General features: G+C 32.2%; 2 protein-coding genes and 1 long non-coding RNA gene across 6 annotated transcripts; all 3 read right to left on the bottom strand.

The window, feature by feature from the left end:
• Positions 1-4655: 4655 nt before the first annotated feature.
• Positions 4656-7833, bottom strand: LOC139519797 (uncharacterized). The gene is made up of 2 exons (XR_011663686.1): positions 7546-7833; positions 4656-6014 (listed from the first exon to the last, which is right to left on the bottom strand). It is a non-coding gene; the product is annotated as an uncharacterized lncRNA (long non-coding RNA).
• Positions 7834-25780: 17947 nt separating this feature from the next.
• On the bottom strand, positions 25781-29083 carry LOC139519788 (complement C1q tumor necrosis factor-related protein 1-like). Its single transcript, XM_071312055.1, has 2 exons — positions 28883-29083; positions 25781-26807 (listed from the first exon to the last, which is right to left on the bottom strand). The coding sequence occupies exons 1-2, from the start codon at positions 29037-29039 to the stop codon at positions 26386-26388; spliced, it is 579 nt and encodes a 192-aa protein (XP_071168156.1). The 5' UTR covers positions 29040-29083; the 3' UTR covers positions 25781-26385.
• Positions 29084-40182: 11099 nt separating this feature from the next.
• Positions 40183-63976, bottom strand: LOC139486729 (uncharacterized). Of its 4 annotated transcripts, none has more exons than XM_071271685.1 (6): positions 62932-63976; positions 50461-50691; positions 49885-50115; positions 46697-46994; positions 43202-43256; positions 40183-40926 (listed from the first exon to the last, which is right to left on the bottom strand). In XM_071271685.1, the coding sequence occupies exons 1-6, from the start codon at positions 62960-62962 to the stop codon at positions 40240-40242; spliced, it is 1533 nt and encodes a 510-aa protein (XP_071127786.1). In that variant the 5' UTR covers positions 62963-63976; the 3' UTR covers positions 40183-40239. The 4 variants fall into 4 exon arrangements, with proteins under 4 accessions (XP_071127786.1, XP_071127771.1, XP_071127778.1 ...); XM_071271670.1 differs by having other exon boundaries at positions 43169-43256; positions 62932-63802; XM_071271677.1 differs by lacking the exon at positions 62932-63976 and adding an exon at positions 51719-52081.
• Between the last annotated feature and the right edge of the window lie 8113 nt (positions 63977-72089).

Raw genomic sequence — 72089 nt, 5'->3', positions numbered from 1 at the left:
CATATAAACACATCATCAAGTTCTTGTTATTTTTTTCATAGTTTTTGACATAATTATCAATAAACTATTAATATAGCACAGTCTTATTTTAATACATACAGGCGAATATCCTTAATCAACAAGTAATCCAAGAAAAGATGTGCGGGGATGTTGGGCCACACTATAGATATAATTAACAGTGTTATAACCAGTTGTTCTAATCCAGGCATGTTCATCTTTATTCATTCTACAGAAAGCTGTCATTGAAGCAGACGACATCAACTTCTCTCTCCCCTGTAGAACTTATAACTTGTTCTTCAACTACTAACTCGGTTATTATGTAATTGGCATTCACTGTGCAAATCGTCCATGAAAACATATAGATTCCATCCCTCGGAGCTACAAATATTCCATCATTGTTATTGTAATGTCCGCCTTCGTTGATGACGACGGTCTCAAATACAACTGTAGAATGTTTATTCAATACAAAATCGCTCTGTTTTATAATTGCATAAAACAATACTGGTTGTCTTTTTGCTGAAATACAAATGAATTTCAATTACGAAAAAAAAATAAAGATTTCTATTTTAAAGGTGAACTTTCCAGCTAGAAAATAGGTGTGGATAATGATGAGATATTAAATTCTAAAAACTTAAAAAAAACAGCCGAAGGCTGCCAATGAGTCTTCAACTCAGAGCGAACATCTCGCACCTGGTAACGTGCTTCTGCTGGTCCCTAAACAGAAATTGGTACTAGCTCAGAGAAAATGAATGTCATACTTAACTCCAAAACAAACAAATTAACTAAAATTAAAAAGCCTACAAGATTAACAAATGCCAGAGGCCCCCGACTTGGGACAGGCGCAAAAATGCGCCGGGGTTAAACTTGTTTTGTGAAATCTCAACCCTCCTCTATACCTCTAGCCAATGTAGAATATAGAAACACATAACGATATACGCACAATAAAACTCAGTTTAAAAGAAGTCCAAGTCCGATATCAGACTAACAAAGGCCAGAAGTTCAATGGCAAAACAATCACGCATGGTGACGACATACACACATAATCATTAAACACAAGAAGAAGATCTTACTATATACTGGTCGACCGAGATGACGAACGGTAAATTTGAGCCCTCGTTTGACAATTTACGATATTTTGAAACGGACAAAGGTCGCCTTGAAAAATGCCCCCTACAGCAATTTAGAGAGCGTGAAATTCTCTAAACGAGGCATCGAATTAAACGTACTTATTTCGTTAGAACGTGGCAGCATGTGGAACAATCAGAGTGGCTGCATCTTTAACCACCAGACAGATACAACAAACCAAAATTCTCTTTTAACAATCCCAGTTGACGGAATAAGCATAGACATACATAAAGGGTGTTCAAAAGAAGTCTAGCCATGTACCACTTTAGCTATGGGTTCTCTTCCGGAACATGAGACGTCCAGGTAAACATATTTTTTTTACCCTAGTAAGCCTTAAAAGTTAATTGTCAATTGGCCTTCTACAGATAACTTAAGATAATCTTGTAAATATAATGAGTGGTGACCAAATACAGTTTTTCGAAAATTGTCGTTGCAAAAAAGGAAACATCTTTCATTGGTCGTCATTTTAAAAAAAAATATAAAAATTGTCACATTTGGAATCATGTCACATCTTACTCGAATATTTATTTCGTGAATTAAAAATACGTCTTTTCAAAGGGTAACGAGCAATGTACTTACTTGCATTTGTTTCAATCATAGGGTCAAAGTCTAAAATAAGATTGATTGATTGATCGTTGGTTGCCTAACGTTTAGTGGTAAATATTTCATGCATGTTCAGGACGATCTAAATTAAGACAAACCAGAGGAAATTTGAAAAGTACACTGTTTTTTTTACATATCAAATTAGTTTTCAGTAATATACTTGGTTCCTACAATTCAACATGGTTTTAAGGCATGCACATGTTGGTGTTTAAACGTACTTTGATACAAATATTATAAAACATTTTTATCGTTTTCACAAAAATCATATTACTATAATTGATTGAAAGTTATCCCAAAATTTTCGAGACCAAAAAGTTGGGTTTTTTTTTTCAAAATTTTTAAGTGTGAATGAAATCGGTTGCATTTTAAAATATCTCTCTTTTGTCTAAAATACTTACTTTCATTTTCTAACACAGAAATTTTGGCTTCCAATAATTCCAGTCGACTATTCATCGAATCTTCATCTAATGATGTTATATTTTGTATTGACATTGCTAATGTTTGTCCAGTGATATTCAAGACAATAGATAAAAGAATGAAATAATTCATTTTCAGTTTGTTTAAACACAAAACGATAAAGAACAGTTACGAATCACAATAAGAAGACATATTGACCAGCAAGTGAATACGACAAGGATTTAATATCAGAGGATACACTTTATGTTTCATATAAAGTTTGCTTTCCCGCCTTTTAAGGGGTTAGCGAAACATGACTCTAAACAATTTGTATGCGTGCTTGAGACATGAATCTTTTAATAAAGTTGTTTTGAACAAATACCATTAATAAGCTTCAACATATTACAAACAGATGGCGAAACTTAATTACAAAGAATTTGATTATTCAATGGTTTTAATAGATACTTTGAATCAGTGAGAGAAAACTAAAAGCATGTTTCTCAACGCTTACATTTTACTAATTGTATGCAAGTAGAATATGGAATACTAAAGCATTTGCATGAGTATAATGTATACATGATAAGTCGACTGATATAAAAACCTATCGTGAAATTTCTAGGTTAATATAAGCATCCACCTTTTCAAACCACTACTTCAAGAAAGTTACAAAAGGGTCCCTGAAACCATTCTATCCTGCCAGATAAACATATTTGTCCATGCCATTCGCTATGTTCAAAAATCGAATTGATGGGTTCAATAGTTAGTTAATTCGATGAATTGTTTCTATAACCTTTTCAACGAGAAGTAGAAACTTTAGGAAAACTTTAACTATACTCTTATGCTTTAATGCATCAATGGGAATAATTGTAAACTATACTGACTTGTAGATACTAATTGGTCCAGAAATTCAGTTTTTTTAAAAAGGACGAACAAGTTTTTCGAAAATCACCAACACTTCACTGTTTATAAATAACTTCAAGTTGAGTGACCTATGAATTATCTTCGAGCTGACAATTTCATCATGCTATGTTGTTTGGGTTTTGCTCATTATTGAAGGTCGTACGGAGACTAAGTTGCAATTCATATATGTTACTTTGTCTCTGGTGTAGAGATTTTTATTTCGCAATCATACCACATCTCTTTTTTTGTGTGATTTGAGTTATCTCGCTTTAAATATTTCAAATTATGCTTATACAAACTAAATTTATATCAACAATGTCATTAGGGACAATTCGACAGTTTTGGAAAATGATCGAACTGCCACTTTGTTGAAATGCTACAAGATTTTCTTTCTAATTGTTGTATAGAAACGTTGTCATTCCTTGATCTCATTCTAACCAGCAGTAGATGATTAACTGTTCCCAAAGTTGGGCGTATAACCTACTGAACGAGATGAAGACAAAATCGGCCACAGAATACTAGTACAATCATTCCGTAACTTGCATTTCTTTTAGACAATTCAAATTAAAAAGATAGCACCTTCTCTATCTCAAAAACATTTTTACAGTGTAGTGTACTTTTATTGGGACAAATTATATCAACATTATAGAAAATTCTACCAGCTCGAACTCTAAATATAGACAGTTCTATGTTAAGGGGGTCTAAAATTCAATTGACAACTTCAGACATACTAATTTGTGACCTTTTTTAACTGGTCCAAATCATTAATTAACATATATAGATTCAGCACCCATATTTTTAACATGTAGTTTTATACACTTACTTTATATTTCATGCATAAAATATCATGTCATTAAAGGGTATGAAAAAAGTTATACTCTGTTCACACTAGAGACTGTCCTTGGACAACATACATTTGCATTCACGTCAAGTAGGAATGGTGCAGTTTTATTGTACAAGGGCTATATAAAGAACACACTACATTCGTTCACAGGGATATACATTTCAGACTAGAACGGACTAGCAACTTTGAGTTCACTTTTCATATACATGTATCTAGTGCTGCATTTTAATGACATGATATCTTTTATGTTGTGTTGTCTTCAAAGTATAATTTTACTCTGAATTAATTTCAGTACCTAAAATGAACATTGGTAATTTTACTTAAATTGGTTAAAAACCCAGCGCTTTAAAGAAAATGAGTTACAATTAGCACTAAAGCATCCGATTTTTATTCGCTAAAAATGTCCTCTCAGTGCGCTTAAATGATGCTCATTGTTAAAGGCTTTACCGTGATCGATTGCTACTTACTTCTATGTTATTTGGTCAATGGTTGAGAGTTGTCTCATTGGCAGTTATACCAAATCGCATTATTTGTTTATTGATAACCAGGCACACAGTGGGTTTGATTGTGTTTACGTTAGTTTGAATTTCTTTGAATATTCCGGTCGACAAACTTCTTTTAACCATACATGATATCTCCTCACGTATTCATGAAATATTTGCCACTTGACTTGACTATAATCAATCAATCATTCTGTAGTACGGGATCTTTATACAATGACATATCTGATTCATAAACATACGATACAAAATAAAAGTTTAGGAACAAAAGAAATAAAGCAAAGACATCCAATCATGTACCTTTAATTGTATACAAAGTATTATTTATATTAACAAATACACACACTTTGAAATGAAACCTTCAAATATTTGAAAGGAAACATATTTTTGAAGTTGTATGAGAATAATATAAAACAACTCTCTCTCTCTCTCTCTCTCTCTCTGTAAACTATTAAATGTAATGAACATGTTTAAATGGTTTACATCATCTAGCGCTCGAAACAAGTATGAAAAACCTGAATAGGCATAGTTTGAATTATAACAAAATTAAACCAATCATTATTAAAGAAAAATAAAAATTAAAACGCACGGTGTAATGTACACTGATAAAACTTGCGTGAAAAAGCTCAACAATAAAATAAAAACATCACCCATAAGCAGAATATTTAAAATATGACAATCAAAAGGGTAAAGAGCCATGCAAACAGCATATACAACCACATTAAATATTCTGATTTTGACCAAACCGACTAGATAAATGAACTTCAAATAAGAAATAAATCATTGAACATAATTTTCATTGGCAATTTTAAACCTTCTGTGTAACTAGACAAACACCTAGTGATAGCCAAAAAAGGTAAATAAAAAAATGGGTATTCCTATTTATCTTGTATACAGGGCTTTCAAAACATCATCGATCCTAAATATATATCATCATGGTGTTTATTTATATATCATAGGACAAAATTTGCAATTTAAATCAATTCTACATCATACGAAAATGTATGAAACCATAATGCAGTATCTTAGTTTGAATAACATAAATTATCCCCATACTTTGTAACTTGTAAAGCAAATTCATTTGGCAAGACTTCAGCGAATAGCCACTCGCTAGCAGCCACTCCACCACGTGCACTCCGCTATCAGCCAGATTGTGAAAGACTTCTGTCCCGTACATACTCAAGTTTCGAAATCATTCTTTAAAAAAATCTTTCTCTTTTAAAATTATTCTGGATGAACGAGTAATCCCAGAAAAGCAGTGCGGGAATATGGATCTCTACTATAGATATAATTTTCAGTATTCCAACTAGTTGTTCTAATCCAGGCATGTTCGTCTTTATTCATTCTACATAAAGCTGTCATTGACGCAGATGTATAAGATCCAGAATCTACTTCTTTTTCCCCAGTAGAGCTTATAACGTTCTCTTCAACTACTAACTCTGTATATATGTAGGCAGCATTCACTGTAGACACTGTCCATGAAAACATATAAATCCCATCCCTGGGAGCAACAAATATACCATCGTTGTTGTTGTAATGGTCCCCTTCGTTGATAATGACGGTCTCAAATACAACTGTAGAATGTCTGTTCAATTTAAAGTCGCTCTGTTTTATAATTGCATAAAACAATACGGGTTGTTTTTCTCCTGAAATATAATTGAGATTGACTAAAAAAAGGAAATGTTTTGTGAAATACAGTTCTGAGAAACTGACTCTCTTTTCATGGTGAATTTTCCAGTAAATTTTGGCATTGTTTAATTTTCATATGGAAATATATGTGGATATGCTGGGCACATTTTTTATTGATTGTTTATTGTTTATTGTTTGTTGTTTTTTACGTCATGTTTAAGAAGTGAACAAATGAACATTAAATACTAGAGATAGGTTTTGCAAGGTACTTGTTGACCGGCAAGAAGGGCGGAACATTTCGACTGCCTTTGGAAAATTAAGGGTATGTTGGAGATGAACAAATTTCGCCTTGAAACAGGTTGACGAAATAAGCAAAACAATACACGAAGGGGATTCAAACGAAAGTCTTGATAGGCACCACTTTAGCAAGGGGGTTACCGCCTGTTCACGTCCCGGTGACCATATATCTATACCTTATTCATCCCTTGGGGTTGGCACATGGCCGTTATCAGATAAGATAATCTTGTAAATATATATATATATATATAGCGAGTGATATCCTTTGAATACAATATCTTGGTAAATTTTCGTTGTAAATAGTAAAACATCTTACACATACTATGGTCGTGTGCATCAATGAAAAAAAGAAGTACACTTAGTATGTAAAAAATTGTGATAACAAAACTGAGCTATCTACATTAAATTAAGTGTTTTGGTTGTCTATCATATTATTTATTTTTCATTTATTATTTGTTCATACAATAAATGCATTGTTTCACATTTTTTCATTTGTTTTTTTTTATTTTTTAAATATTAAGATGACTTTGCTGTATGGGTTTTGCTTATCAATGGAAGTCGTACGGTTACGGGTGACCTATAGTTGATTACACCCATGTCATTTTGACGTTTTTGGTAGTTAGTTGTTACATTGACAGTTAGAACACATCTCATTATTGGTGTACAATATGCACACAAAATTTAAACATTATAGAAATAAGAAGATGTGGTATCATTGACAATTTAACACTTATTCGCTACCAGAAACGAAATGACGAAGAAGCTAACAACTATAGATCATCGCACGGCCTTCAACAATGAATATAACCCATCCCGTTTTTTTGTGCTTTTTATCGATTTGATGAGTCCTTTTCAACTGATTTATTTAGAGTGTTCTTATGTAGTACTCTTACACCACTATCCATGTACTATGCAAATACTGATTTTCCATTGGACAAGAAAGGTTGAGTATGTTCTAATAATAATAGGGAACCAACAATCACATTTTCTTAGTTGACTTTTGTGTAGAGTTTCCCGGTGTAAAACTAGAATAACTTATTCTTAGAATGATGTATGTAATTTATAGTTTACGTAACATGTTAGTATTGAAGGTACTTTGAAATAATATTGCAAATATTTACATGTTATTATAAAATTTTGGATCGTTTTTATAAAAATCATTCGATCAAAATTGATTGGAATTTATCTAGCAAAGTTTGAGACCAAATAGTTTTGCAAAATTTGTGTTTTCTTAAGTCTAACGGTACTTACTTTCGTTTTCTAACACAGAAATTTTTGCCTCCAATAATTCCAGCCGACTATTCATCGAATCTTCGTCTAATAATGTTATATTTTGTATTGACTTTGAAAAAGTTAATCCAGTAATACTTAAGACAACAAATAAAACAATGAAATAGGTAATTTTCATTTTGCTTCAACATGAAACGATAAAGAATAGTTACGAATGGCAATAAGAAGACAAATGGACCAGCAAGCGAATACAACAAATGTTTAATATCAGAGGATAAACGTTATGTTTTATCTAAGTTAACTTTTGCTGTCCCGCCTTTAAAGGTTTGGTGAAATATGACTCCAAACAATTTGTTTCCATCCTTGAAACATGAATCTTTAAGTTTTTTTTAACAAAAACCATTAAACAGCTACACCATATTACAAACAGATGGCGTAACTTAAATATAAAGAATTTGATTATTCAATCGCTTTAATAAATACTTTTGAATGATTGAAAGAAAACTAATAGCAAGTTTCTCAACACGTACACTTCACTAATATTATACAAGCAGAACATATGGAATACTAAAGCATTTGGGTATATGTATACATGAGAATAAGGCGACTATTAAAAAACCTATCGTGAAATTTCAAGGTTAATATAAGCATCCCCTTTCAAACCACCACTTCAAGAAAGGTACAAAGTGCTCCTTGAATCCATTCTATCCTGATAAACATATTAGTCCATGCCATTCGCTATGCCCAAAAGCCGAAAATATGGGTTCAATAGTTAGTTAATTCGATGAATTCTTTCTATAACATATTGAACGAGATGTAGAAGCTTTAGGAAATCTTTAACGATAATGCTTTACTGCATCAATTGAAATTATTTCAACCTACTGACCTTTAGATATCAATTGGTCCAGAAATTCAGTTTTTTTTACAGAGGACGGACAAGTTTTTCGAAAATCACTGAAACATCACTGTTTAGAAATAACTTCAAGTTTAACGAGACATTTAAAAACCTTGGAATTATCTTCGAGCTGACAGTTATAGATTGCTATGTGTTGTTGGTTTTGTTCATTATTGAAGGTCGTATGGTGACCGATAGTTGCTAACCTTCTACGTAATTTTGTCTCTGGTGTAGCGTTGTCTCATTTCCAATCATATCACCTTTTTTTAGTGTGATATTTTTGAGTTATCTCGCTTTCAATATCCCAAATGATACTTATACAAACTAAATTTCTACAAACAATGTTATGACATTAGGGACAATTTGACAGTTTTGACAAATGAACGAACTGCCACTTTGCCGAAATGCCATAAGTGTTTCTTATTGATTGTTGTATAGAAATATGGTCATCCCTCGATCTCCTTCAAACCGGCAAAGTTGGGCGTATTACCTACTGAACGATATTTAGAAAAATTATGAAACACTTCAACTATACTCCAACTGGTCTAGAAATTATATTGTTTTACATACGACGGACAACTTCTTTGAAAATCACCAAAACTTCACTGTTAAAGTCATATGAAACGAGAGACCGGTGAAAAATAATGTTAATCCAATTCTTGAACCAATGCATACATATATCATAAATTAGTCTTCTGTGCACGATTTTATCATTTTTTATCGCATACATTTCGCATAATCGTCAAAAAATATTTCAATCGGTCAGTTTTGTTGTGAAAATATGGCAGCTAATTAATGGTCGTGTTTTGAAGCCGAAGTTTAACGATTGTCACCCATTTGTAAACAATCAACAAAGAAGCATGGATATTCATGTAAGCACGTGTATAACAGGTACAATAAGGTACATATTATATTGATGACGGAGCAATGTTTACGTTTGGTTTTCCATTCGCACTTGCGTATTGCAATCACCGTTTTTTACAAGAAAGGTCACGCTGAGGCAACTGCATACGTAAAACATGTCGGTGAAATGTTTGCTGGAAGCAAGTAATTCAAAAAAGTAAACTTCTTTTAAATTAAGACAAATTATAGAATTTTTTTGAGAAAAAAGTATATATGCACATAAGTGTGATAATAAAAAATAGCCATTTAGTTATATAAAACATATGCATAATTTTTTTTAATTTGAAGTTTCATACCGGTATGACTTTAATAAATAACTTCAAGTAAACATGGCAAAGCGTGAAATTCAAAAACCTTAGAAATATCGTCGAGCTGTCATTTGTAGCTAGCTTTGAGGTATTGGTTTTGCTCATTATTGAATGCAATACGGTGACTTTTTGTTGCAAACCTTCTACGCCATTTGGTCTCTAATTGAGAGTTGTCTCATTGACAATCATGAGGGTCTTGATGGGGGGTTCTTCATGTCTATATTCTTTTATTGTTACGGTAATTTCTCTCTATTCTTTATATTATTTGCTCATTATTCTCTATCCTTTATATTGTAGCACCCTATTATTCTCTATCCTTTATATTGTAGCACACTATTATTCTCTATCCTTTATATTGTAGCACCCTATTATACTCTATCCTTTATATTGTAGCACCCTATTATTCTCTATCCTTTATATTGTAGCACCCTATTATTCTCTATCCTTTATATTGTAGCACCCTATTATTCTATATTCTTTATATTGTAGCACCCTATTATTCTCTATCCTTTATATTGTAGCACCCTATTATTCTCTATCCTTTATATTGTAGCACCCTATTATTCTCTATCCTTTATATTGTAGCACCCTATTATTCTCTATCCTTTATATTGTAGTACCCTATTATTCTCTATCCTTTATATTGTAGCACCCTATTATTCTCTATCCTTTATATTGTAGCACCCTATTATTCTCTCTCCTTTATATTGTAGCACCCTAATATTCTCTATCCTTTATATTGTAGCACCCTATTATTCTATATTCTTTATATTTTAGCACCCTATTATTCTCTATCCTTTATTAGTTTGTCCTATGTTTTGTCTATTCTATATATGTTTTATATGTCATTCTGCACTTTTTGCCAATTATTCTCTGTTTTGTAAACCCCATCCAGACCCTCAATCATACAACATCGTCATATTTCTTAGTGTTACCTGAGTTATCTCTCTTTTACTGTTTCAAACTATACAAACTAATGTGCAAACAATGTCATAACATTTATACGGACAATTTGACAGTATTTGAAAAATAAAAAAACTGCCATTTTAGTCGAAATGCTGCGAGTTATTTTTTTTTATTAATTTTTGTATAAAAACATCATCTATCTCCTTCTAACCGGTGTTATATAGTCATTCTTCCCCCATGCCAGTTTTTCCCCCGGGGAAAATTTGGATCACTGCCATTCTTCCCCCGCGTAAATTTGGCAATACGTATACATATAGCCACTTTCCCCCATGCCAGTCCCCCCCCCCCCCACAGTATACATTTCACTATATATATAAGTCTGAAAATTAAACCCTACAGTGTTAGAATTAGATTTTTATGCTGACAAATTTTTATCCCTTAACGGGATTTGAACTGTCGAGCGCTCTAGACCACTTGACTACATCCGCTATATAAAATATAAACACGATTGTATAACATCATCTTCGTATATTACCATCTTATATTAATACCGTTGTACAAATTTTAAGACTGATATATATATTCGCTTCCGCAAATTTGCAGAGTTAAGATGGGTGTGCTGATATTAAGAGTATTTTTTTTTAATATAATATGTGTTTCAGCCGTTTATCATCTTCACTGGTGATCCAATGGATAGATCTTATCAAAAATTATTTCTGTGACTGCTTCTTACGATCCTTTACGAATGATACTTTTAATTAGCTTATCCGCAATCAATTCAGGTTAGCAGGGGCAATACTCTAGCTGTTTTTAATTTTGTCATTTTTGCGCATGGGATCGGAAAAGACCCTGTTAGTGGTTCAAAGTATTGCTTGTCAAAGACATATCTACTAAGTTAACGAATGCTGCATTCAAATAGGGACTGCTCTATTCATTCTCAAAAATTTTGCAATCTTTTGACATAGAAAACACCTTTTTCTATTTCAAATAGATATTCTACATTATAAGGTGTCGACTTTAAGTGAGTAATGGAACTTAAATAACTTTGAAAAGTTTAATTTGTTATAAAACTTAAACAAAAGGTTGCCACATATGTAATATGATGGACACACCAACCTTTAAAGATAGGCCCCTTCTATGCTGCCTTATCCTTGGAAATCTTTAATTTATTCTCATAATTAATGCTTTCCCCTAAAATATCTGCCTAAAATTTTAAAAAGTTCTGCTTCAAAATTCATCTATTCTTCTAATTATTCAAAATTATTTAAGGTTAAGCTTTTTCATATTCAGCGGCACGTATTGCAGTGTTATCCGGATTCATCGTTATACGATGCGGGAAAAATTGCTATTGTCAAATTCAATTTCAAATAAATAGATTTGTGTTTAACAAAACTATGATCTAATGTACAATGCTTGATGTATTCATTGTTGGTCTTTAATGCCACTTTTATCATTATTTGCTTTTTCGTTGCGCCCAGCTTTTTTTTAGTGTAGAAAGCTGAGACGCCCGGAGAGAACCACTGACCTTCGGCAAGGAAACTGTCAATCCTAGTCAATTAAGATTGGAGTCAAACCAAGCTACCACGTGTAGGGTTCGAACTCTGAAATAAGCAGTGAAGCAGTAATTTTTACTAATGAAAGAAACTTGTTTCTCACTTTATCCAGTTTTCGTTTGATATATAGTTTTGTTTTCTATTATTCAAATTGAAGAAACCAAGACGTTTTAAAAACGAATTGAAGAAAACAAGGTAGCCGATTGCATAGTTCTTTCAAACATATTCTTTTATCGCTGGGATGCTGTCTTGTCACTAACAGATAGAAAACTCAGGGTAAGAATGTATAGAACAGACAAGGGACAGTGGCAAATATTTCATGTATATTATGAACACAGAGAAGATTACCCCGGCACCCTTTGCCAAAAAAATCTTACTTTTTCTTCGATGTGCCTTCTGACTTTATGTTTTGAATTGTAGATACACTTTCCATATTCGGTATTCATTCTGATGTAAGCTCTACGTGACGAAAATCACGTGATGGTGGTATATTGTATCTTGGAGTTAGGCTATTTCTTTCTTTTCGGGCGGGGACTCCAAGCAGACAACATGCATGTTTTATAACGCAACAGTATATTTTCTTAATATAAAATGAAGATAGTTGCCGGTCCGGTACATCATGTACATGGATGGATCGGTTAGAAAGCAAGGTTTTAATTTGAATTAGATTGGAAAGCTTAATTTGGGGGTTGAAATCGGAGAACACGTAAAAAAAGGGGGGCGGGTTCTTCCACAGGGAATATTTTTATCTTATGAACTCTACATATGAAAGGTTTGTTTTAAAAAAAAAAACAATTGTAAGGCAAATTGTGAATGGTCTTTCTTCCTTTCTCCCGTGAGGAAATCTCGCATATATCTGGTTTACTGTCAAACCGGGCACATGTCTTTTGGTTGTTTCTGTCACTAGGTGGCTGTATCATTGACGTTTATCCCATAGTTTCATATTGAATCACAATGCACACGTAAATATTGTGTTATAACATGAAGTTAAAATTTCATGTCATGCATAATAAAGTAAAGAAAAGCAACAAAAAAATAAGACTCAAAGAACTAAATAGAAAAAGACGAAATGATCTGATTTTTCTGTACCTCAAATTTATTTACTGAAAAAATATGTCTTCCGTGGGAACTCTCGAGCTGAAACCTACACTCTTCAGGTTAGCAGGGACAATACTCTGTTTTTAATTTTGTCATTTTTGCGCATGGGATCGGTAAAGACTCTGTCAGTGGTTCAAAGTATTGCTTGTCAAAGACATGTCTACTAAGTTAACGAATGCTGCATTCAAATATAGGGACTGCTCTATTCATTCTCAGAAATTTTGCAATCTTTTGACATGGAAAACACCCTTTTCTATTTAAAATAGATATTCTACATTATAAGGTGTCGACTTTAAGTGAGTAATGGAACTTAAATAACTTTGAAAAGTTGAATTTGTTATAAAACTTAAACAAAAGGTTGCCACATATGTACATCTTTTGTAATATGATGGACACACCATCCTTTAAAGATAATCTCCTTCTATGCTGCCTTATCCTTGGAAATCTTTAATTTCTTCTCATAATTAATGCTTTCCCCTAAAATATCTGACTAAAATTTAAAAAAGTTCTGCTTCAAAATTCATCTATTCTTCTAATTATTCAAAGTTATTTAAGGTTAAGCTTTTTCATGTCCAGCGGGACGTATTACAGTGTTATCCGGATTCATCGTTATACGATGCGGCAAAAATTGCTTTTGTCAAATTCAATTTCAAATAAATAGATCGTGTTTAACAAAACTATGATCTGATGTACAATGCTTGATGTATTCATTGTTGGTCTTTAATGCCACTTTTATCATTATTTGCTATTTCATGGCGCCCAGCTTTTTTTAGTGTAGAAAGCTGGGACGCCCGGAGAGAACCACTAACCTTCGGCAAGGAAACTGTCAATCCTAGTCAATTAAGATTGGAATCAAACCATTCTAACACGTGTAGGGTTCGAACTCTGAAATAAGCAGTGAAGCAGTATTTTTTACTAATGAAAGAAACTTGTTTCTCACTTTATCCAGTTTTAATACAAGGTAGCCGATTACATAGTTCTTTCAAACATATTCTTTTATCGCTCGGATGCTGTCTTGTCACTAACAGATAGAAAACTCAGGGTAAGAATGTATAGAACAGACAAGGGCAGTGGCAAATATTTCATGTATATTATAAACACAGAGAAGATTACCCCGGCACCCTTTGCCAAAAAAAAATCTTTCTTTTTCTTCCATGTACCTTCGGACTTTATGTTTTGAATTGTAGATTCACTTTCCATATTCGGTATTCATTCTAATGTAAGCTCCACGTGGCAAAAATCACGTGATGGAGGAATATTGTATCTTGGAGTAAGGCTATTTTTTTCTTTTCGGGCGGGGACTCCAAGCAGACAACAAGCATGTTTTATAACGCAACTGTATGTTTTCTTATTAAATGAAGATGGTTGCCGGTCCGGTACATCATGTACATGGATAGATTGGTAAAAAAGCAAAGTTTTGATTTTAATTAGATTGGAAAGCTTAACTTGAGGGTTGAAATCGGAGAGCACGAAAAAAAAGGGGTGCGGGTTCTTCCACCGGGAATATTTTTATCTTATGAACTCTACATTAGAAAGGTTTTTTTTTTAAATTTATTAAAAAAAGGGAAAAACAAATGAAAGGCAAATTGTGAATGGTCTTTCTTCCTTTCTCCCGTGAGGGAATCTGGCATATAGCTGGTTTACCGTCAAACCGGGCACATGTCTATTGGTTGTTTCTGTTACTAGGTGGCTGTATCATTGACTTTAATCCCATATTTTCATATTGAAGCACAATGCACTCGTAAATATTGTTTTATAACATGAAGTTAAAATTTCATGTCATGCATAATAAAGTAAAGAAAAGCAACAACAAAAAAAGACTCAAAGAACTAAATAGAAAAAGACGAAATGATCTGCTTTTCTGTACCTCAAATATTTTTACTGAAATAAAAATGTCTTCCGTGGGAACTCTCGAGCTGAAACCTACACTCTTCATGTTAGCAGGGACAATACTCTGTTTTTAATTTTGTCATTTTTGCGCATGGGATCGGTAAACACCCTGTCAGTGGTTCAAAGTATTGCTTGTCAAAGACATGTCTACTAAGTTAAAGAATGCTGCATTCAAATAGGGACTGCTCTATTCATTCCCAGAAATTTTGCAATCTTTTGACATAGAAAACACCCTTTTCTATTTAAAATAGATATTCTACATTATATGGTGTCGACTTTAAATTGGTAATTGAACTTGAATAACTTTAAAAAGTTTGATTTGTTATAAAACATAAACAGAAGGTTGCCACATATATAATATGACGGACACACCAACCTTTAAAGATAGTCCCCTTGTATGCTGCCTTATCCTTGGAAATCTTTAATGTCTTCTCATAATGAATGCTTTCCCCTAAAATATCTGATTAAAATTTTTAAAAGTTCTGCTTCAAAATTCATTTTTTCTTTAAATTATTCAAAATTATTTAAGGTTAAGCTTTTTCAGGTCCAGCGGCACGTATTACAGTGTTATCCGGATTCATCGTTATACGATGCGGGAAAAATTGCTATTGTCAAATTCAATTTCAAATAAATAGATTTGTGTTTAACAAAACTATGATCTGATGTACAATGCTTGATGTATTCATTGTTGGTCTTTAATGCCACTTTTATCATTATTTGCTATTTCATTGAACCCAGCTTTTTTTTAGTGTAGAAAGCTGGGACGCCCGGAGAGAACCACTGACCTTCGGCAAGGAAACTGTCAATTCTAGTCAACTAAGATTGGAGTCAAACCAAGCTACCACTTGTAGGGTTCGAACTCTGAAATAAGCAGTGAAGCAGTGATTTTTACTAATGAAAGAAACTTGTTTCTCACTTTATCCAGTTTTCGTTTGATATATAGTTTTGTTTTCTATTATTCAAATTGAAGAAACCAAGACGTTTTAAAAACGAATTGAAGAAAACAAGGTAGCCGATTGCATAGTTCTTTCAAACAAATTCTTTTATGGCTGGGATGCTGTCTTGTCATTCCAAGAAATTGACTCCGTTGAAATTTTGCAAACATCCCATAGAGCAAATTACATGGATTATTAATATTGACCATTTGGTATATGGCCGTGTTCTAAGCGACACGTACATGCAGGTGATAAATTAATTTGTTGAATGAAATCAAATCTTTAACTACTAATAGGTGTTGCAGGAGGTCAACCGGAATGTTTAGCGAGGATTTCTTGGGATGGCTAAAATGATGCTTATTGTCAAAGGCTGTACGGTGATCGATTGTTACTTACTTCTACGTTATTTAGTCAATGGTGGACAGTTGGCTCAAGACCACAATTAATGACCCCGCTTTTCGTCCTTTTAATTATAGTGTATTTTTTCTTAATTTTTTTTTCTTTCCCTTCCTCATTCATTTCTTAGTTGGTTTTTTTTGGTTGGAAATGAAAGAAGAGAGGTGAAATCATATTTTGGATGTTGTATTTTAACTGATTTTGATATGGAAAGAGCGATTAGGCCAGGTGTAAAAAGGTCATATTTACAGTTTTCGGAACATCTCTTTACTTTTCCATAGGGGTATGGATGTGTATTGGCTAAATTTGTAAGAGTGATTGCTTCAATCTTTCTTAATTTTGGATATATTTTTGGACTAGTACTATACATTACACACACAAAAGATATGACAAAAAGGAATGGTGAATTTTTTTAAATGAGACAAAACGTTATAAAGAACTTACAGAGAAATTTAATTGTGGTCTGTGGCAAGTTGTCTCATGGGAAATTATACCAACTCTCATTACTTGTATATTGATAACCAGGCACGAAAGTGGGTTTGATTGTGTTCACGTTAGTTTTGATTTCTTTGAGTAATCCGGTCAATAAACTTCTTTTAACCTACCATATTCTACATCTCTTCTCACATATTCACGAAATATTTGACACTTGGAGTTAAGTGCAAATCAACCATTCAATCAATTATATTTATTGCGGGATCTATACAGTGACATGTCTGATTCATGAGCAAATGATACAAAATAAAAGTTTTAGGGAAAAAATAAATCAAAACCACTTAATTACTTGCCCCTTATTGCATACAAAGTATTCGGGTTTTTTTTTTTACAATATAGACACTTTGAAATGAAACTTTCAAATATTTACCCAAAAAAATTTGTTGAAGTTATATGAGAATAATATAAAACAACCATCTCTCTCTGTAAACTATTAAATGTGATGAACATGTTTAAATTGTTTAAATCATCTTGCGCTCGAAACAAGTATGAAAAACAGGAATAGGAGTATTCATTTCAAAGTTTGAATAACAAAATTAAACCAATTATTATAAAAAAAATAAAAATAAAAATAAAAACGCACTGTGTCATGTACACTGATAAATCTTGATTGAAAAATAATAACAATAAAAAAAAATCACCCATCAGCAAAAGGAAATTGAAAATGTGTATTCCTATATTTATCATTACGGGTCTTTCAAAAACATCATCATCATCGATCCCAAATATTTACAATATGGTGTTTATTTATATATCACAGGACAAACTTTGCAATGTAAGTGAATTATACATCATACGAAATTATATGGAACCATAATGCAGTATCTAAGTTTTTATAACATAAATTCTCCCCATACTTTGTAACTTGTAAAGCAAATTCATTTGGCAAGACTTAAGCGAGTAGCCATTCGATAGCAGCCCATTCCGCCACCTGCACTTCGCTAGCAGCCAGATTGTGAGAGACTTCTGTCCCGTACATCGTCAGGGTTTGAAATTGTCCCTCTTAAAAATTGCTTCCCTTTTTAAATTATTCTGGATGAACGAGTAACCCAAGGAAAGTTGTGCGGGAATATGGATCTCTACTATGGATATAATTTCCAGTATTCCAACCAGTTGTTCTAATCCAGGCATGTTCGTCTTTATTCATTCTACATAAAGCTGTCATTGACGCAGACGAATAAGATCCAGCATCCACTTCCCTCTCCCCAGTAGAGCTTATAACGTTCTCTTCAACTACTAGTTCGGTTAATACATAATTTGCCTCTACTGTAGACACTGTCCATGAAAACATATAAATCCCATCTATCGGAGCTACAAATATTCCATCGTTGTTGTTATAATGGCTCCCTTCGTTGATAATTATGCTGTCAAATACAATTGTTGAATGTTTATTCAAGCTAAAATCGCTTTGTTTTATAATTGCATAAAACAATACAGGTTGCCTTTTTCCTGAAATACAAATAGTTTGAATTATGAAAAGGAAACAAAGGTTCAGTAAAATACAGATCTTAGAAAATGCCTCTCTTTTAAAGGTGAATTTCCCATACAATAGGTGTGGGTATGGATTTGACACTGGATTAAAAAAGCTGAGGACGTTTATTGATTGATTGATTATTTATTTTAATTTTTTTAACGTGCAATGGCCAAAAAATCAGGCATATTTAAGACATGAACAAATAACATTAAATACAAGATAAATGTTGTGTTACACGTATGTAATGTGTTCTGACTCCTGAGTGACCAAATAAAGTTGCAAAGTTGTAAAGTTGCAAGGCACTGGTCGACCGAGATGACGAACGGTAAATTTGGACTGCCATTTAAAATTTTAAGATATGTTGGATATGAACAAATTTCGCATTGAAACATACCACCTACAGCAATTCATAGAGCGTGGAATTCTCTAGAGGTATGATATTTGCATCGGATAAAACGTACCTATTCGGACAGAACTTGACGGCATCCCGAACAGCCAGACAGATACAGCAAACAATACTTCCCTTTTAACAATCTCGGTTGACGGAATAAGCATAGACATAAATAAAGGGTGTTCAAAGGAAGTCTTGTCATGTGCCACTTTAGCTAGGGGGTTTATTCCGGAACGGGAGACGTCCAGGTGACCATTTTTTTCACCCTAATCAGCCTTTTCGATTAATACTTGGCCTTATTCAGCTTAAAACATCTTGTAAACACAATGAGTGGTGACCAATGACAATATTTTGAGAATTTAAGTTACAAAAAAGAAAACACCTTTCAATGGTCGTCAGCATTATTGAAAACAAAAATACATAGTTGCCACCTTGGCAATAATACCAGAAATTACTTGAATGTTTATTTTATGAATCCGCATTATCAATGGTTTAAAGAGCAATGATCTTTTTTTATGTTTCACTTACACAGTCAAAATCTTTACAGTTGTCAAAGCCAGAGGAAAGAAAAGGGCCTGGCATGACTCCTTTCGGCCCCAAAATATAGCATTTCTAGTATTTTCTACACATTTGTTAAAATGTAAATTTTTAGCTTTTTTATTCGAAACTTAAATGCTTTTGTAACATATATGGACTGTTTTGTTTAACAATACATGCACATGCTTCAGGTAAAAGCATCATTTATTCATGCAAAATTACTAAATTTTCACAATTTTAGCATTTTGTTTAAAATGGGAGTAATGATAAAATATATGTTGTATTTGATGATAAAATATATAATTGATTGATTGTTGGTTGCTTTACGCCGCATTAGCACAAAAAGGCTATATCGCGGCGAGAGCTAATTCGAATATTTTTACAATTTAAAGCATATTTTTAAAATAAGACAAAAAGTCCTTCAATATACTAAAATTCTATACTAAAGCAAATTTATAAAATATATAAAGGTTGAGACTTAACACAAAGGCGGCCACATACTGTAACATTTAAGACAAAAACATCTGTAAAGTGACGTTTTATGTCAAATTTGATAAAAATTTTCATACATAAACTTGAACTTGAGCGTCTTTAATGTATAATAACTTAGCTACGCTAATTCTTCCATATAACCTAATTGAATCGAATAAAGTAGACACGCAAGTGTCAAAGTATTTTTTCAATTTTTTTTTATGTGAAATTGGTTGCATAATATAGATCTCTTATCACGATAGAATATATAATGTGTGCAACTGTAATTCTGTTGAAGATGAATATCATTTGATTTTGGAATGTATTGGATACAAAGATATTCGTATGAAGTATATATATTAAATCTTGTTATTAGAGAAATCAATAAGTATTTAAACTTATACAATTGTTATCTGTTCGTAGTATAAAAGAACTTAATAATTTTGGGTAGTGTTTATGTATTGCCGAAAAAAATCGTAATCGTTGAATGTGAATATCCTACTGTAACTAAGATTGTTAAATTATGTTAAATGAATTCATATCATGCTCCTACATTTTTTTTTAATTGTATGAATTGTATATTAATGAATTACCTTATTGTAAATATTTGTCACTAACTATATTTAATGTAATATTTATTGTACGCGTTACCTATAAGTTGTATTGCTTTTGGAATAAAGAATTTATATATGTCTACAAGTACTTACTTTCATGTTCTAACACAGATAGTTTGGCCTCTAATAATTCCAGTCGACGATTCATCGAATCTTCATCTAATGATGTTATATTTTGTATTGACTTTGAAAAAGTTAGTCCAGTGATATTCAAGACAATAGATAAAAGAATGAAATAATTCATTTTCAGTTTGTTTCAACACAAAACGATAAAGAAAAATTACGAATCACGATAAGAAGACAAATGGACCAGAAAGCGAATATGACAAAGATTTAATATCAGAGGATAAATGTTATGTTTCATCCAACTTTTGCTTTCCCGCCTTTAAAGGTTTGGTGAAATATGACTCCAAACAATTTGTATGCGTGCTTGAGACATAAGTCTTTAAGTTGTTTTGAACAAAAACAACTAAAAAGCTACAACATAATTATTATAAACAGATGGCGTAACTTAGATATTTTAAAGAATTTAATTGTTCAATCGCGTTAATAAATAATTTTGAATCGATAACAGAAAATTAATAGCAAGTTTCTCAACACTTACATTTTACTTTACACTTCACTAATTGTATACAATCCTAAACATTTGGGCACATGTAAACATAATAAGGCGACTGTGAACAAACCTATCATGGAATTTCAAGGTCATTGGAAAAGAGGTTCCCTGAACCCAGTCTATCCATTTTAATTATTTTGCCATGCAATTCGCTATATCCAAAATCTGAAAATATGAGTTCAAAAGTTAGTTGAATTGTTTATTATTATATACATAATACAAACTATTGATGGCGAAGTAGAAACATAAAGAAAAAACTTTAACTATACTCAAGCATTACTGCATCAATGGAAATAACTGACTAGATACAAAATGGTCCAGTAATTTCATTTGTCTTTTTACAGAGGACGAACAAGTTATTCGAATATCACCAAAACATTACTGTTTAGGAATAACTTCAAGTTGAGCAAGACATTTAAAGACCTTGGAATTATCTTCGAGCTGGCATTTATAGCTTGCTATGTGTTCTAGGTTTTGCTCATTATTGAGGTTCGTATGGTGACCTATAGTTGCTAACCTTCTATGTCATTTTGTCTCCGTTGTAGAGTTGTCTCATTCGCAATCATATCACATTTTCTTCTTTTTTTGTAATATTTGAGTTATCTCGATTTCAATATTTCAATTGATGCGTAAACTAACTAAATTTGTTCAATTAATGTCATGACATTAGACAATTTGACAGTTTTTGGAAAAATTCTAGAACTGCCCCTGTGTCGAAATGCCATGAGAGCTTCTTGTTGATTGTTGTTTATAAATATTGGCATCCCTTGATCTCCTTCAAACCGACAGTAAACCTGTCCCCAAAACGGGGCGTTTAACCTTTTGAACGATATGTAGAGAAAATTAGGTAAAACTATAAACTATACTCAAACTGGTCCGGTATTATTTTTTTTACAGACGATGGACAACTTCTTTGAAAACCACCAACACTTCACTGTTTATAAATAACTTCAAGTAAACATGGCAAGGCAAGAAATTCAAAAACCTTGGAATTATCGTTAGGCTGTCATTTGCAGCTTGGTATGAGGTATTGGTTTTGCTCATTATTGAATGCAATACGGTGACTCTTAGTTGATAACCCTCTACGCCATTCGGCCATGGAGAGTTGTCTCATTGGCAAACATGAGGGTCTTGTTTGGGGGTTCTTCATGTCTGTATTCATTTATTGTTTAGGTATTTGTTCTCTATTTTCTATATCATTATACTATATTATATATTTGAGCACCCTATTATTTTCTCTATCTTTTATTTGTTGTCCTATCTTTTGTCTATTTTATATATGTTTTATCTGTCATTCTGCACTTAAAGCTTTTTGCCAATTATTCTTAGTTTTGTAAACCCCACCAGACCATCAATCATACAACATTGTCTTGTTGTTGTGCTGTGATCTTTGTTATCTCTCTTCTACCATTTCAAATGATGCGTATACAAACTAAATTAAGAATAGCAACCTGATTTTGCAAATCACGGATAACCTTGCTCTGGTTGGAATCAATAATGTTTGATTTTCCTGGCAACTGCCGATGTACATGTTTATTTTCATGTTTAAGAGCATTTATAAAGTCTCCGTGTTGTCTATACCCACAGGCTTCCGCCATTTTTGCAGAAGTTAAGGCATGGTGTGCATCGACTGGTTGACCAGCACGGACAAAAAACGACATTTTTTCTGGCAACCCACTTATAAATTTTGCTACTAACTCGTGGTCATGCTTTCTTAATATTTGAGCTTTTTGCGACAGCTGACTGAAATAATCTTCTAAAAACTGACCCGGTGATAATACCATGTTTTGGAAAATTTCACTTTCCATTATAACTGTTGCGCTTTGCCAACTAAAATTTATATATTTTTCCTTGAACAAAACACAAATTGTTATCCACGAACTCTTAGACTCGTCACTCAAAGAATTTGTACTAAGTTAACGCAGGCCCCTTTAGATGTAAATGAAATGCTGCAATGCGTCTTTTGTCTGTTTCTGGTAATTCATGGAGAAATGCGTAAGATTCAAATTCACTGAAAAATCCTTTTGCATTATCTTGGGAGTATCATGAAAATTCACGACACTTGACTAATTTGCTCATTGTTGAAGTAGTCTGAATCTTAATAGGTATAATAACCGATTCTGTTGGGATTTCTGTTACATCTAACGGTTGTGGGGTAGGTGTAATTGGACTTTCCTCGGCTAATAAATCATTTATTTCTGGTTCAAAATTTGCAGAGTTGTCTTGAGAATTAACATCACCTAAATCAAACTCTGTTAGTCCTACAATTCCGTTATCCTCAAGGAATCCGTCGCTTAATAATGATTCAGAAGATAAACTTTGTGTGTTACTGTCCGTTTATGAATCGCTTTGATATTTGTTGTGTTCCATAGAAGGCTCGGAGTTTTCATCTGACATGGTCACCATTTACCGGTACAAAATAAATGTGTTCATGTTAAAAGAATGGATACAATAGGCACTACTTGAAACTCATTGGCGATACAAATATCACCAAACAAGTATTAATAAAGGAACATCGAAAATATCATATGTCTACACACGTATTCAAAACTGTTTCCTGCACATTTAATTTATTTGGAATGCAATACAATAATACTGGCGATACTATTACCACCCTGTCTATGCATGCATCATGTTTCCTTCATAAATAAACGAAAACGGATAATATCGGATTGCTGAGGTGTTGAGATGCACTGGCGATACTTTATCACCAAATAATATACTAATCAAAATATGTAGCTGACTTGTCGCCGACAAAATTGTCCACTTCCACGTGTTCGCAAAAAAAAATGTTCACCAAAAATTATATCACAAATAAAAGCAGTATTTACGCTAAAAGCCTTTTAAAGTCCTCCACCAAGTCGTGGGCCTCAATCTTTTTTTGTTGTCTGGGGTGGGGGGGGACTAATAAGATTGAAGTCACGCTTTTGAATATCGATATCTAAATTTCATTCTACAGCCATTTTATCAAACACATGGGTGACAGACGACACTAACTGTTCGCCGCCGACAAGCATACAAAAAGGTAACAGTCCTGTAAAATACAATAAACAGGCTAAATTATGTCCTACATTTCAGGTAACCAGAAATAACAAATAGAAGTATATAACATTAGGGACAATATGACAATATTTGGAAAAAGAAACGAACAGTCATTTTGTCGAAATGCTACGAGTTTTGAAGAAATATGATCTCCTTCTAACCTGGAGTAAACGTTTTAAGTGTCAAAGTTGGGCATCCGTTTGATCACATGGCAACACAGTTTTTCGTAGTGCATTTCGTTTCGACAATAAATTCAAATTAAAAATATCGCACCTGCTCTACATCAAAAAGAATTTTACAGTAAAATGTACTACTATTGGGACAACAAATATCATAGTTATAGAAAACTCTACCCGCTTTTACTCAAAATATGAACAACTCTATGTTAAAGGGGTCTAAAATTCAATTTGACAGCATTAAACATACTATTTTTTAATTTTTTAACTGGATCAATGACTACTTAAAAACCGATTCAGGACTCAAATGTTTTAACATGTAATTTCATCGTCTTATACTTGATATTTCATGCATAAAATATCAAGATGTAAATTTGGAAAGTATATAAAAAATAATTCAAGTTATACGCTGTTCACAATAGGGACTGTCCTTAGATCACATACATTTGCAATCATGTCAAGTAGGAATGGTGACATTAACTTCAGTTGTACAATACTAGTATCTCGTGCAATTTTATTGTACAAGGGCTATATCAAGTACCCATTACGTTCGTTCACATGGATATAAATTTCATAGAAAAGTCTAACAGCTCTAACTCAAAATATGGACAATTCTATGTAAAGGGGGTCTAAAATTCAGTTTGACAGCCTCAGAATTACTTTTCTTTTACCTTTTTGAACTGGATAAAATCCCTACTTAACATAAAGATTCTGTACCCAATTAGTTTTAACGTGTAATTTTGTTCCCTTACTTGATATTTCACGTATAAATATCAAGAAGATCTCTTGTGTTGTATTTTATTGGGCATGATGTAGTTATGGTGTGTTGTCTCAAAACTATTATTCTATATGAATTAATATTTGTAGTTGATATGGACATTTACTTTTCTCTTAAACGGGTCAAAAATTAAAGAAAATGAGTTACACATTACCGCTAAAACGTCTGATGTTTCCATTAAATTGTCCTATCAGTGCGCTTAAATGATGCTCATTATCAAAGACTGTACGATGATCGCTTGTTACTTACTTCTACGTTACTTGGTCAATGGTGGACACAGTTGTATTATTTAGCAATTATACCAAATCTTCATATTTGTATACTGATAACCAGGCACGAATGTAGGTTTGATTGTGTTCACGTTAGTTTTTGAGTATTCCGGTCATCAAACTTCTTTTAACCTACCTGATTCTACATCTCTTTTCACATATTCATGAAATATTTGACAATTGACGTTAAGCGCAAATCAATCAATTAATCAGTATTGCGGGATCTTTATACAGTGACAAATTTGATTCCTAAATATACGATACAAAATAAAAGTTTAAAGTAAAACATCAAAAAAAATAAATGATATTCAATCACTTACCTCTAATTGTATACAAAGTATCAGTTTTGTTAACAAATATACACACTTTGCAGTAACTTTCAAATATTTAAAAAAAAATTGTTGAAGTTGTATAATAATAATATAAACCAACTATTCATTTTAAAGTTTTAATAACAAAATTAAACCAATCATAATTACAAAAAAAATCCAAAAAAATAAAAACGCACGGTGTCAAGTACACTAATAAAACTTTAAAGAACATTAAAAAAATCATCCATAAGTAAAATAATAAAAAAAAATGACAATCTTAAACGTAAAGAGATATGCAAACAGTATACATTTGTATATAACCACATTACATATTCTGATTTTGACCCAAGCAACTACATAAGCTAAAAATAAGAAATGAATCATTGAACACAATTTTGGCAATTTTAAACGCTTGTGTAACTAGACAAACACCTAGTGAGAGACCCCCTAAAAAGGAAATTAAAAATATGTATTCCGTATTCTTTATTAGATGGGCTTTCAAAAACCACATCATCATCGATCCCAAATATAAAACACTATAATGTTTATTTATATATTACAGGACACAATTTGCAATGTAAATCAATTATACATCATACGAAAACATATGGAATCATAATGCAGTATCTAAGTTGAATACATACTTTGTAATTTGAAAAGCAAATTCATTTGGCAAAACTTAAGCTAGTAGTCAACCGCTAGTAGCCACTCCGCTAGCAACCAGTTTGTGGGAGTGTAATCTGCCCATTCTGGACATCGTCGGGGTCGGAGAGAGTTCTTCTAAAAATCGTTCACTTTTCAAATTATTCTGGATGAACGAGTAATCCCAGAAATGAAGTCCGAGCATATAAATCTTTACTATGAATAAAATTATCAGTACTCCAACCAGTTGTTCTAATCCAGGCATGGTCGTCTTCTCTCATTCTACAGAAAGCTGTCATGGACGCAGACGAATAAGAACTAGAATCAACTTCTTTCTCTCCAGTAGAGCTTATAACGTTCTCTTCAACTACTAACTCTGTTAATATGTAGGCAGCATTCACTGTAGACACTGTCCATGAAAACATATAAATACCATCACTGGGAGCTACAAATATCCCATCATTTTTGTTGTAATGGTCCCCTTCGTTAATAATGATGGTCTCAAATACAACAGTAGAATGTTTGTTCAACCTGAATTCGTTCTGTTTTATAATTGCATAAAACAAAACGGGTTGTTTTTCTTCTGAAATATAAATGAGTTTCACTAAAAAAAAGAATAAAGTTTTAGTGAAATACAGTTCTTAGAAATTGTCTATCTTTTCAAGGTAAATTTCCCAGTACATTTTGCCATTTTTCAATTTTCATATGGTCCGAGTACACAGTTATCGTCCTTTGATGTGTCCACGAATATAGTCTTTAGTGTGGACAGTGTGTTACTTGCCAATTTTTGTTATACCCCTTCCAAATTTATTTCTCCATGTTTTATGCCTCATATAGCAAGTTGGGGGGTGAAATGACACTGTGAAAAAATTTGGGTCATAAATATTAATGTAAAGTAGTGATTAGATCCAGCTGAAAAAGGTAAAAAATTAGCACTTCGGAAGCTGTCAAAAGATTTCAAGACCCTCTTAACATAAAATTGTCCATATTTTGAGTTAGAGCTGATGAAGTTTTCTATAATTTTGATATAATTTGTCCCAAAAGTAGTACAACACACTGTAAAAATATTATTGAGAAAGCGCAGGTGGGATTTTTTTAATTTTCATTTATTGTCTAAAAGTAATGCACTTTGAAATAACTGTGTACTCGGAACTAAGAGGTGAAATCAGGAAATATAGAATCTGTACTTTGGCAACTTCCCTAAATGATTTGATGGTGTCAATTTGTCAAAGAGCATAAAACTAAAGGATTTAAACTTTTATTTGATAGAATTTCTGCAAAAATGACCAATTTTGGCATTATATGGTCAAAATAAGCATTTCATAGCTTTTTCAATTTTGATGCATAAGTGGCATTCTGACTTTCTATCTGACATGTTTTCATGTGTCAATTTTTGTGTTTCTAGGTTTTAATCCAGTTTTATTACTCATTTGTGAACTCTGAATCTACAGAAAAGAAGATTATCTCAGACAATATAAGCAAAATGTGTTGTATAAATGACCCTCGTCTAACGCCCTGTTTGGATCAAGTTAAATGTGAGGAGCATATGCAAACAAAAAGTAAATATTATATAAATAAGATGATGTGGTATCATTGATAATACAATACTACAATTCTCTACCAGAGACGAAATGACGTAAAAGCTAACAACTATAATTACACCTTATGTAAGAATCCGGGGTTTTGATTGGTTAATAGCCAGTGTATTTTTCACCAATTTACTGTTATCAAATGAATATCGTTCATTTTTAACGCCGCCGGGGTATTTGCTAAAAGGATATGCCTTTTTTACCCTCTCTGCCGTGGTATTTGCCAAAAAATACTCTATCCGACTGGACGCTTATAACGTCACGATCATCAATGCGTTTTAGTACATTAACATTCGGTGTAATTAAACAGATATATCATGTTATTGAGGGGTATTTGCGAAAAATACCAGTCTTGAGAATGAATTTCCCTCGCCTTACGGCTCGTGAAATTTAACATTCTCTCGACTGGTATTTTTCGCAAATACCCCTCCTTAACATGATATATCTGTTCATAAGCTAACATCTAACTATTGATCAGCGCACAGTTTTCAATAATGGGCAAAACCCATACTTTTTTTTTTTTTGCTTTTATCGATCGGATGGGTTAAGACCTTTTCAACTGATTTATACAGTTTATTCTTATGTTGTTCTGTTACACAACTATCTATGATCTATGTAAAAAGATGTTTCATTGGACGAGAAAGGTTGACTATGTTTTAACAATAGGGAACCAGTAATCGCCCGTTTTGTCGTAAAGAAATAGGTCCAGCAAGACCCCTATTTGGCCCAAAAATGTAGCAGTTTTACAAAATTATTAAAATGTAAACTTTTAGTTATTCATTGGAAAGTAGAATGCTTCTGCTACATAAATATAGGCTGTTTTGACAATACAAAGCACATGTATCGGGTACTGGTATCTTTAAGTCATGCTAAATTACTGAAATCTTAACAATTTTTACATTTTTGTTAAATTTTAGACGGTTTCTGGGATACTTAAATAATTGATCGAATATGTACTGACTTGCCTGTTCGAGACAAAAAAAACCTATTGTTTGTGGTAAGACATTTTTGGTCAACTTAATTAGTTGCATGAAACCACACTTACAACTTAAAAATACTATATACTTACTTTCATTTTCTAACAAATTAAGTTTGGTCTCCAAAAGTTCCAGTCGACTATTTATTGAGTCTTCGTCCAATGATGTTATATTCTCTATTGACTTTGAAAATATTTGTTCGGTAGTACTAAAAACAATAACTAAAACAATGAAATATTTCACATCCATTTTTTTGCACAAATCTACCGGAATGATAATGAAACCTCATAGACGAGAAAAGGGAGACAAATAAACAACATACATCAAATAATAAACACAAGTGTATTATTTGATAGTAAAAACAACTTTTGTTTTATCTATAATTGATGCTTTTGTGCAGAAATAATGTTGTTGTTTTTTAAATTTGACTCTCACGATATCATTTTGTAAACGTGATGGTTGAGACACGGTTGTTTTGTAAAATATAGAAACACTTCAAAATATATATAATATATGAGAAAAGATAGATAAGTTAATCAGATAATAAAATAGTATATTATTCTCTTTCCTTTCTATTGAAAGATTATATGTTTATAATATAAGACAGCTTTGTTTTTCTCTAAAACTTCATAAATCAAATAAGAAAAACAAAACACCTTAGATAATAAGTCTATGATATCAGCCAAATAATATTTATGAGAAAAATGCATCATATAAAGTGTTAATGGTATTTGCAACAATGTAACTTACCACTCCCCAAACAACATCAACCCCCTTTAAAAAAAAAATATCCGACAAAATGGAGACATATCATAGTTAGATAAAAATATGTCCTTTCAATTCGGTGCACAGATAATACATGAAAAGATAAAAAAAAAAAAAAAAAAAAAAAAAAAGATAACAATTAGTAAAACTGTTCTGGCACATGTTAATATACGAACAATTACTAGTTGTGTATGACATATTCAAGGATTTCAGTATTATAGTTCGAATGCATGGTATAATGTTAATGCACACTTTTACAAACATAATATATAAACATAGACTTATTATTATTAATTTAGTTTGTATTGAGGAATGTTTTTTTTGTGTTTTTTTCTTATTCCATAGCTAGACTGCATAAAATTTGAAACCAAACATAGCATTGTTTTGTTGTCATTTTTCAAGACTCAATAAAACTTTTCCAAATTGTATAAATATCTGTTTATTACTGACGATCTAATTTTACCTCAACGCTCTTTTCATAGGAATAATTGCGTCTTAAATAAACACACAAAATTTCATATCATGCTCCTACGTTTGTTTTTAATTGTATGAATTGTATTTTAATGAATTACCTTATTGTAATATTTGTTGCTTACTATATATTTAATGCAATATTTATTGTACTTGATACATATAAGCTGTATTGCTTTTGGAATAAATAATATAATACTAGAACACACCCGTGATATCACGGGTCCGTGACTGAACTAAAGTATATAACTATGCGCAAGCCTTATTTTAGTATTAGTATTGTCATCTGATAAAGTCATGCCGATTATAAGATACAGTTTTTCTCTGCTTTCAAGTCTTTCTGTTTGAACCCGTCGAACTGAAACAATAATATTAATTATTTGGAAAACAAAAGGTCCTGGAATTTTTTAATCAACAGCATTGTCCTATATAAGTTATAAATAAAGTTGAATTCTTTGCTTTGCTGTTTTACGTCATACCCACTAACAAATTGAAAACTGTACCTATACGCCTTATTTTTAGTCCAGATTTTTAGTATTCGTATTGTTATCTTAGAAAGTCTTACTGATTAAAATACTACAATAGGTAAAAATTTGATAATTTAGTAGTGTCAACCCTGTGGTTATGACCCGTGTATATAGCATATCAATCCTGAATACAATGTTTGGTGGTGCGCCTGTCAGATGCGGAACGTACAGATAAGGTAATAGGTAACAGGTGAATATACTATTGGTATCGGTAGCGGACTCGACCCGGAACTTCTTAATTATTGGCAAAATTAATTACGTGGAAAACAAATAAGGGATGGACATGTATATACAAAACATGATATGGACACATCTCATAGTACATGTAAGCCAGATATTCCACCGTCTAGAAGTACATTACATCATAGAAGTATTTCGGAACCAGCCTTAAATAATGAACAAATAAACTCAAACAAGCCTTTTTTAGGAGCAGGCAGAGCCTCATCAGTAAACTGGACAATAAACCACATGAATTTATAATAGGAACCATCAATATTCAAAATATAAAAGGCAACACCCTGTATCTTAATTCAATCCTGGATACAGTGCAAATTCTATGTATACAAGAACATTGGCTGCTATCTTTGGAAAAAAATATAGCAATAGAAATAAATAAAAAAATTCTCGTCAAATATCAAATCAGTGGATGACGAAAACCCACTAATAGACTTTAAATCTATCCGTGGCTACGGAGGAACAGCAATTCTGTGGCAGAAAGATCTAAACAACACAGTTAATATAATGCCGGATGGGAATTCTCGTATTCAAGTGATAACAATAAACAGCAGTCCAATTGCAACATGCTTAATTAATGCCTATATGCCATCTGCACAGAGTAGTGGGGACATTGAATATAAAGATACATTAGATCAAATCTCTGAAATTATGGATAAGTATAGAGAAACATACCAGATAATTTTATGTGGTGATATGAATGCGTCTTTACATCGTGACAATAGGAAACGGGACACTGTCTTTGGAGAATTCAAAAACATAAACAATCTCCATATACCAGATGGTTATCCAATAAAGCCAACCTTTTTTCATCACAATGGCAAATATACCTCACAAATTGACTATTTCTTGTTTGATGAAAGAATTATACAGCAATCAAATCCAAACGTGAAAATAGCTATGAGGCATCCTACAAATACCTCTGATCATACTCTTGTCACTGCAAATATGGCTCTAAAGGTTAAAAGATGTTCTCTACGACCTGTCAAAATATATACAAGGCCAAACTGGAGAAAATGCGACAAAAGCCTCTACAAGTCAACTATTGAAAGTAGTCTAGACAATACATCTGGATAAAAGAAATTCTCGGGTACCGTAGAATCACGTATACAAAAATTGGAATTAACACTTCATAAAGCTGGTACAAAATCTATTCCGAGCTACAGGAAGCTGAAAAAAACTAAAATCTGTTGGGAAAGGCATATGGAATAGCAAAATTAGCCAAGCATCTAAAGAAGCAAAGTCTGCACATAGGAACTGGATAGATAAAACCAACAAAAATCAGGATGCAGATCAAGAAAAGCTGGCTCTCAAAAACAAAAAACGTCATCTGAGACAACTACAGAAACAGGCACATGCATCAAAGAAGGAAAAGTTCATAAATGAAATCATGCAAGCTTCAGAAAAAGACAGCAAAACATTCCATAAATTAATAAAGCAACAACGATCTAATCATTCATCAAATACTGACGTTCTTTACATTGGAAATGAGAAATTTGAAGGAGAAAGTATTCTAAAAGCATGGACAATACATTTCGAAAAACTCGGAACACCAAATCATGACAAAAATATCTTTGACCTGGAACGCTTCCACTTGGCTAAATTGCAAAATGACATCATTTTTGAAAATCAACATTCCAAAAAAGAAATTAAACAAGCAACACCTGAAGAAGTTAAAAGTGCAATTAAGAACCTAAGCACTGGCAAAACATCAGACGAAAATGGTATATGTTCTGAACATTACAAATATGCTGTAGATGAATTATCAGAAGAAATCGCAAGCATAATCAATGATATTTTCTCCGATTTGGATGTTCCGAAAAATCTAAAAAATGGTTTATTAACACCTGTTCTTAAAAAGAAGAAGGATAAAACCGTACCTGGAAATTACAGGGGAATTGTTGTAACAAGTATCTTTTCTAAAATCTTTGAATCAATCGTTAAAGGAAGGCTAGAATATGAGCTACTACCATCACAAAATCCATTACAGAGAGGGTTTACAGAAGGCGCGTCAAGCCTCTTCGCAGCCTTTATTACAACTGAAACTATTCTAATATATCGTCTTCTTCAAATATTATTAGAACTTGTTGCACTGGATGCAGAAAAGGCATTTGACACCCTGAGTCATGAGATCATGTTAAATAAGCTTTATCATGATGGAATTGAGGGAGATATGTGGATCCTACTACGGAACATCTATCAAGATCTGTCTCTCAAAATCAAGTGGAATAATGAAACATCAGAAAGTATCAATATCATGCAAGGGGTTCGTCAAGGAGCAAAATTATCATCTCTGCTATACAAGCGATACAATAACACCATTCTAAATGCAATATCCAGTAGTAATCTAGGCGCAAAAATAGGCAACATACAAGTAGGCTCTCCTACATGTGCGGACGATATTGCCTTACTGGGTGAGCGGTCAGATTTACAGGCAATGCTCAATATTATAGACTTCCACACTAAAAGAGACATGGTTAAAATTAATCCAGACAAATCAGAGATAATGTGCGTATCTAAAGGATTAAAGCAACAAACGCATTCATACAGCTTCAATGGAAAAGAAATAAAAAGAGTAGAAAAGCTGAAGCATCTAGGTATCACCAGGGCAACAAATGGCAAAGTCAACTTGGACGAAAGGCTAAAAACTGGCCGGCAAACTATATATGCCTTGCTAGGTTCTGGCCTACATGCCAGAACAGGAATGTCACCGCTGGTACTTAAAAAGATCTGGAAAACATATGTTGTCCCCCGCTATCTTTATGGACTCGAAGTACAAATATGCATGAAAAAGGATGTATCTGAACTAGAAAAGTTACAGAGGAAAATATTCAAACAATTTCAATGTCTATCAGATAGGACAGCATCTGCAGCAGTATATATACTAATAGGAGCTGAACCCATTGAATCGGTACTGGACAAAAACATGCTAGCCTTATTTCTCTCAATTTCTCGCCTAGATGGCTCAATAGAACATCAAATCCTAGAATGGGAACTAGAAATCAGCACAGAATTTGACAATTCCTTCATCTGTCGTATAAGCAAAATTTTACAAAAATATCAACTCCCAACAGCAGAAGAAATTATGAAAAATCCGCCATCAAAATATATTTGGAAAAAACAACTTCAAAAAGCCATAAATGATTACTGGTCTTCAATTTGGACAGAAGAATGTAATACAAAATCAACACTCAAACATTTATCGTTGCAAAATAATCCGGTAAATAATCCGCATAACATTTGGAAATGTGTTCGAAATAATCAATATGACATCAAAAAAGCGGAATTGAAATGTAAGCTAGTAACTGGTACCTACATGCTTCAAAGTATAAAAGCAAAATTCAGTAAAAATATAGTACTGCCTGACTGTAAGCTATGTAAGGACAATGATGAAACCCTTGAACATTTTCTCCTGGAATGCACTAGGCTAGGTGATGTACGACAAAAATGCATGGCGAAGCTAGTCAACAAGCTAAGAGAGATAGAAGGGGGTGGTACAATCGACGTCAGTAATGATGAAATACTGATGGAAATTATACTGGATTGTTCTAAGACAAATATACTGAATAATCAGCCAATGGACAAGCTACTGGATATAGAAAGGCAAACACAAGATCTTTGCTACCAGTTACATATAAAGCGAACAAAACTTTTATGTGACATCAAGTAAAAGAAATATATGAAGGCTCTAATTATTTTAGATTTTAACTTTTATAAATCTAAAGTATATATTTAAATACTGAAATAGCAAATAAGTCTTACTAAAATGTTCTAGATTTTAACTGTTAAAGTTTTCAAGTAAAATAACATCGAAATCGTAAATATATGGTGTGTACTGTCTGCATGGGATGCCAAGCTAACTAGTACACTCTATAATATCTTCAAATCAAGAGCAATATCCAATATAGTCTGTACAGTCTGCATGGGATGCCAAGCTAACTTGTATCAGTCTATCAAGAAGTGCGTGATTTATACTTTTAATGATAGCCTTGGCAGGGCACTTATAGTTTTATTAAATAAGCTGTAAATAACATTTTTATCATAATATAGTGGTGAACGCTATTGCCGCAATAGTTCTGTGTACATTTCTTATCGTGATATTGTATTTGCAACTTGTGCTGTGTACATTTTTATTGTGATACAAGTGGTGAACATTAGCTGCATACATTTTTACCGTGATATCGTGTTGATTCTTATTACCGCAATTGTGATGTGTACATAATATTTTTAACTTATTATCGTCGTAACATTTTAAGACTTTTAAAATATTTCTTTTAATCGTACATATTTTTAGTGTAAATATAAAGATATCCGCAATCTCGGTGTGTAAATTAAATTGCTCATCCGATAAGTGGAGTGCTCCGATTAAACGGAGGTGAATACCTGTACAGAACAGAACAGAAAGGGCCTGGAGTGGTGTAATTTTTAATCTACACCTTTGTACTATATTAGTTATATATAAAGTTGAATTCTGTGATTCGTCGCTTTTACGAGATGACGGCTGACAAATTGGACCTCGTAATTTTAGTATTATAGATATATACATCTAAATTATAACTGAGAATTCACGTTAAATTGTGTTGACTTGGGTTGAGTTGTCTCTCTTACAATACCAGTTGTCATGCAGAGGATTGCGCTCAAACATAACAGTTTACTATTCTTTCCTCGTATTTGTTATAGAAATAAATCATATAGGTTACTTAACTTTGGTTCACATTTATGTTTTGGAGTTGAGTGTGGTGTCCATTTCGTTTAACTATTAAACAATTTTGTGAAGGGGTCAGCGGATGGCCCAATCCGGCTGGTGGATTTTTTTCGCTGCGTTGAACATGAAGACTCATTTGAGGCCTTGGGCTGTTTTCTACTCCCATGTGCAGTTTTCATTCTCATTCTCTATTCTATATGCAAATTTAATGCTTGATGACTTGCTCCTGAAGTCGTTCTAGTCAAGAGTTGTGCAGTATAACTGACATATATACCAAATTTATTATTCAGTACATGTTCTATATACGTTTGATTTCTGGTTTTTGTTTGATTTTGTGTCTTTTTACAACAACAATCCAATTGCTGGGGTTAAACTTTACTTTAAAGATTGTTTTCTAATGAGTACAATGTGTTTGTGTGTGGCCCGTAACACTGTATGCATAGTAAAAGCCAGCACTTTTCACTTCTATATGATTATACACATTTATATGAATCTTTCATGTTAAACACTATCTACTTAAAATTTTCCTTAGAAATTTTAAAATGTGAAAAATATCGTTCTTTAGTACTTTGATTAAAAATGTTTATGTCATGACATGACCAATTTTTCTTGTGTGTCCTCGCTTAAATCTGTTGCGATTTCGAATCCCGCGTGTGGTTTGTGCGCTTGAATCCAATCTTAAATGACTAGAATCGTCAGCAGCACTGTTAAAGTTGATTTTATAGTGTAGTATAATTGTTTAACTTTTAAAGCCATTCGTCTTTGAATTCTATCTTTTAAGGCAAAGAAAGGAAAATGCATATGGAAATTACACAGCGATTTTCGAATAGCTGATGTGTATCCGCACATAGATTTTCCATTGTAATAATATGTTTCCTTGTATATATCAGCATACTAATAGTTATTTCAAACATGTATTCGTGGACATTTTTTTTTAGAAAAATAAATGTACAAACATATTGTCAATCTGTTGTCAGTGTGTTCGAGCACAAACGTTAACTAAAGATTTATCAATAAAAATCGAATATGGAAAATTATAAAATGTCATTAAGAACATAATATGAGATCACCGTAAGAAAACGTCACGGACGACTAGCAGAACGACCTACTGTGGATTTCAATTTAGTTCAAATCCGACTTAAATATACAGGAACGACGGTTATCGTTTTCATTAACAGATTGAAACTCCGCATCAGTTCTTAAAGTATTCATGCAATCCTCTACACCTCCTTGGAGGTCCAGATGTCAAATTTACAATGTATTGAAAGACCCCATTGATTATTAATACTTTTTCTTTTATATTGATGTTCGATATTTTGTTTCATGATTTTTAAAGTTAAGTTACTATAAATACTAGTATTCGAAATTCCCTTTGCAAGAAAGCCAAACTATTCCAAGACACTGAAAACTGGCAATAGGGGTATGTACACCGGTTTGAATTTGCAGGGTCCCTCTGTTTAATTCATTTGCTAATTGTTTTCGTCCTCAATATGCATGAAATATAGACTAGTTATAAAAATTCTGTAAGCCCACAGCTATGCATATTCTATAGTATAGTGCAATACTTAGGTATTTCCCTTTCAATTCTTGAGGTCTCTTTAAAAAAGTACTCAAATTATAAAATAGCAAGTACTTTTTCTATGCTAAGGGTGCAACATAAAGAGATGTCATCAACACTAATTTTATAGTAAAGCCACTAAACTTAAAAAAATAATATTTAGTGAAGAAATGATACGTTAACTCGACAATTAATCCTGCAAAGTGAATACTAATACTGTCTGAAGGACTGTTGCTGTTCTCAAGGGAAATTGGGTGCCTTTTTAGTACATTGCTTTTTCTTGATTTTCTTGATAGTTTTATCTGGGAAATTGTCCTCAATAGCAAAAACTTCGTTTTGGTTTAGTAGGATTGCCTTCATCTACATTCAAGTGCTTGTTTCAAAAACGAGAGAATATACCTAAGGGCCAGTAGAATACCAAAATTTGAAAGACAGAAAAACAAACAACTGTTTTACAGTTAATAAAGTACTTGTCTACACAACAAAAGTAAAAATCTAGCGACGTGAACCCATACAAAACCCGGGTGTTTCGGAAGGGTGAAAAGATCATTTTCGGCGCATGTGCTTTCAAGTAAATATCCGTTTGATATATCATATTTGGTGGTCACTTATATAACAGTATTGGGTAAAACTGAACTGCTGTTAATGAGCAAAATATCTTCGTTTTACGTGACTATAATAGTGTGTACGATATATAAAGTATACTGTTCCCATGTACGACATATACTTACAAACATAAGCGTTATGTCAGAGATACTTGAAAAAAAATGAAAATATTTTGCAATTCTGGCACAGGTGTGGGATTGTACATTTTTTCTTAAAGTCGCAAGACAATATCTCAATGATCTTTTCCGTCACCCTGTGCAATTCATCACAAAAAAGTCATCTTGTTTCTCTATGCACAGGTCACCCGGTACAAAGCAACAACCTGTGACAAAATTAATTTCCAATATGAATATTCATAGGCACAGTGATTCACAATATATCATGTCGATTTCATTCACCGATGGTTGACTTCACAACTTTATCAGAAACTAACTTCTTATATAGAAGTACATTAACATAATCCATAATAATAAATTCCTTTCGTAATACTTTTCAATATCAAATAATTGGAAAATTCTAAATATATGAAAATCTTTCACTTAGGTAGCAAGGATAAAAATATGTCCTGAATTTTTTTAAAGTTGTAATCTCTGGCCTCCCTTTTTCACTCTATTTGATCCTGTCTTTTTTTTTTAAAGTTTATCCTGACTTTCTTTTCATAAATTGTCATTCTGCCTTTTCTTTTTTTGTAAAAGTTGCGCATCATCCCCCTTTGTTTTAACTAAAAACTCATGTCCTGCCTTTTTATCAAATTTCATCTTAATCCCCCCCCCCTTTTTTTCTCTCCTAAAAATCAAATGGTAGCTCCCTTACTTCAACTATAAAATTAAAGGAAAATGGGGAGTGTGTCAATTACACAACAACCTGTCCAAAGGACAGATAATAGTCGAAGGTCACCAACAAGTCTTCAGCAACAAAGCGAGAAAATCTCGCACCGGGAGACGGGCCAGATCAGGCCCTAAGTTAATCGAAGTATGTACATGTACTAGTTCAGTGAAAATTGTCACAAATTTATAATTGGACTGAAATGAAAAATAAGCCATACAAGACATTTTAGGCCAGAGATTTATATTTAATTTTTGTGAATTTCAGAGTTAAATTTTATACATTTCTCAAATTTAGCCATAAATAAAAGGCACTATGAATGGATTAATTAGTCGAGACAAGCGTGAATACATAAAGTAATAAAAAATGTTCACCTTCACTGGGATTAAGTTGACCCAAGAAATAGGTTAACATTTAATAGAATATTATAGTAAAACGTATATATGCAAATGAGCAATGAAAAATTGGAGCACACGCGTGTAACTGCCATACAAACAATCATTTAAAAGGTAATCCGGTATTAAAAATGCACAAAAAGAAGTTGCCCGTCCATAGACAGGCGTCGGTTTATACCAGTTGCTGTCATTATTTTCATAGACTTTCTATTTTGCTTTTTGATTATCTTAAGGTGTATCATCGGAATGTACAAAATTTGTAATCACAGAGAATAAAAATATTAAAACAGGGCATCCAAGATAGCTACCTAACGGTATGGAACATTTTCTCATTGTTGAAGTTCCATCTAACTTGCTTACTTAATAATCATCCTTTGAACCGTTTGGTCTTTATTGAACATTGTCTACTGGACCTCTTATATGTGTATGTAAGTACCGAAGTATTGATTTCTTGAATTTGTAATTTACATACATGTACTATTCAACACATACCTTTTACTAAAATAAAGAAAAATGAAAGAATTTATCATTTTATAATGTATTAATTGTACTTTTGGATACTAGTTAAAATTGTTAATTGACATATCTTCTACCTTTCAAAGATATCAATCAATCAATCATGTACAACCAAGACTCGTCCATTCCCGCCGTTTAACTCACAAGTGGCGAAAGTTAAAGCAGTTATTCTTAATGTTATATTTGACTGATAAAGAACTTTCAGAGCTATTTTTAAACCGGGTGTAAAGGGCTGATGTAATTTGTAATTAAAATATATGAAAGCACGCCCTTGCAAAGTCATATCACGACCTATTTAACTGAACTTGATAATTGGGCTCATCTATAAAAGCCACATGCATCTGTGTTTATAGTACATTTATCCCAATAAATAAACAGTAATTCGAGGTCAAACCCTAATTTGGCATACAAACAAAAGTGTACATCATAATGAACATGTGAAACCAAATGTCAAGTTGATGTCACCACAAGTACATGGTACACCAACTACCATGACCAAAAAATCTTAACCTGATAAAAGACGGGCGATATATTATGCAACCAACCGGAAAACATGATGTCCCTGCAGAATATTATTAATCAGTGGCGGATCAAGAAATGTTCACAAGGAGGGGCCAACTGACTATCTAAGAGTGGGCCCGCTCCAGTCATGCTTCAGTGATTCCCTATATAATCAACCATAAGTGCCCCATGAAAAACCCTCTAAATCCGCCTCTGTTAATGCACTGTCAATTTACGAGTGTATACTGTGAAACTATACTGTTTTAGGCAAATAAAATAAAAGAGCTCATTTTCCTTTTAAAAGTCATTCTTATAAATAAATATCAACAACAACAATCTCATAAAATCAACAGGACGACGTATCAAAAATTAAAGGATTAGAGTCAGTATTCTGACATTGTTCTGATAGTACAGGCTGGAAATGTGACACATTGGCAAAATTTGGTGGAACGTTTGTAAAATGTGGAGGAGCATTTTGAAAGCTTGTTGGTATATTCTGGAAATGTTTCTGTTGTGGACCAAATGTTCCGATTTTCTGGTATCCATCTTCATCTACATCACTATCGGAAATCCTCATGGATTTTCCATTTAATACTGGAAGTGTATTCTGTTTAGTATGCATCATATGCGGGTCCATACAGGGACCCAGTGTTAGAGGGTACTGATGAATCTTGGGATTGAATGTACCCATTCGTATCACAGGCTCGTGTCCATGGCCACTATGGTTACCAAACGATCCCATTCGCGCCACCGGATGATGGATTTGACAAGGACGATCGTCTGATGGAATTGAATGAAATAAATCCGGTTCAAAGTTCACTGGATGATTCATATTCCTAGGTAATGTACGACAGTCTCTATATTTCGGATCAAGTATAAAATAGTTTTCACCAAGCGGATTTTTCGGATTGTTATTTGGTTCGAGTGAACACTCATGTCCAGTAAATTCATGTCCAATAAATGGTTGTCGTTCATAAACTGGAGGCGCACTAGGTACTTCTTCGTGTGTTGAGATCTCTTCATAAATGTTACCCTAAAAAAGTAAAAAAATAAAACGATTAAGTAAGAGTTTGGTCAATTTTAAGAAACTGTACACACATTTATTCGTATTGCGTACTTAAAGACGGCTCACTTGTGTTGGCCCTCTTTCCTGATTTCTACTACACTGATGACAAGAAAAATAATGTTCCGGTTATTTTGAAAATATTACAACAGAACATTTTTGAGGTTACAGACTTGAGCGTAATTGTTGGGCAAACATTTATATAATTAAAGCCATCTGGCGAGAGTGAGATACTAACTCACATTCAGAGTACAACAACGTTACAATTTCCCCCCTAATTCGAAAGTTTTTCTTCTGTCCAAAATTATTTACTAGATTTTCTTCCTATTGTATACTCACATTACTTAGAGGAATATTAGTCAATAGAATACAAATATTTTTTGGTATATTCTTTAATCAGATGCTGCACTTTCAATCGTATTTTCATACTCCTTGTAAAATGACAAATGATGTTTGTGCACAATACTTCTAAACTTTGGTATTCCATTTTAATAATTCAGAATGGGTATTTCTTAAGTGAAAGTTTAAAATTTACGAGGATGGTTTTCTGTTAATGTTTTATCTGCATGATAATGCAGTGCATAGATTCAAGACCAAACTTAGCAACTAAAAGCAAACACTCATTTATATTAGAGATAAGGTCTATATTGAAATAATCTATTGCAATTTGAAACATCGTTGGGATATTAAATGCTTTATGGTAAATACAATTAATTTATTAAATTATGGTCATTATGTATTCTTCATTGACTGGGATTGCAGTACTTTATTAATCGAAGATCCATAAGAGGATTTCGTTATCTGTAGGGAAATTAGCTTGTTCAATGATACCACAATGAATTGGTTGTAAGATAATATCCAAATGTTATTTGATATAATTGACGTGTGTCAAAGCAGATTTTAGAAAACAAAATAGGAATCAAATTCTTAAACGTGAAAGGTTCAAAACAATAAACGTCCATGCAGGGAAAAACGTATTGAAGTAAAGAATTTTAAATGTTGTTACTAGACCTTGTTTAAATATGCCGTTGAAAAATCATATTTAATTACTAGACTGTACTCTTTGTAACTTGGTCAGACAGTAACATTGAAATACACTTTATATAAAGATACTGTTGAAAACAGTTGACTCTTGGTAATGTGATCCGATAGTTAACTTGCATGATAAAAAATGGGTACATGTACTGTAAATTAAATCCGGGCAAAATAATAATATTAATCAGTTTGATCACGTGAATGAATAGCAAAAATTTAATCAAATGAACGATATTTTCAAACACGTTGTAAACGCAACAAAAAACAGAAATAAAATGTCATTGCATAATAACTACATGTGATTAATACAAGATCAAAGAAAAAAGGTAACTGTGTAACATGTAACATGCAATTTTAAATACTACATGCAATACAAAACTTTAAATGCGTACTTGAACTTATATCAGTAAAAGCTCTTTAAGTATTGTACTTTTAGATTGGAATGTAGAATCCAAGTTCGAACAAAATACAGAATAACTTTGGTTTAGGGAGCTACCATTTGATTTTTATGGGGGGGCTAGGAGGAAAAATTTTGTCCTGCATTTTTTTTTAGCTGTAATCTCTGTCCTGCCTTTTTATTTTTCACTCTGTTCGGTCCTGCCTTTTTTTTTTTAGTTTATCCTGACTTTTTTTTACCTAAATTGTCATCCTGACTTCTTTTTTTTGCAAGTGTCTCATCCTGCCTTTTTTTTTTACTCAAAACTCCTGTCCTGCCTATTTTTTTCAAATTTCATCATAGCCCCCCCATAAAAATTAAATGGTAGCTCCCTTAGATATTATCTAGTTGAAGGACAGCTGTAATGCACATCTTCTCTAATACATTGAATTTTTCCTATTTTAGTGTGAATTTGGACAAAATAACATCCACATTTAATCCTTTCTGCTCTATTTAATGAAAACTTGCATTTCTAGAGCCAATGAGATCTTCTTACTTCACAACCAAAAAAGCAATAACTAAAAGCAAACTAAAATCCTTCAAATCTTAAATTTCACAAAATATAAATGGTTATCGGTTTGTATGACTATACAACTAATGCATGGATACATCAAATAAATATAAAAGACGAACAACTAAACAAACTAACTACACAAATAAATAAATAAAACATAAAGCCCAAAAACCAAAGTAACCAACTATAGAGTTAGTCTAGAGGAGCTCCGAGAAACACTTGAATACCTTGTTAAACTTGAGCGGTAGTAGTTTACCTACCGAAGGACCCTCGAGAGTTCCTGAGCCATCTGATTTTCTCTCTAAATATCGTTTCCTGAAATAAACAGAAGAATTAATGATTAAATTGTGGTCTGACAATATTAAGCACACAAGAGAAGGTACACGTACCCTCAGCATGTATCACTTCTTGACAATGTTATGCATGTATAAATTAATTTTATTGGCAATAAAAAAAACAACATATTCTTGAAAAAAATATCTAACTTAAGAATAAAGTGATAAAATAATCTTTAAAACTTTACATTAATATATCTATCATATATTAATTTGTTATTCATTACCATTAATTCATATTCAGTATGATACATGTATGAGTGTGTACAATTTAATACTACTTTTGCATGCCAACGAGCAGTGTCACATTTTGAGTGCACTACAGACGCTTCAAGCTGAGAAAATCGTCTGCCATTGTCAACAACATGCAAATAAACCTGAATTTTAATTAACATCCTCTAATGTTTCAGCATTTAAACCGTATGCAAATTTCCTCTTTTGAAGTGTAAAGTGTCAATCATATTTTTATGTAATATTCATAATTGTCATGCACATTAACCAACATTACTTTCATTAACCATAATAAAACGTTACTAATTGAAAAATAAAATAATAAAACTGATGTTTTCATTGCAATCGGTTGCCTGCGAACAAATCGTAACTCTCCGATACTCTGAAGCGGAAAGCGAAAACTAAAAACCAACCATTATACCACGGAGAGGCACGGACGCGTTAAGCTTAAGTAAAATGTACTTAGCTGTTGATTGTATCGGGTTTGTTTTATAGCTGACGTTCGGTTATACTTTCACATTACAGAGTTCTCATTAATGCAGTGTAATGGCTTTAGGTCGTTTGTCAAATTGTATTACATTTATAAAGCTAAGATATGTAAGTCAAGTAGCCTATTATTTTCTGTATTTCTAATATATACTGCTTCACTGATATTATTTTTCTCTCCTGTATGAGTAACAATTATCCACTTGTCTGCGGTTGTATATGCCATCTCGTGTTTTATTGCCTTAAAATTGCGTATAAATCTATCATTTTCGAATGCATAGGCTATGTTTAGTACGAAACCAGATTTTACATTTATACTTAAAGAAAAATGATAGCTTGGTGAGCGGGGTAGAAATTAAGGATATATCTGATTAATGCCTTTTCTGATCAAATATAAGATCTTTCGTAAAATTTCTACGAGAACACTCGCAGTAAATTAACATTTTCCCCTTTTCTAAGAAATAAAGAAGAACTTTGCAGAGTCAAATTGTCCTTTCAACGCATGCTAATGGTCATAATTACTTATCTGACAAAGGCTGTCTTTAAGCTGTTGATTTAATTCATGTAATTTAGGCATTTCTCGCTGTTATGTGTCAATTTCTCAGGTTGTTTTTTTAATTCAATTTAAAAAAAACCCAGATCGACTGCTTGTTATCTCAAAGATCACACAGGCAGATAAAAACTGCGAACAGCCTTCTTTTATGCTTATAGTATTATGTCTATTCCGTCAAGTCCGTAATTCTAGAAGCACTAATGATTTTCAGGGTCCATAGTCATGTGTAGTGAATGGTGATAGTAGCTAAATGGGAAATCATTTAAAATAAAACGGGAAATCAGTTAAAAAATAAGTTGAAATAAGATATTTCAATAACTGAGATTACTGCTTGGACCTAAATAATATGATGTAAATTTCAATAGTCAATTTAGATCACATCCGAATGACAATTTGTATAAATGGTGAGAATTTCAAATTTTCTTTGAAGATAGTTCCTTTTTCACGGAAAAGAACTAGAACAAAGCAAGCATTGATAAAAAGAAGTGTGCTTTTCTCCTTAGTTTTAGAAAAAAAATCAGATCAAGTCGACAATTAGTTTCATGTAAAAGTGACATTAACCGTTTATATTGATGAAAATGTCGTAGAAAATATTTCATTTTAATTTACATCATTAAATGATTTATTTTAAGTGTTATTGTCACTGTAACTTTTGTCAATATTGAAATACATGAAAATTATATCTTGGTTCAATTCAGATTCAATTAGAAAGGTTATTTATGTTGCTTAATGTTTTCTAAATGCAAATGAAATCAATTGAAATATTAAAAAATGCATTTCATATTCAAGCATGCGCAATAGTTTCTATCTTGTCGATTTCTTGGTATGCTTACAAAAAGCAGCGTGACTGATATAAAAAAAAAATGCGGAGATGTAGTATGATTGCCAATAAGACTGAAAAAATGATAAAGATTTGAACAGTTACTGATCGTACGTACAGCCTTCTACAGTCGTATTAAATAAAACCCAAGATGGGTAGTAAGCTAACATGTGTCAAATTATAGCAAAATGTAAAACAATTGAAAAGTAAAAACCAGCAACATGATTTTTGTTTATATGTATCCATATATTCATACAAAAACGTGTGTTTAATAGTTATCAGGTTATTTTGCATATAAATAGCAAAAACCTTTGTTACAAAATACACTTAAACAATGCACTTAAAATTGTAAATTGAAAAAAATATATATTTTTATGACAACAAAAAAAGCAATAACGGTTTAGGGCAATACTTCTGAGGGAAGAGTTAGACCGAAATCACCCTTAAGAAAGAATATAAAACACTAATTATGTACTTATTATGGATAAAGACGTTTTATTAACCTGATTATAATAAAATGTCTTTTTGATGTTAAACGTTTATTATCTAATGTATATTTTGTGGTTTTAAACTATTAATTTAATTCCAGTTTAAGATGTGTTTAACTAGTTACAATCCGAATGATGATGTCTCGTTATGAATAGATCCTTTCTTTATTACACGGCACCCATAAACTAAAAGTACGATACAAGAAAAGCATCTATGAAAACTTGGTAATTATATGGTAATGACTTTATTTTGGTTGTTTAATGGCGATTAACGTCATATTCCATTTATTTGTACATTCGTATAATTTTATGATGGTCAATTATTTCATAAAAGAATGAAAAAGCTATATAAGTGCAGACGTCCGATCGAGTGCACTTTTCCATTTTTGCAAAACATCGAATCGAGTTGATGCACCAGTAACGTCTAGTTACATTGGCCATTTACCTACACAAAACGACAAGCTCAGCTTTTTAATAAAGTTTATAGGATAATGATACAGATAGACAGGCGACAACACTGACAACACTGACAACTTGTCCTATTAATATATGTTGTTTAAATGACTTTCTGTGATTTAGGGTTTGCTTTCCTCACATATTTGTTGTTCTTAATATTTTCGTTCTTCAAAATTGTTTTCAGAATAAACGGAAGTAGTTAAGTTTATATTTTGTGAAGATAAATAAATAGTCCCTCCCAACTTTTTTCCCATTCAGAAATGCATTACATAACAGTCGAGCAGGAAAAACCATGACTATACTTGTATCATAAGACAACTTGCCAGTGTTGACCGTTCATGATAATCTTTTTTAAATTAAAACACATTCTAAATTTAAATACTCACGTGCAACGATATCGTCTGCTAAACCACAAGATGGCAAGAGTAGCAATTAAAATGACAAGAAAGACTCCTAATACTGCGGCTGCTGTCAGAACTATGATACTTCCGCTTGAATCAGACGATGTTGGTGGATTTATGATTGATGTATGATTAGTTGTACTTTTGATCGTTGTAGAAGAGATTGACGGAGACTTGTGTGGAGTTGTCGTTCGTAAAGTTGTGGTTGTCGTTGATGGTTTGTGTGTTGTACTCGTCGTCGACGTTGTTGATGATCTTTGTACAGGTGGCGGTGCGACAGAATCTGGATCAGAGGAAATAAAAGATCATATTTCAATTTTAAGCATCAATTTAACAAAATATTATGGAATTACACAATTTTGCATAATACTGAGCTCAAAGTACTAACTTTTAATCAACAAACCCGATTATCGAGTAGTAGCATACCGTCTCCAAAGATTATTGCACCAACGTATCTCCGTTGATATTGTGTTTTTAATATGGCGATATTCTTATCATTGATCTCGGTATTTTTCCTCCGAGAATATATAATAAATCTGTGTTTGTTTGTTGATATAAAACATGTATTAAAGCATGTGTTTACAGTGAATTATCAAATTTTATTGGCGAATATTCTTACGGAAGATAAGATTTCTTTTTAACTAAAAAAGTTGCAGTCCAAATTTCCCGTCCTTCGACATATTCGTCCCATCTTGCAGAACTTAAATATTGTAGTCATTGCTGTATGCTAATGTGTTATCGTCCTGAATATGCATGAAATATTTGCCACTGGACATTTTACCAGCAACAATCAATTAATCATTCAAAAAATATTTTGTCAACTTTGAATTTTCTCTCAGCACTCCTGAGCAAATCAAAGATTTGTAAATATTCTGTTTATATTCAATGGACACTAATTTGACAAAGGAAAACATGTCTTTTTCAAGTTTCGACGGTCTAGCAATATTACAAAATTTTGATATCTTTTATTTTTATCTTGATCTATGCAGAAGTATTTTACAGCAGACGATTTATTTTTAAAGAGGTGTGCATCATTTACATCATGCATTTAATAAAAATATATGGAAACATAAATAAACGATAACAAACAATCTTGAAAATTTACAGCTTCACTTTAAAAACATTCTTTTCAATGTTTTTATACGAAAGTAATAAATAAAACCCATTTAAATATATTAAGGCGACTGACACAACCAAGCTTTTATAAAACTGGTAATTCAAGCCGGAAGATTATTTATCTTTCTAATTCGGTTCTCTCACATTTGCATAAAAAAACGGTTGAGACATGTGGTTTTCAGTTTCACGCAGTAGTTGTGTAATATAAGTTGGATAAATGTTTACATTAAAATGTTTGCATGTCAGATTACAAGACGGAAACTGTCAGAAACCTGTGCAAATTAGCCCCTCACTCCAGACAAATCAGAAAAGAACAAGTCTGAATCAACGTGCTAAGCACATTATACGAATTTCGTTCTATATACATTATATTTTTTTCTGGAAATCATCAATTATTTAACGAAATATCTAAAAGAAAAAAAAATGGATTGTTTCCAATTACCCCATAGATGAAAACTAATCAATTTTTGAGGTGTTCCAAATTAGGATTTTTTTTAGTCACAAGAGTATAACTATTCACAATTTTGTCTGGATTCCTTTCGTGATAAATTATGTTAATTTAATTTTTATCAATTTATTGCATGTACAAATTGTACTCTTTGAAAAGTATGCATCATGCTATTCACAAACGTTCTAGATTCTTATCTATAAGATTTATGTTTACTTTTTGTAAATATAATATAAACACGTTTTAAATTTTTTGTTGCAAACATGCACTGAAATTTGAACTCTTTTGATGATCAACAGGTGCATAGCATGTCGTGTGAAGATACTGTACATAAAACGACGAATTACTGAATAACCAAGATTGTGCAAGTGTGTCATGACTGAAGCTCCAAAGGTTGCATATTTCCACAATCCCAATTTCACGCTATTAAACTTCACTTTACATGTTAAACAGATAAAGTTATCTGAAATTTTATTCTAACTTTTGATAAAATTTTAAGAAACATGTAAATCTATAGATTTTTTGTTGGTTATTAAGTTCAACATGTTTTTCGTTTGCTATTTTTTCGACTTTGTTAATATTCGGCTATAAGCGTATATTTTAGAAGCCAATCAGGAAAAAAAATGATTTAAGTTCCAATTTTTATTTTGAGTTACTAAATCATTGGAGAAATTAATTTACACACCGGCAGAAACAACAGATTTTTTATAGACTGAACCTTTTTTGTTAACAAACAAAACAAGTACAGACTCAGTACTGTGTAACAGTAATTTTATTCTGATAGGACAATTAGTACGAAAATAAACATGGTCATACCAAGGGAACTCCCACCGTTTCAGATTTCAAGGTGTAAGATTATGTGTCACCTTCATCTAGATCAAGAGACCAGATTTTTGTATCTAGTTACAAAGTAAGTGAGAATTAGGTAAACATCAACAGGACAGCAACAGAACAAAACCAAAATCTACGTTAAATGAGGGCACCACAGTTCCTAATGTGCCAATTAAGTACAAGCTATAAATCGTCCGATCTTTAGACGAGATGCGACTATCTTCAACTGGGACAGAGGCAACAAAATCTCTGACAAGGAAGTCACCTTCGACTGTTTTAGGTTCCTTGACAAGAGCATACTTAGAAAGGCGATAAAAGTTACTGAACTGGTACATTTTTATAAAAATATCGCTCTGAAACACCTTTTGGATAAACAAACATGCATTTACTAAAATCTTGCACAATTGCAGTTTGAGTAAAGTAAATATTTATTGTTTATTATTATTATTGTTAATATTATTAAATACACCCACAAAGAACACACAAGAAGCGAGCGAAACGTAACGAATGAACATAATTATATTTAGAAAATGGATCAGAGGAGAATAGAAAATGGAATTTACTTTCTCATAGTTTATTCCCGTACTCGAACTTTTAGTTGGGAAACAAACACTGCTTGTAATAGCTGATACTAGGTTTAACCGTTTTTAAACAGACATGGGAAAATCTAAAAATATATTGACCCAGCCTCTTTCTCATACTTGGGTATTTTATTGGTAGACAGAGCTCTTGTAGAAGCTGATAATATTTTGACTAATTTTAACAATTATAAACATACCTGGGAAGAAATCTACAGTAAAAATCCCACTACATCCATCTTTTACAAAAATACTATCCGCCACAATTCCGTAATTAATTCCTTCCGTACACGTTTTGTTTTCTTGAAACTGAATTTTCATATTAACTTTGTCCACTAGATATGCACCATCAATTTTACATTGTGTATATGGTTGATCTTTTTTAGTACTACATTCTAATGTTCTTTCGTTTATAGGTCCAGGCGGAGAGACTGAAAAATGAAAAAAATATATATATAAATTTTGACTAAACATAGTTTGAAATGACAGACAGAGATCAGTTAAAAGTTGTCCAGCGAGTCCAAATTTCAAGCTCTAATAATACTGATTTTTCATTATTTTTTAGTTAGTACACGACAATTTGTTTTTCTAAAACTAGTTTACCAAAATATGCTTAATATCTTTTTTATTGTTATCTTTTTGTCTCTATTTCTGATGTATTTTTTGTTTTTTGTTTCATATTCAAATGACTAAATTTTATATATTTTTTCCAGAACGTTGACATTGACCAATTACTTTTTTTTTTATGAATTGGAACATTATGAACGTAAACGTACCTGGAATATAGCACGTGTAAAAATTTCCTTGGCAACCATTTTGTACCCACACATTGTCTCTGTGGATGCCGTAATCCCGTTCCTGACATGGCACACTACCAGGTAGTGTTTCTGTTAAATCTAGACACTGTAACCAACCTCCTCGTGCATCAGCGACTGGACAGTCCTGGTGGTGACCAGGGAAAAGGGAACCACATTGGACTTGGACGTCTGATGAACATTTTAAACCTCCTGGAATCAAACGAAAATTTGTGTAAATAATTCGGGGGAAATAATAAATAATAAAAATGTATGGATGTGTTTGTGTGTTTGGTTAGGTTTTATTTGCTTGGAAAAACTACCCACATCAACAAAACATATTAAGTAACCAGTTTGAAATGCCCTGCTGAAAAAATATATGGACTGATGGTAGACTTCTTACTTTCAGATCAGTAGGGTAACGACGACGTTTCAACGATTATGTTGTGTGGTATATTTGAGAGATATTTAATTAACGCAGACTAAAAAAACACTGAGTTCTGATATTCTTTAATACACATGGTATGTAAAAAAATCATATGTTTCCGAATGGCATTCAGGGTTTACCTAAATCAGGATTGCTCAACACCAAAGATTTTGAAAGTCAATGAATTATAAGGGGCGAAACTCTCAGAGTTATAAAAAGACCAATGAATTATAAGGGGCGAAACTCTCAGAGTTATAAAAAGACCAATGAATTATAAGGGGCGAAACTCTCAGAGTATAAAACGACCAATAGGGACATAAATATAGCTGTCAAATTTAACTAAGGTCACATTAACCTGAGAGAGTTAGAACCTTAGTTTAGCCACTCAATTCTAAAAAATCAGTTTTATACTATTTCTAAAACAACACGGTGTTGGTTTTTTTTTAAATCTAAATTATCCAAAAGATTTTGAATGTTACAAAAAATTGTGACGGACAGACAAACCAATCGATCCTCGTCCAGTCAGTCATGTGCTAAGTTTTTCTCATATTATTCCACTGATTTTCCAACTATATTCCGTTTTTATTTCATTTGACACCTTTTCTTAAATTTATACAAACACTTCCTTTGAATATGTTTTATTATTTTTTCTTATATCCTTCGCGTACAATGAAATGTATTGTAATACATGTAGCTGTATATACTCCATATATATAATTATACAATAATCTTTTACAACAAAAATACAATATTGTATCTATAATTTCACAAGCCAAATTTATCATTTACGAAATACGATCTACAACAACAAACCTTTATTAGGAATATTTTCACAGCTGTTTAGAGGAAAAGATGACATTTTTTTCACAATTCGAAAAGTAAAGATTAAATTCTCCCAACACGACGAAAAATATTTTAACACACACGAAAGTATATTAACACACACAACACTCCAACATGCTATCGAAATAAGATCCGTTCTCTGTATGAAAAAATTCAACTAAATTCAGAGATTTATTTTGTCTCTCTTTACATTCCCTTCGAATTACTAAACTGTTTAAATGATTATAGAGGATTAACCCTTTTTTAAGGTATAATGAGACTCCAACTGTGAGGCTTATATTCGTGACAAATTGTTACTGATGGAAGCCATTGTACGAAACATTAGGGGGCAGTTCCTCGTCACGGATGATCAAATTCTGGTCTATTCGGAACGTCCCATGGAATTTCATCAAAAAGATACGATCATTGATTTTTAGCGATGACAGCATACTTTAAGTTTATTAAGTACAGCGGTCTATGGATTATAGATTTAGTATTGTGTCTAGTTGTTGGAAGTACTTAATTTGGTGCTAACTAGTTACACCGCGCCTACAAAAACTCAGATTACGCATTCATAAAATTATAATTTTATTGTAGTGAAATCATTATGCAAGCGACGACTTGAATAACAAATAGAAAATTTTATAGAGAGAGTTAATACTTTAATCAGTTTTGGTTTTTGTTACGAAATTAATACTAGTATGAGAAATTATCAGTACTTAGTGAGATGATCCCATACTGGGTTATAATACCACCATGTTGAAAATTATTCAACATTTTTTAGAATCCTTCGAAAAACAGTTGCCATTTAAACATACCCTTTATTTATTTAAGACAGTGATTTAACAGTTCAATTTTTATTGCGTTTTATATTAATTTTAAATGTTTACATTCAAAGTAGCAATAAAAATATTTGAGTTAGTTTTGAATGAAATATAAAACTTAGTAATATTTACTTTTCAATTCTGGAAGTAACTTTACGGCCCTCTTAAAATATGAAATTAAACAAACACGACTTTTTCCATCTGGATAGCACAGTTTAAGCCAAAGGTGAAAATATAAAAACATTTTTTTTTGTTAAATCAACACAGTGCAGTCACAGAGATATTGGAGAGCACAGTTAAAACCAAAGGTGAAAATGCCTAAACATTTTTTTTGTTAAATCAACACAGTGCAGTCACAGAGATATTGAATTTCTTGTAAAAAAATAAATGTTTTTATATACCACGACATAACAAAAAACATTTCCCAAATTTCTCATATTTCCATGTAAATTACTTTAATGTACCAACTAACGAGCGAACATGTTCAAGATAGTTATTTTCCTCGCCTAATTACAATCACATGCCACGAATGTCTAATATAGACAGACATTGGAACTCCGCATGCTGATATAGAGAGTTTTTAATTTAAGAAGACCTCTAAAATCGCAGCTGAAAGTTTTTAATTGAATACTGAAAAATGAAGAAGCTAGCAAAGACAGGCGGTTAATCTATTTTCTCTCTAAAGGGGTTCTAAAACTGTTGATGGCGTCTGGTCATTATACACGTCCGTTTAGTGTTCACATGTTTAGTTTAACACAGATTAAAGTTAATTCAAACTAAATAGACATACAGCATGTTCGAACAACAACATTTTAAAATTAGCAGGCAACAGGGTTTACATGCATTCTATCTTATTCAAACAACGTTGTGCAGCCGCCACCCACATGAATCGTAGAGGGAACACATTTCAAAATGTCCTTGTACGAGCTTCAGTCGTTTGGAAAATAACTCAATTGTCTATTTCATTCAAGTATACCTTCTTCCTACATCCCTGCGAAAATGTGTTTAGGACTTAGACGTAAAGTCCGTGAAGCACCTCTTCAAGAGAAGAAATTTGAAGTTAATTACTTCAAACTCTCTAAACACAGAAAAGATGACGGTTAATATTTATTTTATAAAAATTCACTTCCAACCTAAAAACTTCCTATTAAATTGACTGTAACATATAAAATACCACGGGCACTTAACAAAATAATTAAATTTAATGAAACATATGTAACGACTTTGTTTTATATATAATCAGTAATACATAGAATATTTTTCATTATAACTTTTCAGCAGACGATTTCCGGTTGCAATACAAGCATACAAAGGATATACTTCAATCTAAATTAGATGAGTTAATGGCGCCATTATAAGTGATGTTTTCGTAATGTACTGCAGAAAAAGTGTTAGAAAATGTGTTAACGTTTACATATTCAAGTAACGTGAGATTTCAATACGACCTTGTTAATTATTCAGGTTAATTGTTTCTTTAATAAAGACCAAACTAGCGTCTGAAATAAAATTGTATAAATCGAATTAATATTTTAAAGTAATGTTGGTTTTAGTATGGATTTTTGTCATCTGCGAGATAAATATTTCAGATATGAATTGTTTGTAATTTGACCAGAACTTATTTCAAAATGTATTAAGATTTATGAAATGAATTAATTTCCTATACGTATCGACCCTTACACCTGGGTAGACATTAAAAACTCAATTTGGTTTAAATTTTCCAGTGATTTATGATTTTTTATTATATCATCAGTAATAAAATTGACTTTTAATGAAGTCGAATATTAAATTTCATGGTGTTGTCATTCGGGTGAGATAGCAGTACCAGCCAGATACAACGTCAAGACCGATCTTACATCTGAACTTTTGTTCCTGTGAATCACTTTACAACTAGTGATAAACAAAATGGCATGTGCAATAAAAAGTTTTAAAGTAGGAATGCAGTTCCGGACACCCCAAGGAAGTAATATAAATATGTAGGCTTCTTTTTATATACTTTTAAACCGAATGTCCGTGTTAAAGCAGGTGTAACCACTTTCTCCTGACGGCCACTAAATGTTCATGCATGGTGTCTGTAGTTAAGAAATTCAGGCTCCTGTGAGCCTCTAGTTAAACGAATTAAGTGAGAGGACCTTATTTTGATCGACAGTATCGTACTTGCATCACCCTAACTTGCATTCTAACAAATGTTTTATCAGACTGTCGAGATTAGTTAGCATACCTGATACTTTTCTGAGCGTAACATTTGAAGAAGAAAAAACATTATGACAATGTACTCGCTTTCCTTCTTTTCATTTTATACATATCATTGATAATTTCAATAAGATGTTTGTAGATTATTTTCGGATATTTTCTTCAGTTTTCTTATACTTTTAAACTTGTAGAATGTTGTAGTAACACGTTTACAAATGTTTCAGATATTTTTGCATATTTTATCATTTTTTGAGTCAACACGTGTCTTAAAATCGATACTAGCAGAACATATTGACAACGTTCGTCATTATCAAACTCAAAACACATTTTTTTTAAATGTGACAATAATAACTATCATGTCATTTTATATATCACCATTTTTGATTTTCAATTCTGAACATTTTCAATTTAATTTTTTCGCTTATAATATTGCTGAAACACCGCCATTGTTGGTTTGCATATTAACAACAATATTTGACAATACCTTTTCAAATATCTTATAAATATTAAAAGGACTATACAGTAAATAATCTTTAAATGTGCAATTTAAGTAACTCGGAGGTCTATTAAAAACAGATATGATTTTTTTTATATACAATACCAACTGTATAATAAGGCTTTATAGAGCGGAAATTTTAATTTATAAACCTTTATGAAACTACATACTTTTCTTAATAACCATATCTGAGGTCAGCTGTTTAAATAAATTACAATGAACTTTTGAATGTCATACGTTTGAATAATAATGAAGATGGCGGTTTTTCCTTTATTAACGTTGATACAGCTTATACTCTCTAAACAAACGTCTCTGAGCAAACTTCAAATGGCCGTATCAATTAATTGGGCATCGAATTATATCTGGCCAACATAATATTATAGTCGTTCAACAAGTACGGGTAATTAGAGAAAATATGAATATCTAACTGACAGGTGTATCGGAAATCAATATGGAATGAAAATTACATTTCTAGCTCTCTTTTAATGTAGGTAGCTTGTAACTGATAAACATTGATTAAGTTTGAGAGTAAACTGCTCAATGTAAACATTATATATGAATCTTCATTAAAATCAAAGCACGTTTCATAATCAGACAGTTTGCACTCAGAATGAACACTCTTGTAAATAGTGAAAAATGTTTGAGTAGTATAAATGAAAAAGTCAATTACTTGGGAGTTAATACAGATATAAAATACAGCAATATGGCATTTACATGACAGGTACAAGTGTGAAAAGTTATAAAAAAGTAAATGCACTTTGTAACATGAGAAAACAATTGGCCAGCTTAATTGCTGAGGCTCGGCGAGATTTTTGGACCTTGAGAAAAATATTTTTCTAAGATACGTTTTCATCAGGAATATATGTATATAAGAAAGTGTTCCCAGGTTTCATGTATCAAAAAAGAAAACAATTGGCCAGCTTAATTGCTCAAGACTGGAGACTTTTTGACCTTGAGAAAATTATTTTTTCTAAGATACGTTTCATCAAAAGAATCAGTGGCGGATCCAGGTGGTAATGGGGGGGGGATGGTGGTGGGGGTGGGGTGGGGGGGGGGGGGGTTCCGGGGGTTGGAACCCCCCTTTTTTTGGCCGATCAATGCATTTGAATGGGATCATAGTTGGACCCCCCCCCCCTTTTTACTCTGTGTTGGGAACCCCCCTTTTTAAAATGGCTGGATCCGCCACTGAGAATATATATTTATTTAGATATACTGTTCCCAGCATCAAGGACGTATCACTAACATATAATATACCGGTCCTTGCCAGCATGTATCAAAATATTTTTTTAAATGATTTCAGTATTCATTGAACATAGTCATTGATTATAGCAATTTATAGTTAATCATTGACCAACTGTTGCGCTTCTTTTCTATATAAATAGAAACAGTATTGTTTAAAACCAATTCCATCTTCCTTCACAATCAAATTTCCGACTAAAGTATTCGTATTGTATCAAATTCTCCTTTTTATGGATTAGTTCTATTGACAATTTAAAGATTTGAACAATAACTGTCACCCACCCTGTCAAAGCGTGTAGAAGATAGCCATCATAGCATGGCTAATGAACGGATAAATATGACTGATTTTGTAAGGGAACATGTCTGACAATTGTTCGGAACATCACATGGGTATAAAGACTTATCGATCATACCCGAGATAGCATTCTTGTTTTTTGTTAATTAACCATCACGTGACGTAATAAACAATTGAAAGGTAACGAACCGGTAATGTCTTCACGGAGGCTTGCTGTAATAAAGCACCGTAGCACGCACAGGGACCGTTTTCAAACACGGTGTTTATTAACAATAAACTGGTGTCAAATTCTAAACCTTTTTCGACCCGAAAATGTCATTAGGGGTCTTTAGCATTAATTTACTATATTTCTTTTGAAAAGGCGGAAAAACAGTTGACGTGCCTTTGATCTTATCGTGTATGTTCCTAACAAGTCATTCGTTTGTTTTACAATTTTACATAAACCTCATTCAAATTAATATGATTGTCACGAAAGCATTCCTTGATGTGGAAAAAAATGTGTATCAATATTTAAGAAATTCACATGCATGACTTAAACACGTTCAAAGTATTTGTAAACCATGAACATTAATTTTGTTTAAAGTCTTATTCTTCAAAAACGAATAAAACTATTCGAATAAAATCACTCTCGTGTCAATCAAAGTACATAAAAAATCGAAGCTTTTATTAAACTTGCACTTCAAATTCATATACAAGAGCTTAAACAAATTTAACATCCTAATCCATTATATTATTTCATTATACCATTAAATTTGTTTACAAAAACGGTTTCTGGTGTTATTTTAACAATCTAAACAGGGTGTCACAGTAATCTATAAAATGTGCTTGAATAAGTGGACAGCGGATTAAAATAATAAAAGTTGCGCAATAAACAATCAATAAACAGTCAATAAACAATCAGTATCAACATTGAAATCTCCTCTTATCATCTCAACACTTGACACCTTCTTCAGTAAATCATATGTAAATAAATACATCTTAATTCCATGATAATATAATTGTACATACACGTATTAAAGAAGTTTTTAGAAGTAATTTCTGTTGATTTTTCAATAGAAATTTGCATGAGTTTTGACATCTAGGCACGGATTACAGAGAAGATATTTTTATCAGGATTAAGGACCCCAAAGCCAAGGGCCTGAACTTTGACAAGACATTATAAAGTCAATAATTCTAGATTATATATAGGCCTACTGTTAAATTCAAATAAGAATAACTAAGAAAGGCACATTTTTCTATCAGATAGTATATTCTCACTCCAAATACATGTACATCATGATTAAACATGCATGACCTATTTGCCACTGGATGCCACTTTATCTGCGAGGTACTCTATGTATTATAGACTCAAATCAAATGCATAAATATCTTATTTATATATCTAACATATGGTAGAAAGGATTAGCAGGAACTCAAAAGGATGCATTTAAAGCACTGTTCGAAACAAAAAAACTGGTATTCAATAAAAGACATCTTCTACTGTTACACACAATTCAACGAGCCACACTTTATAGCACCTAAGATTGGAACACCTCTACAATTATAATGTATGAATGTATTATAAATATTAAGTGAACAATGCATAGGTAAAGATTTAAAGACCAAAAACATTCAGAGAAATCAACCGTCAATCGATATCAGCTCTCTGCACTAGGTTCTCTCGCTGTCAGATATTAATTTCTATTTGGTCAGTTCGCATGTTTAACAAATTTCACAATGTAGATTAAGTTATCTTATGTACGTATTAGATCGTTGGGCAAGCAATAAAGCAAACTGCGTTATGTCAAGGGCTATAACTGCGATACAAGTAATTTACTAAAACGTAATAATAGATAATCTGGATAATAATATGTAAATTGCCATGAGGCAACATTGTAGAATACTTTTGTATTTTTTTTTAAATTCGTTATTATACATAAATTGATGTATTTTAGTCCTGAAAATGCATGAAATGTTTGCCACTGGACGTTAAGCAACCAAAAAATAATCAGTCAATAGTGTCATCTGGAAACTTACTGTCGGTTCAAAGACCTTAAAATGGACGCATCGAACTGTCTATTCAAAATCATACAGTTGAAAAGCATCAACAGTATATTTCATCACACTATCAAGTATAACTAATGAACCCTTTTATTTGATTTTACACATTTGATATGCAATTGCCTGAATTACTTTAAGATAGGAAATAAAATACTTAAACAATAGTAGAACAGGAAATAGTGTATATCCTTTAAAGAAAACAAATTCAATGGCCTACGATTTTTTTTTAATTTGGAATTGAGTTGCATGTTCAATCCATATACATATTTTGGTGTTAGTAGTTCTGACGGCCTGTTTGGACATTTACTGGGGTTGGGCTATAGTCGGTAACATAGGTACTTAAGAAACAGGACAATTTTGTTTTGCCTTCCGCTTTTTTTTCAAAAATGCGTTATTTTTTTTCTCTCTATTAATTCAAATTATTTTCACGTTTTCTGTATCATACGAACGTATTATATACTAAGTACAAATAACTTGCCTTTACTATTTACTATCAATTCAAACAAAAAATCGAAAAAGGGGAAGGGCTCGAATAATTGTTTTTTCCCAAAGTACAAAAATGTACCTCTGTCGGGTCAGTTATAAGTGTGAGCGGTTTTGAAATGACTTATTTAGACGACCCCCTTTTTCCAACAGAGTAGAAATGTGTGATACATCAAGATCAGATTGCAATCGTTATCATTGACTAGACAACGTCCAGACATGTTTGTGGTCATTTTACAGGTAATCAAAACAATCAGTGATAAATAAATATTGACAGCTGACCAGCACCTGACGAAACTTAAGATAATTGTTTGATAATTGTATTATGTTAATCTTATTAATTTTAGTAAGTGTTTGAATGTTTTGTATAGCAAAACTAAATCACTACTTCATATATAAACAATAACTAAAATGGCAGCTGGCTACTACTTATGTATGATAATCGTATACTGTTAATTTATTTAAGAAAAGTATTTCACGGTTTATGTTAATTTATTCAAATTAGTGCCACCTGATTAAATATATGAATAGAAATGGATTAACCTACAGGGAATTATTGCAAAAATCTGTTTTTAGAGAAAGTATTTATAATTTTTTAAAGTCAAATTTTAACACATTATAACTGAATTATGTTTATTTACGTATTAAAACTCATTGATAATACTTATTATAACGGATTTGTCGTATTAATGTCAAGTGGCTTTAAACGATATAAAACAATTAAAAGCAACGGACCTTTGATGGAAATTTAAAGCTTGGAAATTTTGTTTTGTCATACATATTTTTTGCTTGTTAACACGTATACAAGAACTAATTTGAGCCCTAATTGTTTCCGTTAAAACAAGAAGATCATGTGTTTGCATGTAGTACAACCGGAAGATTTGTTTAACCTGTAGTTTTGCCCTCAAGAAAAAAATGGCGTTCGTCAATATTTCTCTATCATACATGTACCACATCTTCTCGAGAGAAAATTATCAGTTGTATTGCATACATGCAACATTTATTTGAAAAAGGGAATTTTAAATATCAGCACATTCTTTCAGAGTAAAAAAAAAGACTGAATTATTTTTTACAAGTAGAAGTGCTTATAGTGGCAAAAACTTGCGTTGAAAGAGTGTAAAGAGACGTGATCATAGTCATGACTTAAAATCTTTATTACAAAATAAGTAATTATCCGACATCTGAAATTAATTAAGATCAACTGAGCGATCAAAACGCATAACATGTATATCATACAGTGGATAATATACTAACTTCATGAATGAACTCGTTGATGAATAATCAATTAAAAATAAAAATTACTCAATCACCATCCCCCTTTTTTACCATAAGGTAGATCGGTATTTTACCACCTGCGCCGATTCTGAATCGAATGATGAATCTCTTTATAATCAATAACAAGCTATCTATTTTTACTGCCATGTTTTATTCTTTATACAAATTACATTTTTCTCTCAAAAGATTTATATGATTCTTCTATTACAACGTGTTTCTAAAAACTTTTATATTTATTTCTTCTCGTTTTTCATGCGTTATTAAAAGGTTTATACACTGGAGAACGACTATTGTAATATGAAACCCGTCCCCGGAGAGGACCGGTAACTATTCGGCATTTATATTTTATCCTCTCTTTATAGATTGTTACGTTCAATGTATCCCATTGCTCTTCCTAAATAGGCTGTTTCCTCAATTGCCTGAAGACAAAATCTGCTCAGAGTGATTTGATTTTGTCTGATTTTATGGGCAATATGAGAGTTGTAATATGGATGAACTATCAAGTTGAATTAACTAGAAAGCTAATGCATACATTGTGCATCCCTGATTAAACATGCTCCGTCCACAAGTTTCAGAGTTCAACCACTCTTATTAAAGCAACAAATTGATCAGAGAAATTAAGGTTTACTAATTTAAAACTATTGAAATGCCAGTGGCAAAGAAAAAGAAGATTTTTTAAAGAAAAAACGGAAATGTTTTTAATTAGATGCAATGAGTTGTACAAGAAATGAATTTCTTGACAAAACATTTTCCATGTGCTTACCCCCCAGACGTAATAAGCTTTGAGTTCAGTTGAGGGCTATCCAAATAAATCATGGAGTCAGACAGTTTATTTTCTTTTGAATTAAAAAAAAATGTAAATCCAAATAATGAAGCCATTCAGATTGTAACACAGACAAAGTTGACGATGATTTGCATTGACTGTGGTGGATAGTCTCGTTGGTAATCATACTATAACTCCTTATCTTTAAATTTAAAAGGTATATTCTTGACTGAATTTATTTATTGAGGTGACAAGATACACATTATAGTGATACCACGAGGTTTTTATACCATTTCTAATTCAAAATTCAATTTTCTTGTTTAAACAATTTCAAATAATTCGTTGTCAACTTCTTAATAACTTTTTTGATGATTACGAAAAAGAATGTACGTTCTATTTTTTTTATTCTTCATGGCCACTTTTCCAAACTATGAGTCGTGATTCTAAAGCACTACTCGTACTGCACAAAGGAACTGGGAATGCCTTGCAAATTATGATATATTCTTTAAATATTTTGGTCCCCTCGAGTTTGAACAAAGAATGTCTATGTGATATTAATGAGGAAAGACGATAACAGTTAGGCTATGATCTAGATATCATTTATATGTCATGGTTTAATTCATTTTAAAAACCTGATCTTATCAAAAATCACCTCACAAATATTTTGTATTCTATCATACACTTTGATCATTCCTTCAAACAATACATTCAGTCAGTGGGTTCATATTTAAGGCGAATAATTTAAAATATTATGGATAATTATAAACAGAGTTATTCAGTCAAGAAACTACTTCTATTATGTTCCTTTTTAATAAAAATTCTATGAGAGATAGAGTCGACAATCGCTGACCTTTGCTTTATGTGGAAAACATAGATTGAAAACCACAGCCATTTTTTTCTATTTAAAATTATCAAGGGCACAAAAAAATCAAATAATTTTGATATATTTGTCAAACATTGTCAAACATTAGACATGAAACATTAAGTTGTCATAAAAAAACAAAATTGTTTATATATGTAACCATGTTTCATTTTTGAAATGTACATGATATAAAGCTGTTAAATCGTGATTTTTTTCGTTTCAGTGTCTCCCATCTACTTTCTTTTCCTGTAACACGACTAAATTTTCTACTGCTGCTAAGGACACAATTCTAATTGATCACATAATAATAATAATAATAATAATCAGAGACGGATATAGGGGGGGGGGGGGGGGGGCAGTTGACCAGGACCAGCAGGGCCATCTACGGTCGGAATAATAATAATTTAAATAATAATAATAATGACAATTAATTTACAGTTAAATTAATTTACTAACAAATAATCAAAAAATGAAATAATAAATCATATTTTAGGTCAAACATATAAGTCGTATGTAACGGGAGGTTTACCAAACCACCCTAACCTAGCCTGTTCATTCATAAAAACAAAAGGGCGGAATACACGTGCCAAACGAGTAAGCCAGTCAAGTCAAATATTCAACCGTATAATTTAATCTATTAAAATGCAATCAATAAGTCAAGTCTGAATCTTTACAGTCAAGCATTTTTAATAAGATTTCTCATGATTAAAAAGGTAAACAAATAAATTTTCACCTACCTTTAAGTTTTGGACAACTTGGGACAGTCATCCCGACGTGTTATGAAAAATATCCACTTAAAAACAATGATAGGTGAAATCTCGTGGTTAAAGCGAAACTGATAAAACGTGAGGTATTTGTGGGGTTTCCTGTTGTAGTCTTATCGATTAAGCACGGTCTATTACTCCGCGATCTATAGAAAAATAATTGACACTTTAAATATAAATCCCGCCTATATATCCTTAACATACACAAACCGTAACATCATTATATAAAATGTACGCTAATCCTTCCATATGACATGTTACACCGGCCAATAAGTACGATATAAACAAAACGCGCACCTGTAGAATTTAAAACAGTTACACTTTAACAGCTTATATTCTAATTCCTGACAAGAATCTGGCGCGCTAATTAGTTAATTCCTAAATAAACGTTTGTGCAAATGAGCGATAACGAGTTCAACAGAAGAAATGCTACAATGAAATCGACATTTGATATTTATACAGATATTTTTGTTTGAACAGTTCTGTAATTTATGGAAGGTGTCCTTCAGTGTAATTGCTTAGTTAAGTCCACGGTTCACAAAAATTCGTTATAATTCTCACTTCGTATCACCCCGCCACATTGTTTCTTCTCTATGATAAAAGAACAAAGTAAATACAAATATTCAAATACTGCTTAAGTTCACTGTGATATGTATCCTCGAGGTTAGGAACAAAGTAAATTGTAGCTTTGTCGATGCTATCTTTTTTCGCTGACAATTTTATTTAGTATATCCCGTCACATGTGATATTTCAATGTTGATTTCATTAACTGTTTAGATTTCGGTAGCGAGATGTTTAGATGTAGAAAGTAATTCTGTCATATCAGATAAAATCTTCAGTCTGCGGTGCAGAAAAGATATGACACATCAAGTATTATTGGCCACATGGAAAATGTCAATTTCAATCTAACTGTTGCTCATTTCATATTTAACACATATTTTTTTATAGATCGTATTTCAAATTTCTATTTAATGTTAGTAATGATAAATGCTTCTTTACAAAAATATTATTTCACTTCAATTTTTTTTAATCGTACTTGGCCCCTTTAAAGAGGGTCTTTGTCTTCCTTTCATCGCATAAAGAATCATTATATTAAAAGTTTATTTAAAGTAAGAGTATATTTAAACTCCATTCATTTTTGTATAATGTTTTGAATATGAATCATAAAATCAATTATGCTAATATAATGAAATGAACAACAATATTGACTAACAACACATGTCTGGTCACAAATGACCAGCGTTGACCTGTCTGTTGCTAACTAGCTCATTTATTTTAATGTATTTTGTGTAGTACATTAAAAACAGATAAAACGTTTAATGGTCGAAATTCAACGCAGTAATGGAGATATAAACTTAAATTTGAATTTGAATTAAATTGAAATTACAAAATCTAAAACAAACATATATTTAATCATCACTTCAGATAAAAAGGAAAAGATGAGTACTAAATGATTACTTTTGATGTTTTAAAAACCGGGTTTTCTTAAATGTTTGAATTGTACTGCCATTGGTTCAAAAGTTTGTATTATTTGACAACATTTAGACAGAGAGGCGAAAAATACCAATGGAACATTCAAACTCATAAGTCCATTCAAACTTATAAGTCGAAATTTGTCATTTTTTTTTAAATAGGCCAACAGACACACAACAGTTACTGTACTAAAAACACAACATACAAAAACACTAGCCTCACCAAAACTAGGGGGATATTAGGTGACCCAGATGGGTAAGCAGACCCTGATCCATATGTGGTACCCGTAATGGAAATAACGTTGTCGTTCTATACAAGTACTAACTCGAGTCTGAAACTCAGTTGAGTTTTATTACATCTCTTCCTTTGTTTAATATAGAGCATAGACGTCACAAATCAACTTAAACAATAGCACTGAAAACTAATCTAAAGCTTTGTACTCAATCTGTATTGATGCATAACGATGCTGTGGTTTAAAAATAAACCATTTTGGTTCTAATACGCTTGGCGAGACGCACCAAAAGCGCAATCGAACGGAACGATAATCCGAAACACCGGTCATTTTAAAAATACCAGTTACATAAATGATGTATTATTAGATAATTAGATATATTTCAGTACCATGGTTATGCAACACCAGAAGCTTAAGTAATAAAAGATAAATGATAAGACAAAAAGAACTATTTGCCACATGTAAAGATAATATATATTACTTAATTTGTAAAGTCAGTAATTGTTAATGAAGAGAACATAAAAGTATGATTACGTTTGTTCTGCACCGACTGCTTTCCTTTGGCATGTTGATGAGCATAGATAACGTTAATACGCTGGGAAATTAATATCATTAAAACGCTATGAGGAGTCTGAGAACAAAGTCTCACGATGGCGAGAGTTTTTATCGTCTCTGCTCGGGACAAAATGTCATTGTTTTGTTTTGTTTATTTTGTATTGGTAATGAATCAATTTGTATTTTAATATCATCAAATACTAATAGTACACTTGAAATTTTATTAACACCATTAAAATGCCACGAGGAGTCTGAGAACTAAATCTCATGATGGCGAGAGTTTGAATCGTCTCGGCTCTGGACAAAATGTCATTGTTTTGCGTTTATTTTGTACTGTAATTACTTAGTATGATTACGTTTGTTCTGCACCGACTGCTTTCCTTTGGCATGTTGATGAGCATAGATAACGTTAATACGCTGGGAAATTAATATCATTAAAACGCTATGAGGAGTCTGAGAACAAAGTCTCACGATGGCGAGAGTTTTTATCGTCTCTGCTCGGGACAAAATGTCATTGTTTTGTTTTGTTTATTTTGTATTGGTAATGAATCAATTTGTATTTTAATATCATCAAATACTAATAGTACACTTGAAATTTTATTAACACCATTAAAATGCCACGAGGAGTCTGAGAACTAAATCTCATGATGGCGAGAGTTTGAATCGTCTCGGCTCTGGACAAAATGTCATTGTTTTGCGTTTATTTTGTACTGTAATTACTTCAATTTGTACAAGTCACCTTTCATTGTAATAATCTTGGAAATTAATATCGTTAAACTTGTATAAGAAGACTAAGAATAAAATTACCCGACGACCAGACTACGTTTTTTTCCGTCTCGACTCTGTTTGTGTGGGTTTTGTTTCTATTTGTACTTTCAATTTCGCAAAATAATTAACAGGGAAATAAATACCGTTTATAATCTTATAGGAAGGCTGATGTCATCATGACTATAACTTAAATCGTCTCGATTCTGTTTTCAGTAAAATTGTGTTGAGTTTGTACCGGTATTGCTTCACTTTGTATATTCAAGATTCTTATGTCTTTTTGGTTGAGCATTTATTACGAAATCACTAGCCCTACTGCTACTCAATGAATTCAACTAAGTTTAAAAGAACATGTATGATGGTTATTTTTAGGTCTTTGGTCGGGTTGTTGTCTCTTTGACATATTGCCCCTTTTCTCTATAGTTTATGATATTTTTATTTGATTGTACAATTACGACTTTGAAGCGTCAGAAGTTTCGTTTAAATCTTCATAGACTCTTATCTGTAGCTTTGGGAAAATCTTTCATCTGAGCACTTTTACATAATGTTTATATAACGATGTGGCGTGAAATGAACATATATACAAACGAGGCTTGTCAGTTACCGACTTATCACATGTTCCGTCATGTAAAAAAGATATGAAATTGACATTTCAAGGATACAGTTTATACATATCGATGGATTATGTCAAATTATGAATTCTTATTCTATATTCTTAATCAGACTCATTTCAAACTTGAATACTGTTTTTGTGTACGATGAAATAACATACTAGTATTCGAAAAAGTGCATGGAAGTTATTTTTCTTCACGTCAGAACAACAAATTTCATTTACTTTTCGTTTATAGATTGCTTTATTCTAACTTGATGATACAAGTAAGGATTCTATTCTTACTTAGATTGACTCAAGGCTATCATTTTAAGTCCATCTTGGTCATAAAGCCCTTCACGTTTTTCTGCACGTATATATTCATCCCTAGCTTTAAATAGTTGGCTTTGGGGTTTTTTAAAATGCAAATAGTTCAGCCAGAAAAGCCATTCGAACACGATTAGTATTTTATTTATAGAAAGTGAAATTTAGTGCATTTGATTTATCAATAGTAAATTAATTTTGTTTATAACTGTGTCTTTTTTTCTCGCAGCAGAGCATCGTTTTACCATGTACATGTTTATGGTCATGACATGCATGGCACCTGCTTTTGAAATGTAATGTCAAAATATGCTGACTACTTTTAGTTCGTTCATAATAACAAGATTTGATGAAGCACAATTAACAGTAAATTTGATTAACTGTAAACACTGCAGCAATACATTATTTTAAATTTTGGGATGCACGTTGTTCTGTCACGGTCATCAAATCCATTACCTTTTAACTGTCGAATAATGCCAAAACTTTATATTTCACGTCAAATGCATTTCTTATATTATGTAGGTTACTAAATATTTAAGAAAGGGTATAAATGTTGAAGAATACAAATTATGCGCTATTTATGATCAGTGTCGTGCGAACATTTCTAGTACTAGTACTATACACGAGAATGCAGCGAACAAAGGTAGACTATTTCAAGTTGAACGAACGTTTGAACGATATTTCATTTAAGACAATGCATATATATATAAAAAGATAGTGTATGAGTGCACTGTAAATCTACCTGACGCCTGACGCGTCCGGACGCGTTCAAAATTTGTACACCCTATGTTCAATATTTTAACGTCATATGTTTATGCTTAGAGACGTGTTCAAAGTTTTTACGTTTGTGTTTAAAATATTAACATGTGTGTTCAGACACAGTGTACACCGGTGTTCTAAAGTGAAACACAAAGGCATTAAAAACTGAACACCACACATTCAATTGATGAACACTAGTGTAAACATAAGGAACACCATTTTTGACTTAGAAAATTCACTTTTTTTTTATTTTGCAGGAATCGTTAGATTGGAATGTTTGAATTAGAAACCGGTAGCAAATAAGCCCACGAAGGTCATTTCTGCATGCTATAATGTGTTGGAAAAAAGAAAGATGTCAAAAAGGTATGACAATATATGTATATTAATAGCTTATGTAGGTGTATCTTTTCTATATCTGTATACCTTAGGTCAAGAAATCGACTTATGTAATTTATAATGTCAAAACTTGCATTTCACTGCCATAGAATATCAATTTGTACTCTAGTATATATCTAAAATCCAATTAAAGCCTAACAACTATTGCATAATTTGACGCTTTATGAACAACTCTCTTCTATTAATTTTAAATTTTATTTTGCAGGATATATAGGCGCATAGACATTACTTGTTGTGGAGGATTTTGACATTAGAAGTTGATGATAACACAAAAAATGCCAAGTTGAACCAGTTGATAGCTTTTAGTGAAGATGCACTGAAAAGTTGAGCGTACATTGTGTGTGATCGTACTAGAACTGTTGGAATTTGAAAACTTTTAAACTTTCATTGTGACAAATATCTATATCATAAACTATCTACTTATCACATTGACATGCTTTTTTGGTTAGGATACACATGATGTAGCAACTATATCTTGTCATGTAGAAGAAAATAATTATTTGTGATATATTTAAGTCGGTTTAAAAACATTATGTATGTGATTTCACTGACTGTTACTTGTGATATCATATGGTATTCTTGTGCACTTTTCTTACATATATGCTCATTTGATTATATAAAGAATTACTTGTTAAACTATGTTTTATTGTTGTATTTTGCCTGATTCAATATAGTTTTTAACAGTTTAATTAAGTTTAGTACTTATGGCAAATTATGTACGCTTAACAATAGAACATGTTCCACATTTGAACACCATCAATTTGAACACCTATGTCAACTGTTCTAAATGTTAACGTCTGGTGTTCTGAATCTTAACATTTTGGTTTTTAAACATGTTCTGTGTGTTCAAAAAGTGTTACATGGCTGTTGAACGCGTCGACGTATTAAGTTTTTGAACATTCGGACACGTTAAATCGTTGAACACTAATGTTAAGGTCTATAACATCAAGTGTTCAAAAATGAAACACAAAGACATTAAAAACTGAACACCACACATTCAATTGATGAACACTAGTGTAAACATTTGGAACACCATTACACGTTCAAAAAGTGTTACAAAAAAGCGTTGAAGCAGTGTTCTATTTATTAACACTTAGATTTACAGTGTGGTAATGAGACAACTCTCCATCAAAGTCAGAGTTTGTTTAAGTAAACCATTATAGGTCAAAGTACGGTCTTGGCTCGCATGTTCTCATTAATTTTGGTTGCTCAGTCTATAATACGTCATTAAAGGTTATTATTTTCTAAATATCTTATCTGAACTTTTCAAAGAATTAATTTCTATCATTGTAGAAAGATTGAACATTAAACCAACCTGTTTCAAGTGAACAGTCCAGAGTTTGAAATGTTGCATGGACTTGATTGCTGGTGCTATTACAACAGTCAAGACGGAAACTTTAAAGAGAACTCAATGTCTGTAATAAAAGCAGAAACAGACACTCTTCCCTAATATCTTTAGTAACATTCAGATCATCAAAAAGCACTTTACAACCGACGTAAGCTTACATAACCCTAAAATCTATAATTTAATTTGTTACCGAAGCAATACTTTCAACTTGATAATTAGTTTTTATTTTCGCCAAATGAATTTGTCTTGTCTCCTCCAATTTTTAAATTTAAAATCCGATCAATCAGTTTGTGTTGAACTAAAGAAAGATTAAGATTGTCGGCAAGTGATTTCATATCATGTCTTGAAGATCTGTCTTAATCCTACCATTGAAGCAGAAGATATGGCAGCCATGATAGGTCACGTGAACCGATCGTCTGCTGTACCATCATTTGTATTCTAGAAATGCGCAAGTTTGAAACAAAGTAAATTGTAGAGGATTTATTTTGAGTAGTATTATTTTATCTTAAATCCCATACATCAATGTCCTAATCCATGATAATTAAAAGCCGATGTACGGATAGAATTTGGAATTTTCTTGAAATATCAAATAATGAATATATATATACATCTTAATCAATGTTATTCCTGTATCTATGCAATTCTTTTCGTTCGAGACAATTATCTTCCATTATCCAATGTATTATTGCAAAAATGTTATTATTTATTATTAATAAATAAAAAGACTTAGACACAACCTGTCTAAATAACTAGCAGATGTAGGATTTTTGTGTAAAAAGTGTGAAAACTTCAAGGTTAACAGGTTTACTGAAAGATTAACTCATTTGCTTTAAAGACAAAAAAGACGCATTACTTAATTACAAAAAGGGAGATGTGGTAATTATGCTTTCAGCTAGCAACTATGCACTAGATACCAGAGGACGTGGTTGTAAGCAACTATAAGCCACCGTACAACCGTCAACAATGAGCAAATCCAATAGCATATGCTAAGGATAAAAGACCCGGGCATGTCAAAATTTGAAACTATTCAAACGAGAAAACAAGCTTGAGTTATGCTAAACAACTAACGAAAAAAAAACCAACTCAGGCATTGCAGCCAGAAATAAAAGACAACAAATGAATTACAGGCTCCTATGTTTGTACTTGCTTGTAAGCGTTTAACCCTCCCCTAATTATAGATTCTAGGACTGACGTTGTTTGTCATCATATTTGCGTGTCAAAGTGTACTTTTTATTTGCTTTGTATAATTATAACCTTTACTGTTCAGTCCATATTTGGTTGTATCCTTTTGGTGTGGCTCGGTACTTATACATCCCGCATTATTGTACTATGGCTATATTTTGCATTCTTGTTTTTCCTGTGTGTTTATGTGCTTTGTCTATACAGTGTTTATATGCCGTTTTGTTCACTATGTTGAGATAGTTGGTTGTTTAATAATGCTTAAGATTATACAACACAATGTTGACTGCTGTATCCCATTTTTTTTAAGAACAAATTTACCGACTATATCTGTTTTGAATTTTCGTTGGAGTTTGTTTTTTGTTGTTGTTGGTATTTAACTGCTTGAATTGAACGGTGTTTTGCAGCACAACAAATAACATCAGTGTGAAGGGTATGACCGTCAGATCGGCATGGAACACTTCCAATAACTTATTAAGTTCATCTTGGAGATTACTATATGTAAGTCGAACTTTAATGATTGAATTTGAATATGCTCAAATTCTTGGAAACAAAAAAAGTCTTTAAATTCAAATATTCAAACATGCTAACTTGTCTTACAAATTGGGTACAATGATAGTTGAGGTATTTGTCATTTGGATAGTAGACAAACAAAATGAGTAAGAGGCAGGTGTTATTTAGAAAAAGGACGATGTCCTTTTTACTGTCATTATACTTTTTACAGATCAGTTACAAAAGTAATATACAGGAATAATAAAATTGGTTCGACACTTCATTTGGAATCAGGAGCCAATGTATCAAATTGAGTCTGAAGTAATTTTGAACACGAGTTTCGGAAAAGTACGTACATTTTTACTGCATGATTTGATGTCTTTAAGATTTATACACGGTTTCTAGTTTATAATCAAATTGCTCAAGTTCATCAGTAGAGTTGCCCATTAAAAGATATAATAATTATTCTTCGAACATGACCCAACATATAGCTACTCAATCCGGCAATAAGTCGTAGCTAGTATTAAACTAGTATTTAAGAATTAGTTCAGAATTTAGGAAATGGCTTATATAAAAGAGCTATACAGATCAAAAACACTTTGAAGTTAGGCATCGACAGTATGACGACCGGAGTGTAAAACTACCTCCTGTCATTTGTCAAAAGAGACACTTGCTCGATTTACCGGTTTGCTCTCAACACTTACTCGACATGCAGGCCAACAATCATAAAACTTTCGAGTACGATATATATCAACTATTGTATTAAAACTCAGAAATCAATCAGTAAAAATACTACTCGTTAGCATTTTATGTTTCGAGTAAGTATTTTGGGCTCCGAGTATTGAGTCGAGTGTTATGACTGAAAGGCCTGGTTGGTGGTCTTGTGGGGTTAATCAGTTACTTCTATTGATAATAATAATAATTAAACTCATCATAGATACCAGGACTAAATTTAGTGTATACGCCAGACGCGCGTTTCGTCTACAAAAGACTCATCAGTGACGCTCGAATCCAGAAAAGTT

Source organism: Mytilus edulis, chromosome 1, assembly GCF_963676685.1.
Source record: "Mytilus edulis chromosome 1, xbMytEdul2.2, whole genome shotgun sequence".
Classification (NCBI taxonomy): domain Eukaryota; kingdom Metazoa; phylum Mollusca; class Bivalvia; order Mytilida; family Mytilidae; genus Mytilus; species Mytilus edulis.
Note: the sequence above shows the minus strand (reverse complement) of the source record. Positions and strands in the feature narration are given on the sequence as shown.

What these genes read in the sequence shown, in the direction of transcription:
- LOC139519788 (XM_071312055.1), bottom strand. Translation starts at nt 29,039, where the DNA reads ATGGATGTGAAATATTTCATTGTTTTAGTTATTGTTTTTAGTACTACC. An exon ending in TAATTTGTTAGAAAATGAAA is followed by an intron (nt 26,808 to 28,882) that starts GTAAGTATATAG and finishes TTTATATTTCAG; the next exon opens with AAGAAAAACAACCCGTTTTG.
- LOC139486729 (XM_071271662.1), bottom strand. Translation starts at nt 51,764, where the DNA reads ATGTCATCTTTTCCTCTAAACAGCTGTGAAAATATTCCTAATAAAG. An exon ending in TGAAAATATTCCTAATAAAG is followed by an intron (nt 50,692 to 51,718) that starts GTTTGTTGTTGT and finishes GTTTGATTCCAG; the next exon opens with GAGGTTTAAAATGTTCATCA. An exon ending in TACCGCTCAAGTTTAACAAG is followed by an intron (nt 40,927 to 43,168) that starts GTATTCAAGTGT and finishes TTACTTTTTTAG; the next exon opens with GGTAACATTTATGAAGAGAT.